Genomic DNA, 72,089 nt, shown 5'->3' on the forward strand with positions numbered 1-72,089 from the left:
TTTTCTTTGAACGGTGGCCCCGAGTATAGGGACGTTTGGGTTCTATACATACTGATCATGGTTGTTCCCCCAGCTAATGCTGCCCTGGTTCCCTGGTAGAAGTCGTCTGCTGAGACCATGCCCCGGTCGGGCATCTGGAAGCGTGTGTGAACATCGATTCCCCCAGGGATCACCATGCGCCCATGGGCCTCAATGATCTTCACTCCACCAGGGACAATCAGGTTGTCTCCAATCTGCCTGAAAGAGAGACAAGATAGATGAAAGATGTGAATATGAGAGGCGAGTGGCTTTATGAAAGAATGAGGAAGATGGATTCAGAGTTTAAGGCGAGACACCCCAGGTGAATAGGGAAAAAAAGTTAAATAATAGCTATCACAATGAAACTTCTCCAGTTGATTACTTATATTAAAACTAAGATTTTTTGTATTACAAGTTTTCTGAAATTATATGTTTAAATATGCAAATTAGGCATTATATGCGCTAATTTGCATACATTTCGGGACGATAAATCTGAAGATCGGATAAAGCCAGGTTCAAAATTATCATTTCATTTTGTTGACACATTAGAGACAAAGAAAATTACACATGGGATTTTTGATATCTCTAATTATCACTCCACAAATCAGAAAATAGTGTCAACAGGCATAAAAAACCCAATTTTCGGCATTTTTTTGGTATAAAATGTGATGTAAATCAGGCTGTGAATGATATATCAACAAATCCATGTGTAAATGTCTGCGGAATATAGTTATGAATAAGACTGGAAAGTTTGGTGTATGTGAGTTCAACTGAAGTGGAGATTCTTTGTCCCAAGTATGAGGAAAACTTATTTTGAGAAAACGGCCTTTAAAGATTTGTATTGTAAAATTCCAAAACGTTTTATTTGAAGCCACTATTTTGAGACAAAATATCTCATCCAAACCTTGGCAACAACATATAATGGCATATATCATTGGAAAGGTCTGGACCTCAAGCTGACTGTGGTCTGATCCAAATATGGTCACTTCCTTTGTACCAACAACCAATCATGAAAATAGAGATGGTGGCTTTTCACCCCGAAAAACGAGCTGTCATTGGCTTAAATAAACTATCCAACTAAACATCTAAATCTGTATTTTTAATGTGTATTTTGCTTTAGTTTGAAAGAAAACATGTTTAGGAAGCAAAATAGCAAAAAAAAAAAAAAAAGAAAAATCATGATTTCACCTGGGGTGTCTCACCTTAAGATGTCAAATTAATGCTAATACATGAGGTCTACTGTAGGAAGGAATACATCTTTGTCAAATCTAGATAACAAGTATTCCTCATAATGAAAATGTATATCAATATATAAAAACAAAAACATTATAGATCAAATGCTGCTTGTAATGCTGGTAGTACAAGCTATCACTAATTTAATTTCTTTCTTGTTTCTTAAGACCGAGTCATTTGCGCTTGGCTGGGTTATTTACCTTCAAGTTCACATTCTCAGCTAAATTATTTATGTTTTGTATTTATTTATTATGATTAATATTATTAATATATGTTTGTTTTGCTTTTCAGTTGATCAGTGGCATAACACCTCAACTACACAGGCAAGGTGTGAGCATTCTGAAGGCGATATCACGCGACAAACTGTCCTGATCGTGTCGGCCATTGCGTTGAGAGACGTACCCTGAACCAATCAAATAACCAATAAATAGTAGCATGTAGATCTCCACCAATAAAAGTGTTTGGGGCCACAAAGATTTGCTCAAATAGAGACTCTAGTGAGATTTCATTGTTGGCTCACTCGCATCGCTGACAGTGTAGAATAGGTGTTACCCAGCAAAGAGAGGAAGTCACACACTCCTGATAATTAGGCTATCAGGTCATATTGGACCACTAATAGCAGCAGTGGCAGTATTTATAGTAGCCTACAGGAAAATTGTATACATCATACTGTAGCACTGCTATTACCACCTAATTAAATCTGCAGGGTTCAAGAAAACGAAACCACGAAGGAATGTGATGAAAACTTACTTTATGACTCCATCCTCCATATAGATGTCTGCCAGGAATGACTGATCATCATTAACTATCTTCGCCCCTTTGATTAGGAGACGATCACTCTAAAGAAGGAGGTGACAGTGAAGTCTAGTACACTATTCAATACATACAGGGGTCTTCAATGTTTTTCAGGCCAAGGACCCCTTAGCTGAGAGGGATGAAGCAGGGACCCCCACTACCTATTTTATAAAATCAAACATTTTCATTGATTTCATAGATTCATAGACTTGTGTAGCGTAATACATGGAAAACTTGTACTTGTACTGTTCTTTCCCAATACACCAAACCACTTTGCCGAAAATAACCAATCTACAAGATCACAAGCTTGTAGATCTGCTATTTTCCCTTTAAAAAAAAGGGTTAAAGTGGTTAATGTAAAAAACAGTTCATAACAAACAAAGATTTGGCGGCTCCCCTGTAGTAACTCTGAGGAACCCCTAGGGATCCTGGACCCCCTGTTGAAGACCCCTGCATTATGAGTAACAAAAATGCAAGACCAAGACCATTATGGAGATTGTCTGAAGTTAGGAAGAATCCCACCAAGACATTGCTAATAAATATAATATATATAATATTGCTTATATTGATCATTATTGTTTACTACTGTAACTGGAGAACCAGCTATCCCATGTAGAAATTATGGAAAATGATCACTGGGCCAATGTGGTTCATTCAGAGACAAATTAGACAGTGCTTGAAGAGGCAAGGATTGATGGAGGACGCATAATGGATGAATGATGGAAGAACAGTGGCGTGGAAAGAATAACTCAAATAATAAAATTAGTGGGAAGGAGAGCACAGCAGGTCTCACACGACCCTCCTATGAGGCCTCAGGAGAAAGCACCCAGCGAAATGTTCAGTGCTCATTTAACTCTGAGAGGACCAAAGTGGACTCATATGGGTGGAGGTGGCGCAGCAAATGAAGATGGAGCTTTATCCGATTCCACAAGACGAAACATAACCTAAGATGAGTGCAATGTAGTCCAGTCACTAATGGTCAGGGTGGATGGACATAGAGATGGGGCTTATACATTAAATGTGTTCAAGCACTGGATGTATTGATGTGATCGAATAAGCCATTATTCCACTAAGTGGGTCATGAGATATAGCCTAGCTCCAAATTTAGATGGTTTTGGTGCCGTCTGTGTGAACAAAATAACACTGCTGTAGAACAAACTCTAAAATGTCAATTACAGGATGAATATTTAATATATAATAGTTCAATTTAAAGCACAATATGTAAACTGCCTTCTTGTTGAAATGTGCTATACAAATAAGCTTGCCTGCAGCCTTACCCTGCCTTACAATGTAACGTCTTTCTTTAAACTAATATCCTCATGGTCCTAAAGTGTTTAAGTATAAACTATCAACATAACAAGTCAATTATATCAATGTAGGCTTTTCACTGGTCAAAATGCCCTAGGGGTTCAATACACTATTATCATAAAATGAATTGCATAAAACTGCTTGCTTGTTTTGTATTATCATCATTAAATCCATTATTTATGCTTAATCAAGCAGAAGCATGTTTGAAATTGAAACACATAGGCCTAGTACCATGCCGTCTATGACACCATCTTTGAGGCCAGGTAAGCTGAATTAACTTGGTCATGACTTGTGATTGTTTAGGTAGGCTACCCAACGTAATTTTGGTTGCCCCGTTAAAATGTTTGGGCTACTTTCAAAATCCAAACTATGGTCTGAGTGCCAGGAGCTTGCCGGGCCAGTTTACTGTAGGCCTATCTACTGGCTGCATATAAAACATCCTTATCATTGGATGAAGTTCCAACAGCTATAGTATTTACAAGAATAAATCACTGCCTATGCTGTTAGTGTCACAACATATATATATATATATATATATATATATATATATATCCATATAGATATGCCTCCTATACTGAATTGCCTTCACCTTTAGCTGCATGCACTCAGGCTATAAATGCTTTATGATCACAGCATAAAGCAATGGGCTATGGTGGATGTTCCTCAGCGTGACCTACTTTACAGAAGAGGTTTTACTACTTTTAACAATCATGATGTCCTCCGGTTGCTAGGCCTAAATGCAGTGCCTTTGTGTTGGGTTCACTGAGCTGGCTTAAATTCTTCAAATAAAAGCAAGGAAACTGCATGAATTATAAATACGCTCAGGTAATGTGTTATAGGACCTGGGGAATGGCAACGCAAATCTATTTTAACTACAATAAACGTTAATTGATGCAGAATGCTTGATGACCATGAAGATCACTGGACAGTCCATGCAGGCAGCTGAACACACAAATGGATGTCACATATCACCGAATGATTAGATGGAACCTGTCTCCACACTGTTAATCCAATGCTAAATTGCAGACGCAAACTGCATACAGAGTGCAAGCTGAAGCAGGCCAGCAAAATTAGATGCGATAAAAAAAGAAAAAGCCAGCTCGAATGTATGTTGCATTACATGAACAATGATAACAGCTAGAAACCTGCGTTACTTGCTGTTAGTTATTATGTTACCAATTAATAGCATATGATAGCATGCAGCGATGTGAGCCGATGATGACAGCATGCAGCATCAATGAATGACTGAATGAATGGATGGATGGATACAGACTTGGCTAACGTTACTATAGTAGCAGCAACCATGATGTGATATTTTGCTGCATTTCGTTTAAAACATCGTCAGTGCAAAATAAAATATATATATTGCGACATATAAAAGCATACAATACTCACTGTAATGCGTGGAATGTTTTTCTTTCCCTGGTAACCCGACATTTTGACGACACAGCTGTGCCTTAAATTGCCTCCTGGCTAACGTTAGCTACAGTACCAGTGAAAGGAATGGATGCTCTGCTCAGTGCCAGGATGGATGGCCAGTCGACGCCCAGGGCAAATTCACACTGCAGTAGGCTTGCTACACACACACACACACCTTATATTACTTAACTATATTGTCTTAGCAAAAAAAGTCAGCGAACATAAGCTTTTGCTAACGCTGCAGCAGGGCTAGGCGTTATTATGATTGCTTCTATTAGTATTATTTATTACGAGGTCCCTCGAGACCAAACAACAGATCGAGGTACCGACAGCACGAGACGAGAGCCACAAAAAGCCATTGGGCATGCGCAGTGCCCCGCCCCAATGCTCTAAAATGCATGCTTTATTTTTATTTTTGTCTTTTGCATGTTGTCATCTGTTTCACAGAATAAATCCATGCTTTTTTATTGATTCACATGACATCTGTTTCTGACTATTTGACTGTCAATCAGGAACTAATTCGCCATAGCAGGTCATGTAGATGACAACCATTCTAAATCTAGATGCAAATCACTATTGGTGAATGATACATTTAGTTTACAAAAATGTTTAATCCCTGTAATAATAATACTGTTTTCTGCAATCTACACTATGCAATTTAGAAGATATATTGAATACTTTAACAGTTTGCAAAAAGTGGTATGATTACAATCAATGATGCACACTTGCACTGAGGGCTTGTTTTCCATTGTGGTCCTATGTATTCAATTCAAGAAAAAATGTGAAGTGACTTTAAACTGGGCTCAAAAGCCTTATGTGAGCCGAGCTTGCATTAATTTGTCCATTCAGTAATACACTATGCATTTCATGCTGATAGGTTCTAGTAGCCTATAGATTGTGGAAAAAATTATGCCCTATGCCACTAAAATATATATATTATTACTTGTCATAAGAAGACAGTACTGTAGAACATTATGGGGAATTTTACATTTTAATGTTAGTATTTGAACATGATTACAATGTAGTTGTACCTTTGATTTTAACACAACCCTCAATGCTTGCTACCCGTTATATCACTGCTTGAATGAACACTTGAATAATACTTGGAATTTCTCAGGGCCCTGCCCTGCCTACAAGCAATGGTCAGTATATTGTGCTGTATAAAAAGTAGCAATAACAATGCATATAAAAATTAAAATTATATAACTGATCTAGCTTATTACAACCCAATGAATCTAGAAACTAGGCAATAAATGTGCTAGTACCAAGATGAAGGCATGCAAACAATCTGGATTAGAGGCAAGCAAATCTTCAACACACCAATTATGTTCCTCTTCTCCTTTAAAGCAGTCAACAGGAGAGGTGGCACCTCATTGATAAAAGTTGGTAATGTGCAAATGTTGGCTCATGACCAAATCCAAGCCACAGTTGTGACCAATGCCAAAATCAGATTCAACAGATTTTCCATTATATATTAATAACTAATCTAATTCTAGACATGGCTGCTATAATAATTCTATAGTATAATAAATGTTTTCCACCATGTCCTTTGAAATTGTCATACAATGGCTTCTAGGATCAAGTAAAAAAACACTTTCATATACGAGGCCCCCAAAATGTTTTCATACCTACCACTGACAGTTGAGCAATTATCAAAATGGCGATTGTTAAACAACAAGAAAACAAAAAACAAACATTGGCAACAAATACATTGCCACAATAATTAAGATATGCTACACAAGTAATATGATAATGAATACACAAATTATACAATGTAAAACAGAGTAGTTTCTTAGGGGAAGGTCACAGCTTGAATTATTTTCACATATATTTAAAATATTTCAACATTTCAGAAGACAATATAGTATATCACCCATGTGCAGAGGTGAATGACATACACATTTGGCACGTTGCCACGTTTGTGGTATTGCGTGTTATTGAAAAAGATATGTAGGTAAAATAAAACAAAAGATATTATATACTTAGCTTTTTAAATTATCATCCAGCCAGTGATTTCCATTAAAATATTCAACCATCTATGCTCCCCACCAGAAACCTTTGGGCCTACACACTTGATCAGAGTGTCTAAGTTTCCCAACATTCAACAAAGAAACATAAAGCTTCTAGAGATCAACCCTTGACCACCACTATTATACAACTTCTGTTGTTAGGGGGAAAAGTGTGGAATTTAAAAACTAATCCCACTGACCAGCACAATTTGTGCTCCCTATAAACTCCCATGAATATTGAGCATAAAGGGTCAATGCAATAAGCTCCCTTCTACTCTCAAACCCAAATTAATTATTTTCTGTCCGCATATTTTTGGTTAAAATTCAACCATCTATGCTCCCCACCAGAAACCTTTGGGCCTACACACTTGATCAGAGTGTCTAAGTTTCCCAACATTCAACAAAGAAACATAAAGCTTCTAGATCAACCCTTGACCACCACTATTATACAACTTCTGTTGTTAGGGGGAAAAGTGTGGAATTTAAAAACTAATCCCACTGACCAGCACAATTTGTGCTCCCTATAAACTTCCATGAATATTGAGCATAAAAGGTCAATGCAATAAGCTCCCTTCTACTCTCAAACCCAAATTAATTATTTTCTGTCCGCATATTTTTGGTTCAGGAAATCTGCCCACTGGGACACAAGGCAGAGATGCAGCTGGCCTCCTTTTCACAATAAATTGCACTGGGATTAGGTTGCCAGATTTCCAATAAGTCTACCAAAAACATCAGCATGGAAGTTAGTAAATCCCAAACTCCCAGGCCATCTGACATCAAATTAGTTTTTTTCTTTTACAGGATCAGTAATATTCTCTCATGCAGGAAGGGTCTGTTAACTTCTGGGCTGATAGTAACTGAATGTTAGTGAATGCAAAATATTCCATACAGTGCCAGAATGGGAAGCAGTGCAACCACATTTTGCAATGTGTCCAAAACCAAATCTAGACTTTGACAGAACTAAATGCAAACATGAAGAGAAATATGGGAGAGGGAGAGAGACGACTTGACCACATGAGGTTGTTTGAACAACTTGTAGATAGGACAACTCTGACACCACACACAGGCACTCTGCTTAGTTTTTCTTTTCCCTATTTAGTATGAACTGGTGGGTGTGGCAAGTCTCTTTCCAATGTAAACCCTATGAAAAACACAAATATACAAAATGCATGAAATTTAACCAGCTAACAAGTCAAACCATGCAATAAGTATTAAAATGATTATATTACAATGCATACAGATTCTTCAAATTATCTGTGGTGCCGGTGTGTATAAAATCTGACTCACCCAAGGCCAAGAGCAATAATGTGAGAGATGAGCAAGGAAGGAATGAAGACTTTGAGAAATTCTGCAGAGAAGACACCACCTTTCTTCATAACCCCGCTCTTTCTCATACTAAGAGATGATGAATGTCGGGGATGCTTAAAATGGAACTCCCTGAAAAAGAATTAATGGGTTAGTTAAACAATCGATTAAAGGAATGTAGGAGCTATTTATTTGTTATTAGTTTTTAATGGTTGTCTTACTAACAATAGATAACTTTTATTGTGACCACCGCTCTTGTGATCACACCATCGTCTGTCATTCCATCGTGCAAAAATTAAAACGCAGTCTTGGTACGTGTGACCCACATTACCTTTATTTTTTACAATACATCATATAGTTTGATTATTCTAGATTTTAGCTGTATTTAGATTAGATGTGAAACTAGAATGTTATTTTGCTAGTAATTTGTTTAGCATATTTTAGTGTTAATTGGTTAACACATTGGGCACCTGAGCTTAGTCTATGGTTTTTTACCAAAGCAGGAAACACAATTAAATTAGTTTGCTTCCATGTTTTTTTTATAACTAAACCATTACACAAACAGAAACTTTGCATTGACAACGGAATTGTTCTTTTGCCTGGAAAAGTGACCATTTGATTTGGTTTTATTTGATTTCTACAATTGGCCACTACAATCAATATTTGTTCAGTGAATGGCGAGTGAGTGTAATAGAATAACTGAAACAATTAACCAAATAATTGATTGATCGATTAAAAATAATAATACAAATCATCAAATTCCGAATAATTGGTTTAGTGATGTATGATGTAAATACTGCCATTTACCACTTCAACCAAATGTGAGTAGTTATGTTTGTTCAATGTAGGCTACACAGTATAATACATTTGACTTACTTTGGAGGAATGTTTTCTGGTCTGCTGGACCAATCTGCCACCCAGTCTATCCCCTTCTCCATCAGGATATCTTCCTCAACCTCTTTATATGGTCCTTCATCCTCTGACTACAGATAAAGTGTAACAGAAATAATAATAATAATAATAATAATAATAATAATAATAATAATAATAATAATAATAATAATAATAATAATAATAATAATGGTTGACTTCTGTTGTGTTTTACCTGGCTTTCCTTTGCGCTTGACATCTCTACATCAAACATGATTTGACCCTCATCTTGATCTTGATCTGGACTGGGTGGTCTGGGGGGACTGAGAGAGCCATTATAGAAAAGAATCACTAAACTAAACAATATAGACAGAAATGAATGCTCTGGTATTGGGAAGACAAAGACATTTTCTCATTTGTACTTTACTTGAGTATTTCCAATTTCCACAGTACAAATATTGTACTTTTACTTCACTACATTTTTATGAAAACTTTAGTTACTAGTTACTGTGTAGATTATTATAACAATACATTAACCACATGGGTGGTATGCCTACACTATCCCAGTTCACTCCCATATGGGGCAATGACCAGTTTGTACCTGCCAAAAATGGTTTTAAGCTATGGAACAAGAAAGGTATCAAGAAAATAATGGACCTTTATACTGATGGAGTGATGCTCTCATTTGAACACTATGCCAAAGATACCAAATCCCAAATAAACATTTTTTTTTAAATATCTACAGTTAAAAAGCTACATTTCATCAAAATATGTTCGGATAATGTATATACCACCCCTATCAATACTTGAGAAAACACTGATCTCAGAAGAGAAGGGAGGCATATCGGTATACTATAACCTGTTAGTTGACTACAGTACTGATTCAACAATAGACAAATTAAATGCTTGGAAACTAGACATTCAAGAAGACATCGATGAGACAGAGTGGAAACAGGCATGTTTAAAAGCACAAAAACAGACCATAAACACAAGGTTTAAACTACTTAAATATAAATGGTTAATGAGAATGTATATAACTCCTGTTAAACTCCATCATATGTCCGCTAGTATTCCAGATGTTTGTACTAAATGTTTAACAGAGAAAGGTACCCTATTTCATTGTATGTGGGAGTGTCCTAAAATGAAAATATTTTGGAATGGAGTTATAACGTGTCTGTCGGAAATATCTAGAACTACAGTTCCGCTAAACGCAAAACTCTGTATACTTGGAATATATCCAAAGAACTTTTTACAGACAACTAACCAGACAAAAATCTTGAGAGCGGTTGCGCTATGCTGGAAAAACACAGACGCTCCAACACTGAGGATGTGGCAAAAGGAAATTATGAACTGTATTGGACTGGAAAGACTTACGTATATAGTTAGGGGCAGACAGAATGATTTTGCCCAGCTGTGGGAGACATATATGAATACTATACAGACTATTGTTTAAGAGAAAAAGAAACAGAACTGAAAACTAAAGAACTACACAAATGTTTTATTTTATTTTTTCTTATTTAGATACTTATTTTTTTGTTTTGTATATACAAGTGCAAGTGCAAGTGTGTGTGTGAGTGAGTGAATGTACTGTATGTAATGTATGTTATAAAAAAATGATTGAAAAAAAACAATACATTAACCACTTCAACCCTATACATTTCGTCCATGTGTCGTTCGGCCATGTTTCAGCGATGTGACGCATTGTGAGCTTGTAGATCGGTGTTGTGTATTGGCGCCCAGACATATAGGCATTATACAGTAGGCATATATATATATATAGATAAATAGAGTTGGGGACACACTCTGGGATAGATATGGGGAGAGACTCAGTAACCTGACTGCCTCCAACTAAAACAGTGGGAGGAACTCAAAGTGGGTATGCAGAAGAGACCATGACCACCCCCTGCCCTAGGCTTTTCCCCTTTGGAGAGAGAGAGAAAGCCTTTCATCTTTAGTATGTTATAATTGTTTGATCAAGTCATGAATACACATATAGGACACCTGTACTTACATCCACAACATAAGATCTGATTGATATGACATGTAGTTCACATCTAGTAGAAATTGTCGGTTAGGTGAAGGATATAGGTATGTCACCAAATAAGCCATGATGTGAGAAGCTGATACATAAGAGGGTCTATTATGGCCAGGGTCATACAGGTCAGAGAGCCGGAGGAGATGAGGACAAAGCTGAGTTTGGGCGAGGTGACTCAGGCAGTTTGGACCCATATATCATAGCCATATGTCCGGACTGGGTTCAGCACCAGGGCAGGAGAGTCGTTAAGAGCACACACACCTCTGACACACAAGAACACCAATGAAAGTCTACTCACATGCACGTACATGCACTAAGTGGAAACTGGACAATTGAATGTGTATATTAACTGTGCATCGTGGTGAGAACTCACTTGCAAGGATGCATTCCGCCTTGTATGTCATATGATTTCGGCTAATCTAAATAAACTATGATATTGGAAGCTAATGGATGTGCCTGGATTCTCGATTTGTTCTACTGAAACCTGCAAGGTATATTCTCCACCATTATGGCATTATCCATATTTAATTTACTACATCGGCTATTTTCAAAAGATTTTGATACATTTGAAAAGTTCAAACCGGACATTCTGCATAATGAGTACTTTCTACTTTTGGTACTTTAAGTACATTTTGATACCAATACTTTTGTAGTTTAACTCAAGTACATTTAGAATACCGGACTTTTAACTCTTGTAACACAGTAGTTCTACTTTTACATGAGTAAAACAATTGAGTACTTTTTCCACCACTGATCCATACCTATTACAGGCAGAGCTGCTTCGGCTAGACTCAGCCTGTGCATCCAGCAGGATCTTCTCCATGTCTCCGTTGTGGATGGACGACGACGATGGCACGTGCTCCAATCCACCGACCAGGCTCTCATCGATCTCTTCTTCTGACACAACATGGTCCAGTATGGTCTGTGGAGTTTCACTCTCCCCTGTGTTGCCATTCAGCGGGTCGACTGCGGCGGTGGCTCCAGCAACAGAAGGGTTGGGCTGAACACCCTGTCTCCCTGTGGTGTTGTTCCCGTTCATCTCCAGCTCCACCCAGGACCCTATAGTATGCACAAGGGGGGTGAATTCAGGGTTCACATTTTGTGCAAATCTTGGCAATACATATAACACCACAAAAGGGATCCCCCCCATCAATAAAATCACTCAAGAGATTAAAAAAAAAAAATACATACAAATTACAATAATACATACTGTATTATTGTTATTGTTACGTTTTCATTCATTTTGCATTTGTAGACTAGCACTAGGCTAGCAGTAGCAGTGCACTGTATTCAAGATTGCAGCATAGATCTCTTTGTGCCACTGCCCCAGAAATAGGTTGCACATTTCCTATTTCCAGACAGGGGTGGAGGGAGTGGAGTTATGCAATCCCCCTAGCAGCCAGCAGTCGCGGAGAGTCAGAGAGAGAATGTAAACCTTGTGCGATGATGTGAGACTACACTACTACACAAGTTACACATATACTATTGATACTTAGTGATTCGGCTATACAGTATGATGACGATCCACAATTACAAGTTAAATATAATATACGAGGTGGTCCATTCCCTTATGAGCTATATTGCATAACAGAAAATAAGCTGCGAGTCGCTGCACTGTTCCTCGAGTAGAAGTAGAACATGATGTAAACAAACCTCTCGCTTCGTTGCGTTTTGGAATTGTTTTGGACAATCGATGGACAAAGAAATCTGTCCGAAACATTTCGAGTTATAAAGACATAGATATTACTCGATGCCATCTTTCTAAACCTAATAATGACACATGTGAACGTGTCAGTTTTACTTCCTTTCTTTCAAAAGGGGATCTTTGATAAGGACATCAAAGTACAATGTCAGGAACTTAAATAAACGGTTTCGATCGTTAGACCTTCATCAGGACAGACAACTTACTTACTTTAAAAAACGAAATAAAAATAAATAAGAGTCTTGCACAATTAGTCTTGCAAGCGTGCATGCAAGTAGGCTTACGTACACGAAAGACAATGTCTTTCTATGTTTTGGCCATATGATATTCTACTATTATTTACAAATAATACGTTACTTTTATAACATTTACTGAAAATGCATAACATTTTTCACAATAAAAATGCTTACTCACTAATCAATGACAGTAATGTAATTCCACGACAGGAAAATTAATATTTCTTTCATCTTTTGTCTGAAACTTGTTTATTATTATTATAGCTACAGCCCTCCCAACGCAGATTCGTATAGCTATGGTTGGTTGAAATTCAATCAATCAAATCTTTAGCGCAACTCCATTGGAGCATTTACGATGACGCATATTAACATCACGCTTCCGCCCCGCCCAGAAGAAAAGGAAATTCTATACGCGATGTAACTTTTCCAATATAAACATCATAATTGCAACTGGACCCAGGCAATGCGCGCACAATCACGAAAACATATTCAAACTACACTTTTTGATACCAAACGTGCGGATAAAAGTGTGCGGTAGTACGTACCGTGAAGTCCAGTTTCCTCGTTATTGTTTCGTTCAGCAGCAGCGGTAGACATGTTGACTACCCAATTTTAACATTCATCAACATGACACGCAGACGAACTACACTGTGCGCAGGCGCAACATCGATCCAAAGGTCCAGACAGAAGAGCGCGCCTCAAACTGACCCTGGATCAGCGATGGGAGGATGGATTGATGGCAGACTGGCAGTCTGTCTCTCCATCTCCCTATGCGCCATCAATTTTTCTCCCCCCTAAATCCCCCCTCCCTCCCATAATAAACCTGTAAAATAAAAGGAGATAAGGAGTGATGATTCATTGGAGTCATTTTTTTTAATCGTTTTGATTTATTTTGGAGGAGGCTCAGGAGTCAGGAAGGTTACTTAAGGTATTTTTCATACGTATTTGCGTGTTCTTGTTCAGTGTTTTGCATTTTAATTCTCCTATTTTCGCCTATCTATAATATTCTACAAAACTATATCTGCTTTCCAACTACCTAATTCAACCTACAATAATTCAATGTCCTGCAAAATTATATATATATTTTTTATAAAACTCAATCAAATTTCTCAACACAAATAATGACTCAGGTTTTCTTTTTATTCAGAATCCATGTTTGAAATTCTGTATTACTTTTGATCTAAATTGTACTTTATTCCATTTGACAAAGACAAACAGAGCTATACAGTGAACCTTTTGTATTGATTTCTTTTTGCAACAGATCACCAAAAATCTCCTACAATCTTTATTCAAGAGCCCCTTGAAAGAAATAAAAACATACAAATTAATGAAATTCACAAAAATAAAAGTGCATTTTGTTTCGACTCTCGATACATTATACATGTATGCAGTGCTGCCGTCTTGGAAAAACCTCATAACTCCAATTTTGGTGTTCTTTTTTCTTTATTTGAATTGAAGGTTTACATGGTCCTTTATAGGTAGAGCGTTTCATGACCCCAGGGCATGAATCCCATTCACGACCCATTGAAAATGTTTTCAGAAACGCAAGTTTGACTATCTGAAAATAAGGCTGTTTTTCCTGAATTCCTAAAAAGTTGATGTGTTGAAGAGACAAGGTTTTAATTGGACAGCAGCGGTTAAATTCCCCTGAGCAGTCTCCTGACTGGCATGCCAGTAAATTCAAGAAACATACTTGATTATCTGTTTTGTTTTTTCCTCAAATGTTATGACAAAGGCAATAGGGTTCTATTGAACTACATTTTTTGTGGTCTTGCACCATAGCCTTGCACAATATCTATGAAGATGTTTGGGGGGAGTATGATATAGAGAACATCCCTATTTAGCTGTGATAACCATTTTATCGGTTAGTTAGGTGAAACGTGCAGATTGGGATGTACAGTATGTAGTTTGAAACATGTACAGTTTTTTGATATAGTATATCTGAATATTCCTGTAAAAGCAGTCCTCAACTGTAGAACCCTTTGAACAGTAAAATGACTTGATTTAAATTGGCATTTCAGATAAGAAAAAAGAAAGACATTTAATCAGTGAATAATAGATTGAACTAAGCTGATAACGGACCTCAATAAAATGAACACCTATCAATTGGTGGCTGATCATTAGACAAAACACTTCTGAATGGCAGGTTGAATCATTCTGATGCAACGTATGTGATGCGACAATGGAATGGGATAAGGGTATGACTTTAGGCAGATTTATGAGCAAATGACATGAGACTAATAACTTTACTGACCCTCATGTATTCACATCCTTGAGCGAAGAAAAAAGCAATAATTTTGCAGAACAAAAAAAAAAGGGTTTGCAAAGTGTCTCATGACACACGCACGTTACCCAGAGCCCTGAGGAAGTGACACTCACATTAGCGTAAAACCACATATAGCAGCCATATATAGCAGGTGGTTAATGGTGTCATTGTTGAGAGTGGGAATCAATTCTCTAGAGGAGTGAAACATGTTAACCCAATATAAATATGATCCAGTGGGGAAGAAAACAAACAAAACAACTTTCATGACCTGATTCAATGGCTATTTTGCTAAGTGTTCTACAAAAGGAAAATACTTGTGCTATAATCTACCCGCTCGGTCCAGAAAACAGGCATGTGAATGAATCACAGGGTGATTTAGAACAGCAGTATTGCTGCGTTTTATGACTAATTTATATACTTCATATAACCATGTCAATAGCCACAAATAACTGATTCTGAGTGACATGATCATACAGCTTTACTCTACCCTCTGTTGTGAGCTAGCCTAGCACCAATGATCGTTTCAACATAATTGTCCGCAAGTGATGTGCTTCACAAGTTCCTTTTGACCACCTCACATAAGAACGAGCCCAGCATGATTTGATTGTAACAATAATCAGTAACTTCTCTCTAGTCAAATAACTTGACTAGCTTTAGACTGAGCTAGATTTAACTGTTTGCCAAGATAAAAATGCCATTCCCATTTAGACCCAAAAGGGCCTATTTTTGATTAAGTCCTTTCACAACGAGAAAATGACTCACAAACAACCATGGCACACAAAAGGGAACTTCAAAGGATCCAAACTAAGATCCAACCACTCAGAAGCATCGAAATCAGTTCCAGACTAGCTACAGTAAGCCAAATTAAAATGGTATAGTGCTTATGAATAGAGGTACAGACACCTGAAAATACTTTTCTTTGGACAGCCAACGATCAAAACAACCAGACTCCGTTGATTTCACACAAATGTTCTCTAGCTTTCCTCCAACCACGCAGCGGAATGGACAAACTGCTTCCAAAGACGTGACACGAACGATTACCAACTCAGGCAACGTGCCCTCCTTCTACAGATCAGTCCAAGACGTACAGTTAAAGAAACTACAGTGATCAGACTGTAATCCTATTGCCTTAATTCATACAAAAATAAACCAGCTATAGTGATTCTTTTTTTCTTTTGACAGGTACAATACAAAACATCATAAAAAAGAAATCATAAAAAGAAAAGAAAAAAAATCCATATGGTATATGGCGATCAATAAGCATTCACCACTACAAGATTGGTGCAGAAGTGCCAGACGAATGGGGAATAGGCCACACCACGCTACAATGACTTTCTATAGGTAGTGACCCCACCTGTATTCAGGGGAGATTACAAAAAAACATGGAATAAATGTATTCGCCAATGTGTTTAAACTTTAAGTGTCTGTCTAGTAACAAATTTCACAAAAGGCTGAAATTTCAACACACCTAAGGGAACACATGACAGCGGTTTAAAGTTGGGGTACCTGCAAGGCTACAACCTCATGCAGGGAAAATGCTTAATTCTGCCTTAAGTAGGATGTGAGGGGTCAACATAGTGTTTTTTTCCATGATTCGGCATCCTTTGCAATCATGTTTTGCACCAAAACCAGTTCTTGGTGGATATAAATTTCTGGGTGCATGTTAAAGAGTAATTTCATTAGTTTATTTAAATTTCTCAAATACAGAAACACTGCTCCACATTGTTAAATGCCTCAGGAGGTAGGGGGGAGCCCAGGGACAGGGAGTTCCTGCCAAGACACCCGGTACACTTGTGTTCCGGTATCTCCTCACTGCCCTCCACCCACCCATAAGGGTCAATGTCTCTCCACTGTAGCCCATCTTCTCCAGATACCTGATGTCTTTATGCCAAAGAGTGGTTTTGGTGCAAAATAATTAAACCTTTGTGAAAATAGTTATTAGACTTTATAAACACATGGGCATGGAATTTATTACAGGTTTGGCCAATTTTGTGATAGTATTCCATGACTTTGTAGTATTGTAGCATGGGTGAATGTCTCGAGTGTCTCAGGATTAAAAAGGTCAAGGACAGCAGCCTGTCAATCTCAAAGGACTGAGCTCAAGTGCCTTCAATCACTTTGAATGAAGTTTCTTTTGCAGAAGGACACCATGCTTACAAGAAATAGCCTACCCTCACACTGTATTAAAATCTAGATATGACATTTGCCAGACGCTAGTCTGTCCATGTCAGGGGTATCATTGTACTGTACATTAGGGAATAGGGGGAGGCAAGTGAAATTGGCAACTTGACACACAATTTGGGGCAAATATGGAGTGCTAACAGCGTGCATTTGCAGTGTTCTAGGCCTACACAAATACAAATTTGTGACGGAAAGATGAGAAAAGCAAAACTATCCAAAACAAAAGACACTTGATAGCTACAGAGAAAAGAAAATACTTGGTAATTATGACATACAAAATCATGTCATGATGGCACAAAATAACATCGCAGTAATGGTGACAGAGCCAAATAAGTTTACTCAAGAAACATTTCCCTTTGGTTTGGGATGTAGTGAACAAGAGTTAAAATATGGTAGCAGGGGTATGGATGGAGTGCTCCTAGTAGAGGAATCCCATTAAGGCTGAATCCCCAGGTCCAGACAAATGACTATGGATTCTGTTTGCACCAATTTGGGTCACACTTTCAAATGCACCAGTGTTGGCCTGCTCTGGCATATTGCATGATAGCAAATGAGTTCATCATTGACATATACCCATACCCATCATATACAATTCAAAAAAAGAAAAGAAAAAGAAAAATCTGATTCTGCAGTCAAGATGTGGGGACTCAGCCTCAAACAGCCATCAAAACAGATAATGTCCTTGAGAGGGGTGGGGATGGGTGGTGGTTCAGAGCAGTGGGGCTTAAGCAGAAACTGGGATCTGACTGGTTCAGCAAATGCTAGTTCAGTTTGTCCTGGAATATATACAAGTTGTTGGTGGTGGCCACAGCAATGATGTTGTCCAGAGGGTGCCAGGCGGTGTGGAGGATCTTCTTGTTAAAGTCCAGGCTGTCCACACTGATTTCATCCTTCTTGCGCTTCCCTCCTGTGCACACTTTGCGAGGTTTCAGGACAGACCGCGGCTTGCTGTTCTCCCGCGATGCCTCCAGGGTCATGTCCTGCCGGTAGCCTCGGTCGAACATCCTGAAGAAGTTGTTGTAGGAGCCGGTCATCACCACGCTGCAAAGGAATGAAATCAGGGAGAATAAAGGCCTATTCATAGTCCAATTTTCGGTGAAGAGGTGACCACCGAAAACTATACATGACGTCACGCAAGGTTGGTCACTGCTCACACAATACATCTCTCAGCACATCTCTCTGCACCGAAAACTGGACTATGAATAGGCCTTAAAGGGTGAGGTAGTGGGGCTGGAATAGCATCAGTCTTAAGACTCTTAACAACCAATTCAATATATTCAATTACTTATAATTGAATATATAAAAGTGAATGATAATTGATAACTGGTATATGTATATCAATATTTGAATGTACAACTAGAACCATATTCTGCGGCCAATTAGCCACAGAGTAGGTTATCCTTATGTAAACTGGAATCATATTATTTGGTCAGTAAGCCACATAGTATGAAGCCTAGAAACATTTTGTTTTGTTGTACATTTGTTACTCTCCAATGTGTAGGCAAAGTCTAAGCTCTGTGGACATATAATGTACTTACTTACTACTTACCAAGTCCTGTCCCGTCATACGACAAATAATAATAGACGATCTACAAGCTCACAACAAGTCCTATTGTGAGCTTGTAGATCCATTGTTGCTAGTTTGGGGGGAAATGTGCATATAATGACATGCCCAAAATAAGGATTGTAAAAAACTTCATTATGAGCGCATATGCTCTTCTACTAGGACAGCCATATGCTCAGCATGGAGCCGCTACAGACAGTGCTTCCGAAGGCCTGTAGCTGCTGGTTTTAAAGAGTGTTTAAATAGGCAAACAACCAAGAAAATGTATGTCATGCATATTATGTGCCTTGAATATTGCCAGAGGAACTTCGGAAGATGAAGTATAGAGAACAAAATGAAGAAAAAAAGATAGTCACAAGTCACAACTGCACATTTGGTTACTATTTCAATAAGGTTCTCACCTGTCATTACCGTTCCAACAGCACTCAAACTTGTCAAAGATGCAGTCGTTTTCATAGAGTGAGCACAACTTACTCCTGAGATATTCATGCACCTGTTAGAAGAAAGCAATTGAGGGATACAGTCGAAAGTCATACTATGATGAAAATGTCAAAGTAAGGATGTACACAATTAATCGATGAACATTCATTGATTCACATTCATGTCAGGAAAGCTTAATGACAGAAAATGTATCTTGGCTCACCAAATGTCAGAAAAAAAGTGTATTAATTAAAATTGTCCACCAGATGGAGCAGTATAGTGAGAGGACATCCAGGGTACAATTCAAACCTAAACATAAATGCATAGGCTCACACTCCAGGCACTGCTGAAGAATATGCTGATTTTCATTTCAATTAAGCACCAACTGCAGTTTCTCTTAATTTATCCGTACTAGACCGGTGCCGTGGGCACCTGCCTATTCGGGAACGATGCAAGTTGGAAATGCATGCTCCACCCAGCTATGCAATGTTTTATTCATGGAAGTGATGACTCTGGACTTGATAAAACAGAATCAGAATCACAGTGGACCAACACTAGCAGATGACATGGTATCCTAAATCATCACTGACAGGGACAACTTCACACTGGAGTCAACACAGCCATCTAGGAGGAGATTTCATTTTAGAGCACTTTGAGCTTCTGTATGTTGACAAGCTTTATGGAGACGCTCATTTCCTTTTCCAGCAGGACACTGTGCCAAAACTATGAATAATTGGTGTACGGGCCATGGTATGGTATGGTGTACGGGCCATGGTACCAGCTAGGGATGTCAGTAACGGATAGTTTCCCAGCCGGTTAGCCGATAGGATTAACCGGGTCATTAACGGATAGTGGTTGATTTTTTTCCTTTTTTTTAATAGGCTACCCCAAATGTAATATGCATGTATAGGCTACATAATTAAAGTTGGTAGACGAATGGTATACATTTATTAATGCTCCTTTTTTTAAAGACAAACAAAAAAGCAACATTTAACAATATAAATAAATTGTTGTAGGCTTAATCATCAATAAACAACGCATCGCATCTGCAATGCATGATGCATGCATCTGCGCGTCTACAGTACAGAGGTCCGCCGGTTCTAGTCCAAAACATAAATAAATCCAGTCCAGATCTGAGCAACCTATACCTATAAAGCCACTGGACGCATGGGCTAAGCCTTGTTTTTATTATTAAGGAAGATCAGCAAGCATGTCACCGTGTTCTGTTTGTTGACTTTTCGCTGACGAGAAAACCCTCGAACATCGATAGCACATGGCTAACTTGATAGCCGTAAGCCGTGCCAGTGTGGAAGACGGATAGGAGGAGGCAGCGGCTGTAAACGTTCTCCCTCCAGGCCAAATGGCCAATAATGGAATTAATAATGCCAAGTAGGTCTCTGCATTTATACAGTCGACATGTGTTAATCTCGTCTCGCTGTCACTCGCTTACATTCGACTACCGCAATTTCCGCAAAGCTACCCTTGTAGCCAACTAGCCAGAAGTACAACAGAGAACTTTGGGACATTGAGGGGGCAGAAAAACGAGCCCAAGCGCTGTTCATGCAGCCTGGAGTGTGACAAGCTGGGCGGCGCAAATAAGAACAATTTTAGGCATGTGTGCAACATGACAACTGTTTAAAGTATTGTACAGTGACAAGTACAGTCTCTGTAATGTTTATGTTGTACTATTACTAAAAACGATCTAAAATAAAGGGATTTAAGATCAGAACACGTATTTATTATTATGCAAATTAACCGTTAAAGCTGATAAAAATATCCGGATGTTTCTTAACGGTCGGCTAACCGGTTAGCCGGTTAACCCCTGACATCCCTAGTACCAGCCAACTGGCCTGACAGGAAACCCGCAGAGAATCTGTTTATCAAGAGGATGCATTTACGGCTTCCATAACATCTCAACAGTGCCAAAGAATGATCATCTCCATGCCACATCCCATTAACACCCCGAATGCCCTGGGTTATTTAATCCATTAAATCACAGCGCCCAGCGATTTATAGTAGCAGAGCACATTTAACGTAGGGCTGGGCGATATGACAAAATCTCATATCACGATATAGAATTTATTTTATCACGATAACGATATACTCACGATATAGCATATTTTTTACGATACCTATTTTTGTTGCACTGCACTGCACTGCACTGCACTGCACTGTACTGTACTGTACTGTACTGTACTGTACTGTACAAGCTCTCCTCTGTCTGTGTGTTAGGCTGCACAACAGTGACACTTGGTGGTGACAATAATTATGCTATTTCCGTGCTCGGATACAGGGACACACATAGCTGTCTATAGTGGTTGCACCACTCAAAAAACAGGAAAATAACACTTATGCTAATATCAAACTTATGCCAATTACAATATGTAAATTCACAATATCCAGTCTAATTATATGAATATAATACTGATGCCCTGCCCTTGCACAGACAGGCCCAAAGCAAGTACAAAAATATTACAAAATAAAATATATATATAATAATAATTAACAATAATAATTATTATGACAATTAAAAAGCAGAAATAAAGAAATAAGACGTTCCCATTCAGACACAGAAGTACAGGCCTGTGTCTGCATTAAATTGTCTTAAGGAAAAAATAAATACCTCATGTCACAGTTTGTCACTATAGTTGTTTCAGTTCATTTTAAGCTCTGTATAGGGAATCAAAATGTTCTGTTGTAGTTATAGTTTAGTTTGTTAAAGACGTTGGGCAGCTTAACGATGTTTAATTGACTACAGGCGATAGAGTGAGAGAGAACACGACCGCGTCGTCAACTCTCCATGCCCAGCTGTGCGTATATGGGACGAGTGTTTTTTTTTTTTATCACAACAAAGTTAGCATCTTGGTGTTGTTGGAAGCTGTTGCTGAATTAAGGACTTTTCAAATGGAATAATTTATTTGGAACAATAAAACAAGACAGACACATACCTGTGCAGGAGGAGGACTGCACAGGTAAGAGGAAAGTTTTGGAAGAAGTTTGCACCCGGCGACGGACAAGCTCAATTGTTCAACTGTGTAAAACATGCGTGGCTCACGCAGTTTATCAATTTGACCCAACATGAAACCTGCATTTATAACAGTGAATGGCCGGTTACTAAGGGCGCGTTCGGAAATAGCGCAATGGGCGCACTGTGCAATGCAAACTGATAGATGAGTGCGCTCCGGTGTGGTATTTCCGAACGCTCTGAATCTCGTCAGCCATCATTAATTAACCACTTCCATATCCAAACAATGGAAGACGTTGCCCCTCTTTTAGGTGCGAAGCTCCTCGGCTTGTGTTGTGGTCGTGTTGGCCTTAAGAGTAGCTAGAGAAGACATCCGAAACGTGTTGGCTCACTGTTTTCAGTGCGGTGGGCTGCTGGGCATGCCGTATATAAGCGCTGTGACGTAAAATACTGCCGTAAACACTGCCGTAAAGCGAAACGGCGATATAAACGATATTGCTTATTTTTCGTGATAGACATTTTCTATCGAAAATACGATATATATCGTCATATCGCCCAGGCCTAATTTAACGACGGACCGGATGCTATCCCGGATGTAGCTGAAGTAGCTTGATGTAGCCAAAACACTCAACGACAACAACGGGAGGTATGATTAATTAACGCGATTAGTGACGGGACCGCGATGGGCCGTCTTAACACAATCTTTGCTTAGAATTGGACGGAATGATTTAGATCAAGAGTTATTCACGTTTTAAGATTTTCAATCTCATCCGCTAAAATGGGGAACATTTTATACAACATCCCACCGGAAAACATCGAATATTGCGCAACAGACGCTCCTAGCCTGTGGAACGATGCGATCAGCTTTTTATCAATCTCCGTCCTGAGCACTGGGCGTAACTAATTGAACGGAGAACTCAGTCCTTGCCGCTCAGGGTGTTAATGAACTTGTTTGTTCAAAAGTAGCCCAGACCAAGTATTACGTGCGTAAATTAACATACTTTTGTCGACATTACTGCATAATAAAACTTTTTGTGGTCTCATGCAATATTCAAATATTATGAGATATGGATTTTAGATTTTCATGTGCTGTATGCCATAATCATCTAAACAAAAGTTTTAAATATTTCACTTTATGTGCAATGAATCTAAAATATATGAAGGTTTCCCTTTTTGAATTATATTACGGAAGAAAATGAACTTTTCCATGATACAAATGTTTTTGAGAAGCCATTGCTTTCAAAATAAGCAAGGCGAAATGATCTAAGCCTCTAAACCACTAGATTTACTGTGCCTACATGAAATTAACCTGAAGGACTATCAATTAAACATTTGTTAACATTAATGATCATGGATAAAAGTAATTATTTCAAGAACAGTGAATTTCAGCTGGCAGTACCAAAAATCAGCATACACAGACCTGATACGTCTCTACTGGCCGAGACTCCATGTTGAGATCCCATATTTTGACAGACAAGTAGTCACGGGTCATCATGTAACGTCCACTGTGGCTGAACTTCACATCCGAGATGGAGGAGATAATTTCAGAGAAGAACGAGCGGTTGTTTGGATCCTCTGGCTCCTCGAACACTGATAAAAAATGGGGATGGTCGTCAGTTTAGCACACCATGGTCAGTCTGAAAATAATTGTCTGGAATTGTTCAGTAATCATTTAATCTGAGATGAACAATGTCTGAATGGGGGAAAAAGGCAGTACTCGAACAAAAGAAAGAGGTACTAATGGGTAGTAAGCCCATAAATGGATACATCCCCAAAGGTCAGTCCTTACTGGCAGTCCTTATTAGCTCGCCTTGCCACAGTTATCCAATTAACATTGTATTCAGAATCTAGAACAGTTAAAGGAGCCGTTAGAAGATTTAAAGAGACATTAGCTATTTCAATGTGCCCGCTGTGTGCCCATTAAAAAAACACTTTGTAACAGAAGGAAAGCGGCATCTGCGTTAATTTTGGCAGTGTCTATTCCTGTAATATTATCCCACCCGCCCGACTTCAACATTGGTTCTGTCACAGCTTTCAACATCTCACCTGTGGGCATGGTAGACATGGAAAATGTTGCTTACTTTTGGAGTGCTGATCACAGAGTGCTGATGCCCTCATGTCACACAATCGGATTGTTCCTTTACTGCTGCTGTAGACGAAAGTGTTGCACTGGTTGGGGTGGAATTCCGCTGCTGTGATCACTTCAGTCAACTCCTCCATGTTTGCTGGCTTTATGTCAACAATGTCTGAAAAAAGGTTTGCAGGTCAAGGGACTACACTAGTTCCCAGGGAACCATAGAAATTAACAAATGAAATACAAGTGGAACCTAGGTAGTTGCTTTCACACCATGCCCCCCACCCCATAATAAAACATCAAATTGGTGTTCAAAAATGGTAGATGTACAAGCTTGCAGCATGCACGAAGTGACGGACTGTGAGCTTGTGCATCTGCCATTTTTTGAATAGCCAACGCAAAAATCGAAAATGCTTTCCCGGTTTTCCCCATTGAATCATAAGACTTACTAAAGCTGCGATCAGTGATCTCCAAGTGCCAGAGGTTTATACGCAGGTCATCTGCAGACAGATAGGTCTCACAATCACTATTGACAGAGATTGAGTTGATATGGTAGGTGTGAGCATTCGCAAACACCCGCCTGGGACTGGCCTCCACCATCAAGTCCATGGGCCGAAACACTGGTACCTGAAGCCAAAAGGGAGATGTGCAACAATTAATCCTCAGGTTTTGGAAGGAGTCTTACAAGCTTCATCTTATGCTTTTAAAATAAAATACCTCACATACAGTGCAAGACAAAGACTAGACAGTACTACTACTAATTCACATTGTCAGAATCAACTTTGTTTAACGTTATGTTCAATGTATAACATTAAGAACCCTGTTTTTTCTTTCTTTTCAAATAGCAAAATCTTTTTTTTTTTTTTTTTTTTAATAAATAAATAATGCAGAACTTGGTTTTGTAGTGTTATACATTAGCAGAATCGGTTTTGTAGTGTTATATATTAGCAGAATCTGTTTTGTTTGCATTCATTTATGTGCTAAAGGAGTACTGTGGACCAAGTCAACACTCAACAGGGATGAGATTTTGGAATGTCACATTTCTAATCAATGGACAGACTATAAAGGTATCTCACCAATATTTGGAGTTACATCATGACAAGATAACTATACACAAACCAAACCTCTACCAAAGTGATTTGAACATTTTTAAAACTATGCACATCAAGGGCTTTGCTGAAAATTCCAAAAATGATCCATCTATTGCTGCCAGCCTACACACCCTTAGTGTTGTGACAGTATGGGGATCTCTGTAACGACCATCTTCTTCCTTCAAGTTGTAGCCCTCTGGTCTCTTGTCTCGCTCACTAATTTTCCACAGCTTTATGGTTTTGTCTGCAGACATAAATCACCAGGGTTCAGTGACAGGTGAAATTAATTTACTTAAATAAACGTTATAAAGCACCAAAGTTACTAAGTGCTTCACATAAAACTAAATTAAAACTAAATTAAAAACAGCAACTGAATAAAAACAAAAACATGACGACTCGCATAAAATATAAAGTGCAGTGAATAAAAACATCAAGTTAAATACAAGATTCATGGTAAGGACTTTCAATAAATGTAAGTTTTAAGAAGCAACAGATTTAGGGTATGGGCACATCTAAGATTCCATGCACGGCCAAAGGAAGCTGACTCCCGGGGTCTTCCGGCTTTTTAGACAGCTGGTGGATGGAAATGAAGGTCCACCCACGCGGCAGATTGCCGCGTCGGCCAGATTCCCGAAAAAGCTTGCCCCAGCGGCATGCTGCCGCGTGGGTGGAGCTTCATTTTCCACCAGCTGTCTAAAAAGCCGGAAATTACGTAAAAGACAGCTTCTTCTGTCCACGCATGGAAGTTCAAGTGTGCCCAGGCTGTTACCCAGTCTGAGGTGGTCTTTAGACGAGAATGGTGTTCATAGAAAACGGCTAAATAAAGTATAGTTCGCTGGTGTCCTTTTTAGACGAGAACGGTGTTCTCGTCCCAGAGTGGAAATCTTTGAGAACGCCGTTTTATCCCTTCTCCATGAACGGTGAATCCGCAAAACTTATGACATCATGGATCACGTTGGCTCACAGCGCATACGTTTATTACATTGGTGCAGAGCCATATATGACATAATGAAATTCCTGAACAAGCCTCCCTCCTCACCTACAAAGCGCTGCTCATCAGCAGATGGTGAATGTAAAACCATGATGTAAATATAAATAAAATGCCTTAATTGTGATAGGCGGCAGCCGCGTTTATGTAGCCTAAGGTATTATAAAATATATATAACCATCCCGTGGCACGCTCTACCTGCATGCTCTGGGCTGCCTGTCAGCCTGTCTGTCACCTCGATGCGTATTACGTTAGTAGAAAGCAGGCAGCGAGTGACGGCCACAACCACGTTGTGTTCTGGAAGCAAAACCCTGATAGGGTTGCGTGAAGGGGGTGCTACATGGTTCTTCTTCTTGTACGTGGGTGACTGGTCCATTTGGCAGCCCGTTACCGCCACCTAGCGACATTATAGCGTTTTCATAAAGTGTGCATTCTCGTGTAAGGGGTCAATAAAAAATGAGAAAGCAACAGGACTTTGCCGTTTTATCTGGAGATGGTCGGGTCGCCATCTAAAAGTGGCCCGAGTGGCCTCAGCCATCTAGATCGTAACATGGTCAATGTATTTATTGTCCATTGTGGTATGTAAATGATATGTTACCACCCTCTGTTTACACTTATAGCAGCCAGTGGTCCTCAGGGCTCCTCACAGTAGGATGCAGAAACTGACAAAATATTTTAAACTATAAATTCAAATTGATTTTATTTTTTAGACACAGACGGCCTTTTTCATCATTTAGATTTTATTTTAGCCAAATTACTGTTCGGCACACACATACCTGCCAATTTGAATTACCTGTAAGTATTAACAATGGCGATTTGTGGGCTGGTCACATAAGGTTTCCTTATAGATTGTCTTGGCTATTTTCTGTGTGTTTCCTTAATCTTAGAAGAGTCGTTTAAGTAGAATATGTAATTAAATCATTGCAGCGACATAGCAATAGTTTGTACTGTAGGTGATAATGCCGCTGTATTTACAAGTATTAGTACCCAGTTAGGCCAGAGTTATAAAAAAAGGTTGAGAACCCCAGGTCTATAATGTACACATATATTGTAGTAACTTCATATGTTATTATAAATTATAAATATATATATATTTATTTCCTATATTGTTCTTTCAGTGTAATACACCAACCTCAGAGTCAAATTTCTACTTTGTCCAAACATACTTAACAGGCAATAAAAACAATACCGATAAAGCCTTCACTCAGCAGCTGTACAGAATGCTGGCAGACAGGTTTTAGAGAAGCTAAGACTAAATGTGCACTGGTGAAGTATACGTTCAAATCAAAGAATAAAAAACACCTGCATGCTGTCCTCACTTGCTCAATTTCGGATTTTACAGTGTTATGACACTCTTACTAGTTACTAACCATTGGTGGACAAGAGGAACTGCGCTGCATTCTTCTGAGGCAACCACCGGATCTTGTTGATTTTCTCCTCAATCTCAAGGCTTTTCAGGTAGTCGAACTCAGGCTCGTGACTCTGGAAGGTGCTGTAAACATTGTACTCTCCACGGCACTGTGGCTGATTTTTACTCTAAATAATGACACACAACACCACAGTGAGTTCCCAAGTCATATCAGAGACTGCCCATAACGCTGATATCCCATTACTCGAACGATGTGTCTTTTCATGCGGTTGGTAGCAATGCGAGTTGTCGGACTAATGACATGGAACCGTCACATCACAGAACTACAACGAGACATCAATTCATCATTGACTTTAATTTAGATCAAATTAAGGTAAAAGTACAAAATCATGATAAATGCTCATTTATTTATCCCAAGCCAAGACATCTTGAAATTGCTTAATATGTACAGCAGCCAGAAACAACTTTCCATTTAATATGGAACAAAGATACGTGTTGGCATTTTAGTTGAAGTTATACATTTCAGACATTTTCTTTTAATGATGGGTTACAACACTGAACCGGTTATTTGATGACTAAGATGTATTCATTCAATGTGTCACACCTAAAATAAACTCACACACAATAACCCGTGTAATTTCATTTATTTTCATTAGATTAACATTTTCAATTGTTTAAAAAAATAGAAGATAAGATTTTGCACTTTCTACAATAATTGCAGTCAAAACATTGGTAATCGATGGTTTAGATTAGAACTCTCAAGCCCAAGACACACCGGCTGCGTCCCCCGCGCGGCGCCGCGCGGCGCACACAGCCGCCTCCATTATTTTCAATGAACCTAACGCACACCGGCTCCGTCCGCCGCGCGGAGCCGCGCCGCCCGGCGCGCCGATAGAACACAGTTCTATTTTCCAGGCGGCGCCGCGCCGCGCAGCAACGCGCCGCGCAGCAACGCGCCGCGCAGCAACGCGCCGCGCCGCAGACGGTCGCAGCCGGTGTGTGGTGGGCTTCAGAAATCGGGGTCGGACCCACAAATCTGGGATCGGTAGGGCACTACATATCAAAAACGTGCCATTGTCTACATGAAGACAAAGCTTCAGGAGGCCACAGATTCACATCAACCCTAATGAGTCACAGCAACTTACCTCTGGCTCCTGCTGAAAGATGACAACTCGGCCTCCTTTGTCCCCAGTGGCTAGTAGCTCTCCAGAGTGGTTGAATTCAACAGTAGATATGATGTCAGCTGTCAGAAAGACATTGAAATTGAATTACTGACGATTATTCAAACCACTCCCCACACCCCACTTTGCCATATGTGCCGACAAATTCTACAGCAAATGCTAATGCTCTCTAGTTCTAAATGGTACCAGTGGAATTACAGGCTAATCTATAGGCTTTTGTTTCCTGCCATTTCACATGTATTTTTAGACAAATCATTCAACCACCTATATAAGCCCAACAGAGACATTTCTTTCTGTGCCCACGGTCATATTTTCATATATATATATATATATATTTCTTTCCCCCAGTTTGCAGTCATTGATTTTGACAGTTGGGACAAAGAGCCCAGCTACCAGAGATGGCAATGGAACTTATGGAACCCATTGACTGTTTACTGGAATTCGTGGATGTCAATGCAGAGCATCTTATAAAGTGATATTTTCAGCAAATTCCAAATAGCAACAGTTTTACAATTTTGCCTAATTATCCGATATCTTCTAGCATAATAATATGATATATTATAATCATGTGCAACGTATTGTTTACATTAAAAAATGGCCCTTAGTATGAGAAATGACTCGCCATCTGCAGCTACTGAATCAAGACGAGTATCATCAATCCCACAATATAACAATCAATCCTTTATCACAGCCTGGCACAAATCTCAGCTGTATCCTTAAAATAGACAATCACACAAGTTGCTCTGCTTCCACACAAATGGCCCCAGGCCTGTACAACTTGACTCCATGCACTTGCATACAGACAATGGGAGTGGAGAATGAAGGAATGTTTTTTTAAGGCAACAAGGAAAACTTGCACAAGCCTAGTGTCAAGTCTTGCGATTAAGCCTCCATATTGCTTTGTGTATTGACACAATAAGGACAGGCTAACAGTTACCCTTGTTCTCAGGCACAATTTACTGTAAACAACCATGCAGTGTACGTCACAAATAAGAATCCATCACATACTAAAACAGATGCATTTCAGAATTGTGTGCATCACTATAATACTCACTGGAAAAATGCATAAAGGGAACTACCAACCCCTCATTAGCAGACATTCTGTACATTTTCCCCTTTGTATAGGGAAAATATTATTCATTAAACTTGATCATGCACCATCAAAAATGTTACCAAGGGTATACATTTATTTTTGCGTAAATATGCCTCAAATTAAAGACCACAGATCAAAGCGGTGCATCGAGAACTGCAAGGCAGGTTGATTCTCATCTCAGCCACTAGTTGAAACCTGGAATCACACTTACCCCAATTGTCACTGTCAATACAGGACACAGATACTATGTTACACACACACACACACACACACATGTTGCAAGCAACGTTATTTTAAATATCCAAAGGGTTAGCTTAACAACGGTCTTGTTTCGGGAAATGATAAGATGCCCTTTGTCTGCAACAAGTCCAAACCACCACATTGATTGCTTTGAAGACTGAACCCTTCTCCCTTCATAATGAGACAACATTACAATGTTGATGTGAGTCTAAAATACCGTCGCTTTACAAGTACAGAAGCGCAAAACGCCATGTAGTTTTTATTTATTTACTGAAAGCAATATTATTACCTTCAGGCAAGCTAAGCCAGAAGGCGATTCGAACAAGGCAGGTGCTCCTGTGAGCTATTATTAACCATCGATCACATGGACCTACCTTCAGCAACATCGTCATCGATAGCTCCTTTAACTTGAGAGAAGCACCATTGCACATCATTGCTCCCACCACCGGCTCCTGTACGAAAGCACAAAACAAGATCACAAATTACACACACACCAACATGATCTGACAACTTTGCACGCGTTAGCTTGCGGCTAACTCGCTTCAGTCATCATTGATGAGGGTGGAAGGAAGGCCACACATTTACCCATTTTACCTCATTTAAGTGTTCGTTGATATAGTGATTACCCGCATCTACAAATTAGTTTTGCATGTGTAACAACTTGAGTTCTGGGGGAGATGTAGACAGACATCCATCACACCGCAGCATCTTGCAACTAGAAGTATACTGGCTGGCTAACTAGCGTTAGCATCAGTAGCATAAAATAAATAATATCACCTGTATGCTCAGCAGGGAACCTGGTAGTTATCCAGAATAATACAACTTTATTTCAGGCATATTAAATAAGGTTTGCTTCAACAATATCCGTTTATTTATTTTTACCTGCCATGGTGAGCGAAGGAAGGGGGTGTTTGTTGCGGGTTGTTTGGGGCCCTGTTGTTCAGGATGGCTGGGGTGGTTCTGTAGTGTAGTGTTCTGACTGACCGGAGACCAGTGAAGGAAGCTAGGCGGCTAGCTATGAGGAGGCGTTAGCAGCAGCGAACCTGTAACCGGAACACCTTGCGAGGGCTCCTCTTGCACTACGATCCACGAGGATGATTTAAACAGCTCCAAAACAGTTTGCAAACAAAGAGAAAAGTCAACGGCGAATCCTTCCTTGTAGCTTTATTTGTTAGACTTTGAACTGCACTTTGAGGTTTCTTCTTCCCTTCGCCCGTTTCTCCCTGTCTGCCTCTCCCCTGCCTGCATACACTTTCAAAATGGCGCAACGCGGGAGGCGTTCGAGGCGTTCAGCGACCGGCGATAATCGTAGCCTCATCTCAGCCAATAGAGAGAGAGGGCCTCTCCGGGGTACGACGATGTCGCGTGCCAAAAAAACAGATCTACAAGAAATCAACGTCCCGTGCCGCGACAAGTCGACGAGTTGTAGATCGGATGATTTTTGCCACGCGACAATCTCGCGCGATTAATTAATTAATGGTGTTCACTTTTAAATGGTTGTAATGAACATGTATTTGTGGGATGAGCATTGAGCACTGATACACAAGGGCCACAGAGCCTCTGGGTTTGCACATCATGAAAAATGTGCAAAACCATATCTCACTCTGTCTCTGCCCCAAACAAAATGATCTTGTTTGGTGTGGACTCGACTGGACGATTGATGTCTCGTCTGTCAGTATTAGAAAGAACACAGTGGGGTTTATGATCAGAGAAAATAAGCTGAGAAATGGCCTGCCAACAGTCTTGACAATTTATTATCAATCACAACTTACTGTAGGTATTTAGCAGACAGTATTATCAAGACTGACTTACAATAAGTAATGTAAATAATCACATACATATAGATAGAATGCATGAGAGCAGCAGTAACTAGGGTTGATCGACTGAATACTGTAACAGTTTGCAGAAAAAACACATGAAAGTACAGTTCAATACAAGGTGAAATCCACCTTTCAGTAGGCCAAAGGGAGAGGAAATAATAACATTTCTATACACTATGTCCACTCTGGACATAGTGTTTATATTTTGTGATGACATTGACATTTGTTGTAATTTCTCATGTCATGTTTATGAATTCAATGAATGAATGAATGTCTTTATTGCAGACTCAAGATCCATATAAAACACAATACAACATTATAGTATACAGTAAAAATAGTCAAAAATGTACATGTTGGACAGGCATTTGTGACAGTTATAAATACAGGGTTTTAAGCCAATGTCTCCTAAGGCTATTCATAGATTCATCCAAGCAACACATGAATCTTTAAGTTCCGAAGAACAGCTTGAAAAGTATTAAATCTTGCAGCCACAAGCATTTCACTCGCACTGTCGCACAGCACTGCACCATCTAGGCCTTTTGAGTAAAATTCAAAAGGCATAGAAAATGTAATACATATAGAATGGCAAACGAATGGTCTATCCTAGACCGTGTTTGACTGTATCTACTATTATGCAAGAAAGCATGGCTTGTTTCCATTGGGGTCTTCCTTCATATTCAATTCATCTGAATTGACAATGACATACAAATATACGGTACTATGCAAAAACATCATAAAAACATCACATCAACGGATTAGGAGTTAGGAGTTTCAAATTGCAGCCACCCATATACTGTAAGTGCTCTTTTTGAGAGCGGTTTAGAAGGAGAGTAGGATTCACATTCCTTTACGACTGTTGGTAGGGCATTCCACATTTCTGTGGCATAGAAGTGAAATGAATGCAACCCTGTTTGAGCCAAATCTGGGTTGAATGTGATTTGTATAGCTTCTTTTGGTGTGTGGTGTCACTGGTGTTAGTGTTTAGGAAGTAATTTGACAGGTACATGGGTGTCTTGACTTGTAGACTAGGAACATTGCAATTTGCAAGTTGCTGTACTCTGTTGTCTACCATAAGCCATCCCAACCGATGGCTTAAAAATTAACAGGCGTAAGGTGAGTTGTATAGGAGTAAGGCCAAGCAGTAGCCTGACCTCTTTGTTTTGGGATGTCTGGAGACTGTTTTTTAGGGCGTCTGTGGTGGTATGGTAACATGAGGTGCATGCATATAGTCAAAGAAACCTTGGTAAACAATTCATCTTGGCATCTGTCGAAATAACAGGCATCTGAATTACATTTAACATTTATAGTCAAGAAAAACAAACCTAAGAAACAAAATGAGGAGTGACTAATACTGTCTACATAGTCGTAGCCTTCCATATCATGTCAGTTACTAGACTAGTATCGAGAGAGAAGGTGGCAAGAAGGGGTACAGGGATCGAGGGATGACATGCTAGGCCTAGGGGGTGAGGTGGAGTCTGAAGAGATGAGTTTTCAGATTACGGTGTGTGTATAGTTCTGATTCTGACTGCAATGGGGGGTTTATTCCACAGTTTGGGAGCAGAACTGAGAAGAGTCTACATAGGTTCAGACATCCATCCTGTGTTAGCTGATCTGAGTGAGCGGGTTGGTTGGATCAGGCTTTGAAGGTATGGGGTGTGCGTGCCTTTCGTTGCCTGTAGGCCAACAACATCAGTGTTTTGTACTTGGTGTGGGCAGCAACCCGGGAGCCGATAGAGGTAGCGCAAAAGGAGGGAGAAAAGTGAACTTTTGTGGGATCAGCTTGCCTGCTGTTCGTGCTAAAAGTGACTAATACAACCACGTTTACCGACTTGCGACAAATCCTGGTTGAGCTCCATCCTACTCCCTCACTCCCACAGTGTGTGACCGTTGGTGACCAGCTTGAGGAGAATTAAAGAACAGGCTGTTGAGGGTGTTATGGGGCCTATACTATATACCACCCATTTTATATACAGGTTTAATATTTGTTTTTAGTTTGATTTAAAAACGCCATTGACAATGAAGGGAAAATTTACGTCATTAAAAGTTAGACTTTAATATATTAGTGCCACTTCACACAGGTGTGATTTTTTTTCTTCAAACGATCAGATTCAGGACACATGTCCTGAGACCCGGACCATCCTTTTATTGCAAATGCCATAAGAATATGACAGAATATTTAGTATTTTATGAATGTTGTAGAATAGGTGAATATCCACAAGATGGCAGTATTGAATTATCCTACTACTGTAGCAGCCTGGTCTAATCGGGGTTCAAAATTCCACCGCACTGGCATGGTAGGCAGTGTTGGAAAAAGTACTCACATGTCTTAATTAAAAGTATCAATACTGCAATGTAGAAATACTCTGTTACAGGTAAAAGTCCAGAATTACTTGAGTAAAAAGTACAAAAGTAGAAAGTATAGCCTATAGGCTACTCATTATGCAGAACGAAAGTTTTCAAACCTCAAATATTTAAACATAGCAGATCTACAAGTAGATTTTCAAATGGCCGAAATGTATAGGGCTGAAGTGGGCTATGTGACCAGATTTGACTGAGGGGCTGCCATTGGATTGATGCTTTTAATTTTCGTTTTTCAAATTGACAGGCCTATTGGTTGTTCAGTTTGAAACACCAGTTTTGGAGATATGGCTTATAGAGTAATGTCTTGCAGAAAACAGCGAGTTGAGAAAACAGGCTTGAAAGGTTCACTTCTGTGTGTGGACTCTAACATTACACCTAGCTAGCTACATGTTTAAAGGGACACTTCACCCTTTTTGCAAAAAAATATATGTTAATGACGTTTAGAAGCTTTAGATCACTTTCCTGGGGGTATTTATGTGTGTAATATGTGGTTTTAGATATTTTAGATTTTAGCAGTGAGCCTGTTGTCTCTGATGTCATGGACACTGGTCTCACTACCTTCCTGGACTACAATTCCCATAATTCTTTGGTGCACTGCTCCTCCTTGTGGATAGGGGGAGAGCTGTCTTACTGAGACAACATGTAGTCCAGGAAGGAAGTGAGCCCAGTGTCCATGACATCAGAGACAACAGGCTCACTGCTACAATCTAAAATATCTAAAACCACATATTACACACATAAAGACCCCCAGGAAAGTGTTCTAAAGCTCCTAAACGTCATTAACATATATTCTTTTGCAAAAAGGGTGAAGTGTCCCTTTAAGCATTTATTTCATATTTAGGCTACATGTCGATTTCAGCTCTGAAATACCCCCCCCCCCCACCACCTTTACTCTACATATTATTTATTTTTGACCGTTAATATGTATTTGCATAGTACTGTATATTTGTATGTCATTAAATGTTTCAATGAATTGAGTATGAAGGACCTCAATGGAAACAAGCCATGGGCTTTCTTAAATCCTCTTAGCAGACCTTGTATTGAACTATACTTTGCTGTGCATTTTTCTGCAAACTGTAAATAAAGTATTCAGTCAATCAATCAATTCTATGGAATTAAACATAATAACCTATTGACATCCAATTAGTGAGCTAAGCAATAAAATAGCATTCTCTGTTGAAAATCAGTTATTTTGACAACTGACACTAGTGTTGCACTAGCCCACCATCTAAAAGTATACAGCTATTACAATCTATGGCATTTCAACAGATTTCATTTTATTGAGTGAGCGATAATGAAAGTCACCTCAACTCCTCTGCCCCCAGCCAATCTCATGCTACCTTGGAATATGTCCTTATTAATTAACATACTGAGCTGCTGTTTTCAAAGGGTCATTTTGTCTCCCCTTCACTTTCTTAGGCTTTTGCATAACTGATATTTTCAAATCAAGTCAGTGATGTCCTTGTAGTCATTCAGTTTGCTTGGAAAATGTAAATTTCAAGGTAAACTGTATTTCTATACCTGGGTAAGCTTTCACTCCATGCCTGCTGCTATTCATCATGATACCAAAATAGGATGATTGCACTCTTGCTAGCGTTTTATTGGATAATTGATTACCACAGACAAACTTATTGTGCCTGTGTGAGATGACAGATTGACCCTGACTCAGCTCCCTGCCGCTTAGTCATGGCTGTAAATGGAACAAGTTGTCAGTTAGATGGCCCATTTGAGGTTTTTAATATCCAGCCCAAGGTATATCAAGCAACCTCCTGCCAAACAGTATCAGAGGGATTTATTTACTTCAATTCGACTTCGACTTTCATTACGACTTTCCCTCTCCTAGATATGAGGGATGTGCCCGCCATGATTCTGTGAGGGTGTTTCTGTTGTACATTTATAATACACAGAGTAGTCTCAGATACACATTCTGGGGCACCCATAACAAACTGTACTAATAGGCTATGCCATGACATGTACCCAACATATCTGAAGTACAGGAACAAGTTGCAGTCACAAGCTGATGTCATGTCGTTCACATAATAGTAAAGGCCCTAGTATGCTTCCTTGTGGAATGCCACAGCTCACTGGGAGGGGGGGGGGGGGGCAGCCTTCCGTTCACCTCCACCGTGATGAAACAATTATTTAATGTAGATTTAACATGCTAATATTTGTTACTGTGCCAACCAAAAGCACACACTCAATAGCTGAGCTATTGAGAAAAAAAATAGTGTAGACTCTTTAGGGTTAAACCAGACCAGAATCCTAACGTCCCTATTCTTGGACAAATATTTGGCAAAAATAGCCAATAGCCAAGCCTTATTTGTGTAGAGTGAAAAAAGGTGGAGGCCTAGCCTATATAGACCCATGGGGACTCCAGTCAATGAAGAAAAGTAAAGTATAAATGGTTAAAGACCCACAACATTGGCCAGCATATAATAACTGCCACTCGATACTGTAAGACTATTTGAGACTACTTTCGAGTCTATTTGCATGGATTTAATCATGCTTGAATGAAGTTTGAGCGCTTCATTGCCTTACTCTGTCCATGGTGCTGAGCTGAGGTGTGTTGTAGGCACTAGATTGAAAGAAAAACAAAGAATTCCCAGCTTATTCATTATTTCTGTGTTGTGTTTCCCCGTTTGTCACAGACTTTTGGATTTGCTTGTCTCTCTCTCTCTCTCTTTGTGTGTGTGCGTGTGTGTGTGTGTGTGTGTGTGTGCGTGTGTGTGTGTGTGTGTGTGTGTGTGTGTGTGTGTGTGTGTGTGTATGTGAGAGTGTGTGCATGTGTGTGTGCGTGCGTGCGTGCGTGCGTGCGTGCATGCATGCATGCGTGCGTGTGTGTGCACGCAGCCACACATGTCCCATACAGTATGTGCATGCGCATCCCCTCCTACCAAGATATCTGTGCAACTGCTGGAGATAGAGCATGAATTGAACAAATAATAAACAAATATTCATAAGAATTCTCTGAGGATAATCAGGATACAGAATACTCAGTAGGGTAGCTGTGAGACAAAAATGAATACATGATCTTACACAAGGCTGTAACTCCCACTGCGGTCCCATAAATATAGAACTTGTGTAACATGACATTTTCTCCTAAGCCACCGACAGTGTTCCAAAAATGTGTGAGTTGGAACGAAATGTCTTACAACGATGTATTATCTACCTTTCTGAATTTCCATTTTCCAATTTTTTATCAGAATTTTTCCACAATATGCTATTGTATTAAAAAAGTTATATACGGTAGTCCAACATAAGTTGTGGGCAAACACAATGCTGCTTATTATTGTAAAACGTGTGATAATGTGATAATTAATAACTTTCATTTTATAATTGTCTTATTTTTTATATACTTCCGAATGTATGTACTATATGGCATCATTTTCAGACTTGCAGCCGCATGGCAAGGCTTTGTGTCTCAATATGAGTTGGAGTATTTGTGCAATAAAGAACAGCACAGGCAAAGCTTTGTGAATGGCAAAGCTTGCTCAGTGCCATAAAAGAGGACTATTTTTAATGGTCTACTTTGTGTTTCTCCATTGTGCATCTTTCCTGAATTAAAAACCTCAAGGACACCTTTTTGCAGCTCCCACCCACAGATCTGCACTGTTGTGCCTCTCCTTGTCTCACTATACTCAAAGTAATGGATTTTATACTGTGCAAACCATTTATCATTTTTAAAGCACTGACAAGAACAAAGCAGTAGCAAAAGACTGCATGATTCTTTATGGTAATGAAACTGCTTTGAGACTGATTAGCATCTCCTGTCTTGGAGCTAAAAAGTATCGGGAGTGGGGAAAAAACACAACACCAGGGATTCCCACCATTGCCGTCATGGCAGCTCACATGCTGACAATAAGCTCTTTCAACAATGTGTGTGGCTGTTTTCAGAATTGCTGAAGCCTTGTCAGGCTTCATGCAGCTGGGGGTTACCTCAATCTGTGTTGAATTGAACTGAAAGCCTTGCATTATCTTTGATATTTTGCAGAAGATTGCACTACTTTTCACAAGAAAAACTATTGGATATTTATTTTTTAGAAAGAAGAAATTCACTTGAACGGAAAATATAACAGCAACTCTGAAAAAGTCCTTGTTTATGTTAAAACTATAACACCAAACAAAAAGGAATCAAAAATGATTGCTGGCATAAAAGTTAATGTCACAGTTGAATGTAATTTAAAGTATTAGTAAATAGTAATCTTGTTCGCCTTACTCAGAAGGCACAAGGGAAGAATTTTCCTTTGCACATGAATTACAGTGAAATTAAATTATACAGGGCAACTGAAAATGTAAAATCTGTGTGTGTGTGTGTGTGTGTGTGTGTGTGTGTGTGTGTGTGTGTGTGTGTGTGTGTGTGTGTGTATGTATGTATGTATGGGTCTCCGACGCTACTGAAAATATCAAGGCATTACAGTAACACAGCGTTTCTCACATCAGGATGACACCATTTTACTCATCCAATATCCTACTTCACACATTGAATATCATTACGTGACAATAGTGAAAATGTCAAAGAATGATTGATGCCATGGAATGGCAGTATAACAATGGCTGTTTTACATCATCCCATTTCTTCCAACTTGCCTTTCTTTCTGATTGTATCATTACTTACAGGACATTGAAGTAGGTCTATATGCTAAGCAGTAAGCAACTGCAAAATCTGGAGTTAGTATACAGGTAACAGGTCAAGTTTTAAAGTCTAATACACAATTTTACTGTATGAATGTGTCACTCATTTTTTTCACTTGCAAATCAGTATAACCAGTAAGACGCCCTGAGAGCAAGAAGCGACCTCGCCCTCGCATCCGCCTGGGTGTCAGCAGAAAGCAGACTGCTGGGCGAGCATTAGCGCTTTGGCATGGGGGGTCAGATCAACATATGGAATGAATTCTGTACTGGCCATATATGGACTGTCTTGAGTGTACAGGGTTTGATGAGGTCAGATCAACATATGGAATGTCAGAACAGGAAGGACGGATGGGGAAGGATCAACATATGGAATGTCAGCTCCATATGGAGATCTAAGGGTTTGAGGTGAGATGTAGAGTTGCTGGCTGGCTCCATATAATTAGCAGATGTGATGATCCAGTCTTCTCCAAGTATGGTTGGTTATCCTTGGTTAGTGTCGTGATCTTCATATATGGAGATGGCCATATATGGTGGTGTGACGTGTCATGAGGCGTGACCATATATGGAGGCGTGATGTCACGAGGCGTGTCCATATATGGAGGCGTGATGTCACGAGGTGTGACCATATATGGAAGTGCTGTCACAAGGCGTGACCATATATGGAGGTGTGGGGTGACTAACTAACTGATGGACTTGAGATGCAGGTAAATGCGACGTACAGTCGCAATCACTGCAGCAAAGTGGTCACATGCATGCCCTGCTGTGTGGTAACATTTGACTCTAGTTAATTGTTACGTAAGTACTGTTTTCAGCTGCGTATGTCGGTGACTACCTCGGCCAATCAGGGATTGTGTATTTTCGGTGAATCATCGCTTTTACATAAACATACATAGTTACGTAATCAGTCACCGACATACGCAGTGCCAATACAATCCCTGATTGGCCGAGTGACGCCACCAAAAATACACAATCCCTGATTGGCTACACAATCCCTGATTACACAACACCGACATACGTGGATGACATAACCAATTTCAGTTTCAAATTTATAGGACACATAAAACATTTAGACATTGTAGTGGATATCTCGAATGGGATTTATATAGGCTATACCGTAGACATATAACTCAGTCTGCTTATGGCAAAATAAATTGGTTTGACATAACTTAAAAAGTCCATGGACGCTGATACTGTCTGTTTCTATTTCCCCATTTGACAAAGAAGCTTGCAATTTACAATGGGAAAGAGAATATACATAGACAAGACATCCATGGCCCCGTAGCACTTATGTAGACTTAGATAGACTTTTTATGTACTCATTGCACTTTATAGTGTATATATGTATAGTTTATATGTATAGCTTCATTATATATATATTCCACTGTTACGTTCTTAATTAGCTTACGCATGTTTCATGCTAGGTGAAAGTGATTTTTTGACGTGCCAAAATCTGCCATTGAGCCCCATGTTAAAATTCTCAAATTTGAAAGCACTATATTTTTAAAACTATGACACCTTTCAAAGATTCCTTTTCAGGCAGCAGGTGACAACAGAAACAGGACGGAAGACAATGAGGGCGGACACAAGTGTGGCCTACATGGGTCACATATAATTCGCCCAGCTGGTACCCACTTAAGGCCCAATCAGATCCCAGTTCAAACCCATATAGGCAAATACAGGTGGCGCACACATGGTTCTGAAATAAAATGGCCCATTTGGATATCACCTAAGATCCAGTTAGAAACCCATGTAAGCCCATATGGGCTAACATGGGTGGGCCCTTTGTGAAAACTGGGTGCACGGCCCACTTGGAACCCATGCCCATAGCAGCCCATGTCAAAACCCAATTGGGCCCAGATGGACATGTTAGCTGGGCGTGCTATAGTATGCCGTACGATTATGGGCTATAGCCCATGGTCAAAAATGATGAAAAACGAGGATGAAAAGAAAAGTGAAAAAATGGGGGAAAAAAACTATGCTATAGTTATAACCCATCGTTTTTTTTTAATTTTTTCCAAATCCTCAAAAATGATGAAAAACAGCGTGCTATAGAATGTCTTATGATATAGGCTATAGCCCATGGTCAAAAATGATGAAAAACGAGGATAAAAAATTATGAAATAAACGATGGGCCCATCGTTTTTTCATTTTTTCATTTTGTTCAAATCCTCAAAAATGATGAAAAACGGCATGCTATAGTATGCCGTACAATATGGGCTATAGCCCATGGTCAAAAATGATGAAAAAAATGCTACTTTTAAATGTTTTGTAGTTTCTGAGTTATTTAACTTAAACGCCCAATGCATTCTCTATGGCAATAGCACAACCTTTGGCATGCTACTAGTCCTACATACTTAAACCTACCAACCCCATTCTATAGCCTACTTTAGTTCATCTTACGGTGGACATGTTTGCCAGGTACTGGGTTGTCATTAAGACTTGTGAGCAATTGTTTATGCTTCTAAATATTGTGTTTGAGTGATCCAGTTGCATAGTCCCTTGCTGTGCCAGCATCCCTGGGACTGTCATTAGCGAGCTGTGCCGTTGAAAATTCTCTCTCCATTCTGCTGATGAACTAATTGTAGTCGCCTGCTGTAATAATGCCATTAAAATGTAATACCCTATGGAACACTGTTTTTGTTTCTCCTTGTCCAGGGCAAAGTAAGGAAGAAAGTGCTTCGGTTACAACACCATGGGATGATTAAAGGACTTTTGATTTCACTTTCCAAATCAGCGAAGATCTCTATCAGTGGAATTAGGCGGTTTCCTGTCCTTACTCAGTGCTCAAAATTGCTCCCCATGGATAGACACAAACTAAGCGGATTAAGGACAGGAGGAGAGGACACCTGAAAATTGTGTTGTAGAATTGAAGATAGCATTAATCCAAGGTTCAAGCATAAAAAGCAGCATTAAGCTGCCAAGAGTGAATGATGCACTGCTGTCATATCAGGGTTTGAGGAAACATCTTTCATTTTCTTGGCCTTTTCTAATGGAAATTCTCCCAATGTCAACAAAGCCCTCGTTTCAATTCTTTTTAATTCATCATATCATTTCTTCAGGGGCTAGAATAATGTTTGACAAAATAGTCATCCTATTTTCAGGGATTTCAAATGGAAATTAAACCCATTCATCTTAACTTGTTCAGGAGGAAATGAAGGAGACTGTTTAAAGGGGAATTCCACTCATTTTCAACATTTTACTACCGTATGTCATTGAAAAAAATCATTAACATGATGAAGTACATGTTAATGATTTTCAGATCTCCAGTTCTAGGAAACACAGAATGGGGGGGGGGGACTTTTTTTTATTATTTCCACACAAAAGCTATAAGGTATACTAATGACAGTAAAACGTGGTATTCCCCTTTAAGAGAACAAAAGTCTACGAAGTAATACTATGCACACCTGCATACACCCTGAAATAAAACAATATTCAAACATCAAACCTACGAATGTATGTACATAACCACCTTATCCAAACAATACAAGCAATTTTTGTTCATCAAATATTTTTTGCTGCTGGATAATTACAATTGGTCAAGGTTAAGCAACTTCATATAGTGCAAATTAATCTGAAATTGGGTTCAGTTACATAAAACATTTTATCACCTAAAGCTGGACAAATTTTGATATCGCATCAAGAGATCGTCAGTGTCTTCAAAGGTAGTCTACAATTCTTACCCAGTTCACAAGGATAGTGCAGTGAATTGACAAGGCTCTGGAGTTTTCAAAGGTTGGATGACTTCATTAGATGGTGCGGGACGTGCGGGCCGTCGTGCCAGCCCAAATAATCTAACTCTATGGAAAGACTTTTGGTTCTTGCTTTACACAATTAGGAGCAACGACGTCGAGTCTGTGGGGGCTATGGGGCTGTAGCCCCCATGAAGAATTAAATAGCCCCTTTTAGCCCCCATGAAGATTTTCGTGGACATTTTATATTAACATTACAGATTTTCTGGGAATTATTGACCCTCTGTGACTGTCGCAAAATTCCGAAAATGTGAACCTCTCCGCCGGCTGTTCAGAGGTGTTAAAAGTACTCAAATGCTAATCAGGTTTCTTTTGTTTTCACCTAGCCAGGTATTATATGCCTACAGTACAGTGCCCATAGGCGGCGGGTGTGTAAGGCTATAAAAATTATGCTGGGTATTTTTTTAAATATATATAATATATGTGCGCAGCATTATATAGAAGGCTATTGTGTGTGTAGTGTGTGTGTGTGTGTGTTGTTGCTGCTCCCTGGTGATCGGGTAGGTAGGCTATACAGCAACTGGCCTAATCAGCATATGATTGGCTAATATTGGTATGTCTGTAAACCTCGTGCGCTTCCAGTCGCTTTGTAGCAAACAGTAGCGCGCGCTGGTTTGTTTTGGGAAACAGCAAAACGCAAAATGTATTTTCCAAGGCAAAGATAAAGTAATTCAGAAGAAGAAGCTGTGACTCGGCTGTCAGAACTCAGCACCACCACCAGTGCCCGCACGGTTCACAGTTCACACCACTGCAGCAACACTGACACGTTCAGCGGAGTGACTGCTGTCTCTGTGCCGTCTGTGAAGAGCCATGAGCCGCGACTCCCGGGAGGGGCAGCAACACCGCCGGGTAATCTACACAGACTATAGTGAGACTAAACACACCGACTCTAGAAAAGACACATATCGTCCAAAATAGGCTAATCAGTCGTTGTCTGTGTATAGGCTAATTAATTGGTAAAAGTACGCTAAATAACTCATTTTTAGACCATTTGGGAAATAAATAAATCCGCAGCGGCGCGATCTAAGGGTAATGGACATATAACGGACACCCGGGTATAAATGCAATAATTTATTAACAAGAAAATAATGAATATTTACAGATATATGACATGTTAAAGAAATCTGTCGGTGAGCACTTATAACATAGTTGAAACAACAATAATGAGACAGACACAATTCAGAGTTTCAGAGTATTGGAATAGAATGTATTCGAATACGGAGACAGCAGTGACGCGTTACAATGGAACACCGTACTGACTCAACACATCTCAGTCAGGCTTTAGCTTAAATACATTATTACCCCCCCCCCCCCAGGGGTGGGTGGGTCTTGTATACATGACATCAGAAGACCCCTTCAGAACCACACATGTCACAGGTCACAGACAACAGCTTCTCATGGCTTGGTTTATGACGTCCTTAAATGTACAAGCATTCCACATTTCCTTGACATTTCCCCCATTTATTCATTTAAGAACTCAAAACCAATATCACAACTCTCCGGACGTAGAAGTAGGCGAAACGACCCTGAAATCACATCAGGTAAAAAAATTCCTACAAGGCTCTCTTTAAGTCTATCAGAGCAACCGCCCTCAGGCCTACGTTACACAGCGTCACCACAGTTTTATAACAAAAAACAAGGCGAAGCCGTCCGCTCAGAACTGTCCACCTGCACACTTGACAGTGTGCTGCAGGCGTCACGTGGTTAAAACTGCACAGAGCAATCCAAACCGGCAGTCTTGTAGCTCCTGCACAGGGCTCAAACACAAAGCACTAGGCTATTGCACATCTCATCCACAAGCTCAGCTTGCAGATTGGCCATCTTGACAGAACAGCTGCAAACGTCACAGCTTTCCAAAGACCGGAAATTGTCACCGCACAGGTGACGCAGCATCATTCTTCTGAAGCACATGATCGCAGAATTCAGAGTCCAGAGTGCCAACAGCATTTAGGAAACCAGCGTGGAGACGTTCGCGGATAGCAGACTAGCCACGCAACAGCTGTAGTGAGTCTACAGTCCACCTGCCTGCTGGCAATATAGCCTGGTTGTGATATGTAGATGTGATTGATATTTTTTGTTTGTTTTTTTAAGTCATTCTATAACAACACAAAGTAATTGAATTTATTTTATGTATTAATTGTATTTTATATATTACTATGTTATTACTAATTTTATGTATAACTATATTACTAATTGTATTTATTTGATGTATTACTATGTTATTACTAATTTTACTTCATGCATTACAAATAGTATTTGTTTTATGTATTACCGTTATTACTCATTTTATTTTTTATGCATTTATTTATTTTATGTATTACTGTTATTACTAATTTTATGCATTACTGTATTGATCATTTAATTTATTTTATGTATTATTGTCTATATTACTAATTATATTTATTTTATCCATTACTATGCTATTACTAATTTAAATTTACTTTTATTTTACTATTTTAATTTACTTTTATTTTACTATAATCTATTTTTTTATCGTTCGTTTTATCCATTTATTTATATTATTATCTAGTTATTTATATTGGTTTATTATTTTATTGTTTAGAGCCCTGATTGATCACATCTACATATCACCACTACCAGTCAGGATCTGAGTGACTCAGAACCCTGGTGACCTCCAGATGGAGCCACACAGGAGACCAGCAACGTCCTAAAGAAAAGAAAGAAATGCTCATTACTACTTTGTTCATAAAACAATATTGATTGAAATATTTATTAACAGTTTGCAGAATTACAGTACATGTCAAGCACAAACTCAATAAAAAGACTGTTAACTGCAAGTGGACGACCCAATTAAGCATTACACTTGTTTACAAGAGGGTCCACCATGTTCAATTCTTCAAAACATTTAGAGACGTACAAAGACACTTCTATATAGTCAAAGAACAGAACAGGAATTCATCATAAAGGAGGTAAAAAGGGAAAATAAACTTATACAGTGAGGGGAAAAAGGGAGTCAAGGGATTCATATGTCTTAATGACTGTTGGTAGGGCGTTCCACATTTTGGTGGCATAGGAGTGAAAATAATTTAGTCCCTTGTTTGTGCCGAATCTGGGTTGTACATGGTTCGTTGCACTCCCTCTGGTGTTGTGGGTGTGGACTTCGTTAACATAAAGGAAGTATCTAGACAGGTACATGGGTATCTTGGTGGTGTATCGAATCTTGTGGACCAGACCCATTGCAAGATGCTGTACTCTGTCGTCGACCCTAAGCCATTCCAGCCTGTCAAAGTGGGCAGGAGTGAGGTAGGTTCGGGGGGTGAGGCCAAGTAGGAGCCTGACCAGTTTGTTTTGGGAGGTCTGGAGCCTAGTTTTAAGGGCCTTTGAGGTGCTGTGGTACCAGGAGGTGCATGCATAGTCAAAGAAACCTTGTACGAGGGCTCCTGTTAAGGTCTTCAAGGTGTTTTTGTTGACCAGTGAGGAGATCCTGTAAAGGAATCTTGTTCTTTGGTTGACTTTTTTTGATTACGTTGGTGGCCATTTTATCACCGGAAAGATTAGCCTCCAGGATGGAACCTAGGTAGGTAATTTCATCTTTACGTGTGATAACATTGTCACCAACTCTAACCAAGAAGCCATTTGCCTTGCTGAGATTACTATTAGATCCAAAGAGAATGGATTCAGTTTTTCCCAGGTGTAAAGATAGTTTGTTATCAGCGAGCCAGGTGCAGATTCTACCGAGTTCAGAGCTGAGGGCCTTTTCAACCTGCAGTTTGTTCCTGTCCGAGACTAGCAGTGCCGAGTCATCTGCGAACAGGAACAAGTTGCAGTCACAAGCTGATGTCATGTCATGATCATAGTGTGTGTGCGTGTGTTGTATAGTTACCTTGCTGTGATGTAACTCCAAAGGTGATCAGAAATAGTTGCTCCATCGGCTAGAAACGTGCTCTTCACCGGCATGATGATCTTGTTCCTAAAAAAAGTCTATAGTCAACCCTAACTGATTACAGAACATGATATAAAAAAACACAACTAGAAGGATTTAGGCCTGTCACAATTACCTAATCGCCAAGTATTTGAGATACTTTTTTTAGAGATTAGTCATAATCGTCTCCATGTTGAAAATGTTCATATATTGTCAAACATTTTAAAGAAATAATGGAAGCAACCGATCTACAAGCTCTAAACGTGTCACTTTGTAATTTTCTTCTCTTTTAGTGTATAAAGTTGTTGAATTATGCCATGTGCAGCTTTTGGTTTACAAAGCCTACAAAAGCCAAAGTTTTATTTAGAATGTTATGTTATGACGCAATTAAATTGTTACTAGTAATTTATTTGAGAAACAATTAAATCGGCCATTATAAAACCTCAAATTCCGACAGGCCTAAACGGGTTCCAGTGATGTCTACCGAACCTTCCAGCTCCATCCGAGCCTCCCAGCGACCCAGAAGTCCTCAGCGGAAACACCCAGGGAAAGCTTCGGATCTCGGGCATCGGCTGAGATCTCCATTCTAACAAAGAACGAAAGACAGACAGACAGACACACACGCACCCCAAATTAGCTTTGCTGTGTGTGTGGGTGTGTGTCCTGTCACAACATACACATGCACTTACAGTAACGTTTAAGAATAGGGATTGACCGATTATCGGCAACGGACGATTATTGGCTTTTTACTATAAAGCCTATAAAAAAAGCCCCAACCCTAAAGCGGTTCGTACTGTCGAGTTCCTCACCGAAGCGGTTCGTATATGTTGAGTTCCTCTCCGAAGTCCTCCAGCGTCTACCCAGATCTCCGCCCTCTGTCCTCCCATCCATCCAGGCCCAGGTCCGAAGTCCTCCAGCGTCTACACAGATCTCCGTCCTCTGTCCTCCCATCCATCCAGGCCCAGGTCGGAAGTCCTCCAGCGTCTACCCAGATCTCCGTCCTCTGTCCTCCCATCCATCCAGGCCCAGGTCCGAAGTCCTCCAGCGTCTACCCAGATCTCCGTCCTCCCATCCATCCATGGACAGACCTGCAGATCTCTAGAGGCTCCAGCTGCGTCTACTGCCATTTCCATCCTGAGAGAGAAAGAAGAAAGCATTAGCTCTACAAGCTCACAACACGTTGCAACGCGGTGTGAGCTTGTAGATCTGCTATTTTTGCTGAACGCTCCCTCAGAATAGGGATGCTGGGGTTGAAGTGGTAGTGTCATTAAGACTTTGATTAGCTTGGAAGGCTGACAGACATTCAACCACAGTGCCACTAGGAGGCATCAACACATGTACAGTCCTCAACATCTTTTGTCATTTTTTATTCAAGTGCTTCTAAAAGCAGATGAGATATTGACTCTCAAACTATTGTGCAGAGTCATTTAGATTTATCATAAAATATTTAAAACATTTGGATTACTGTAGTAAATGATGCCATTCTTCGTGCCATAACAGTACAAAAGCAGTTATCCATCCTCAGAAACAAGAAAGAACTATTCCTACTCACAGCTCATCAGAGTCCTCTGAGGAAGCCCCCGGGGGGGGGGGGGGGGGGAGCTTTGGAACGGATCTCTGTCCGGGAACATCAGCTCGTCTATCGATATCTCCATTCTAACAAATAAAGAAAAGAAAAAAAACACACCAAATTAGCTTTGCTCTGTGTGTGCGTGTGTGTGTGTGTGCGTGTACCCTGTCCAGCAGTGGCGTTCCAGCGACGTCTACCCAGATCTCCGTCCTCCCATCCATCCATGGACAGACCTGCAGATCTCTAGAGGCTTCAGCTGAGTCTGCCATTTCCATCCTGAGAGAGAAAGAAGAAAGCATTAGCTCTACAAGCTCACAACACGTTGCAACGCGGTGTGAGCTTGTAGATCTGCTATTTTTTGCTGAACGCTCCCCCCAGAATAGGGATGCTGGGGTTTTAAGACTTTGATTAGCTTGGAAGGCTGACAGACATTCAACCACAGTGCCACTAGGAGGCATCAACACATGTACAGTCCTCAACATCTTTTGTCATTTTTTATTCAAGTGCTTCTAAAAGCAGATGAGATATTGACTCTCAAACTATTGTGCAGAGTCATTTAGATTTATCATAAAATATTTAAAACATTTGGATGACTGTAGTAAATGATGCCATTCTTCGTGCCATAACAGTACAAAAGCAGTTATCCATCCTCAGAAACAAGAAAGAACTATTCCTACTCACAGCTCATCAGAGTCCTCTGAGGAAGCCCCCGGGGGTGGGGGGGGGGAGCTTTGGAACGGATCTCTGTCCGGGAACATCAGCTCGTCTATCGATATCTCCATTCTAACAAAGAAAGAAAAGAAAAAAAACTCACCAAATTAGCTTTGCTCTGTGTGTGCATGTGTGTGTGCGTGCGTGTACCCTGTCCAGCAGTGGCCGTCGGGAGTCGAACCCGCAGCACGCCGTCCGGCTGGCTTGGCAGCATAGGTGCCCAGACAGTTGAGCTAACCGTCCGGGCCACACTTAAATATTTAATTGCAATTTATTAGAGAGACAATAATCGTCCAGTAAAAAGAAACCTCATAATCGTGAAAGGCCGGTTCTTACTGTGCGGTTCCTCACCGGGCAGGCCCAGGTCCGAAGTCCTCCGGCATCTACACAGATCTCCGTCCTAAGAAAGAAAGAAATAAAGACTACATTAGTTTTTGTTGAGCTGCATATTCAGAACCACTTAAACCCTCTATAGATTTGATAAAACAGACCTTTAAAGAGAGCATTTGGTATATGCTCCGATTTCACTCTACACAAATTGATTTGCCAAACATAGCAGATCTACAAGCTCACAACACGTCGCAATGCGGTGTGAGCTTGTAGATCTGCTAATTTGGCTGAACGCTCCCCCCAGAATAGAGATGCTGGGGTTGAAGTGGTTAAAAAAAAAGTGTCATTAGCTTGGAGAGCTGACAGACATTCAACCAGTGCCACTAGGAGGAATCATACTGCCATGCTATACTTCGTACCATAACAGTACAACAGATATCCATCCCAACAAGAAATATTCCTACTCACAGCTCATCAGAAGTCCTCAGAGGAAACGCACGGGAGGGAAGCTTTGGAACGGATCTCTGTCCTTCCACGACGTCTACCACGACCCATCCACCCTAAGAAAGAAAGAACGAAAGATTAATTTAAGTGACCAAGAGCCAGATATATGTACATTGTGTCCTTTCACATCATACACAAAATGTATAGAGAACATTTAAAACAGAAGCAGACCATACCACTCGCAGTAATAGAAAAGTCTAAGTGGTTTCTTACTTTGAGCCGCCTTCAGAGCCCCCCATGCAGATTCATCCATGGACAGCGAGAACTGCAGATGTCCACCTGTAGGGGCTCCGGTTGAGCCTCGCAGCATCTGGAATGAAGACATGGTGGTTATAGTCTATGAATGGCTTTGCACATCACTCACTTGTTGCTGCTGCCAATAGGAATTTGTGATGTCTGTGTGGCGACAATTGCTGTGTGTCTGTTTTTTTATAATACATACAATTTATATAGCACTTTTCAAGGTACCCAAAGTTGCTTCACAAAACAGTAAAAACAAATTTATTTGAAAATAAACTAGATTAAAAAGGTTCAAAACTAGAATTTTTTGGCATGTTTGTGAAGCTTTTCGGTTCCACACCAGTAACTGCTGTTCAACACTAACAGCTACATCCATGACCTCCCTGCAACAACATCAATGAAGTATGGCTATGCAGACGACCCGAGTACTGTGTCCCAGTCTGGAGCCGTAGCTCTCATGTCAAGAAGCTGGATGCTGCCCTCAACACCGGATGGGCCACCCCAAACAAACTGCCTGCCTGTTCTCGCTGGAATCACTCCAACAGAGGTCAGACGAGAAGCAGCCACGCTGGCCCTCACCGGGAAGGCACAGCTGAGTGAATCCCAGCCATCTCCTCCACAAGGTCGTCAGAGACACCACAGCACACGTGCCTCAAGTCACGGTGCCCTTTGCCACAACACACACACACACACACACACCAAGTCACGGCGACCTTTGCCACAGCACACGTGCCTCAAGTCACTGTGCCCCTTTGCCACACAGGCCCAGGAACTGCTCCACACAACACCAGCTGACACCTCCAAGGCATCCTGGGTGAAGGCAAGACAGAGGGACCAGTGGAATACATTGAGGACCCCAAATATGTTCTTTGCCAGCACCTCCCCTGCAAGGAGTGGACAAACCTCAAAGCAGAAGTGGGACATCTCGGACAGTGCCCACTGTGAATGCGAGGATCCACTACAGACTGTGGAACACGTAATGACCATTTGCCCCAAATACCGGCCACCGAATGGTGATCGTGGCTTAGGTGACCTAGACAATGACACATTGTACTGGCTTGCTGCAACAGAGCTGAAGTTCTATGGACATACGGCAGAAGATGTTTAAGAAACTTATTTTTTGTAATTTCTTCATTTTTTCGGCAAACCTTTGTGGCATTTAATTTATGGAACATGTGGATGTTTCTTTATTTATTGGTGAAGTTTTAGTGCCACTTGTGGCATTCTTTGAAATGTATTGACACGTTTGATATATGTTTTTGTTAGGGATGTCTGATATTATCGGCCGATAAAGGCATTACAAATTAATAACCCTAACCCTTAATTTTACTTTATTTATTCTTTTACATTAAAAACATCTATACAAGCTCACAATACAATAAGACACATGTGAGCTTGTGAGAGATTAGATCATTTTAGATGAGACATTTTGCATAATGAGTAATTACTTTTGGTATTTTAAGTACATTTTATACCAAAACCTTTGTACCTTTACTCGAGTACATGTTGAATTGTAACGGAGTATTTCTATATTGCAGTATTGCCTACTTTTATTCAAGTAAAAAGTTTGAGTTATGTTTCCACCACTGGAAAAAGCCTGCATATCGGTATCTGTTGATATCGGCAATTAGGAGTTGGACAATATCCAACACTGACTGTCGGACATCCCTTGATTTGTGTGCAGCTTTTAGTGAGTTTGTGGCATTTTGTGCAGGGTGCAGCTTTTGTTTGTTTGTTTTGTGAACGACCAAAGAGCACACCCAGTATGTATCACAAGGCTATTCCACCAGTCAGGTGTACTTATATCTACATCTCATAAGCGGCCATGAACTAAACACCACAGATATCACAATTTGACTTTGGCAGCAGCAAGAAACGACTGATATGCAAAGCTCTTCAGCCATGCTTCTCTCTATACAAACACTCATAATGTCCACATGGACATCTTAGCTGTCAGGATGGGGTGGTTCACACAGGAGACCAGGTTCAGTGTTCTAGCAGCATCTACGGTCATCTCCATCTACATCTAGAAAGAAAGACATCAGAAGCTGACCATATCACTCACAGTAATAGAAACATTTTAAAAGGATCTCTGGCTAATAAGACAAATATTCCTTAACATTATACTTGCCATCTATAACTAAAATTGTAAAATATAAACCAGTTAAATATTTTATTTCTTTCATATAATCTTTTACTACATAGGAACTGTTCCCGTCGCAGGTTTATGATGTCCATGTATGGTCCAGCGCTATGGAATGCACTTGCTAATAAAAAGTACTTAAAATATTGCTTTGATGCTTATATCAATTAAGCTGTTTTTGTATTAGCAAACACACGGACAGGCCTATTTCATACTGGAGTAATTCATCCGCTTCATTTACAGACATCAGTAAAACGTGACGTGACGTCCGTATTTAGAATACAACAGCAGCGCTTATTTTCCAGATCCAAACTTAGTGTAACCAAGTGTACCAAAGGATTTACTTTTGTATGACTACGCCACCTTGAGATAGTTCAAGGAATTAAACAGACCAGTAAACTGGGTTCCCCACAAATGCAAGTTTGTTATAAGGACTTGAGACGTGTTCCACAAAACGGAAATGTATTAAACGTTTAAGAGTATGAATACAAAACATTTATTATCATGTCAGAATATATAAGGCAAACAGTCTTTTAAAAGCAGGTATACTATAAAACCAATAAACAGTTCCAACACTACTGATAAAAAGGGGAGACGAGGTCACATTTGGAGCCAATAGGCAAAATAGTTAACCAGCTAATAAGGGGGAGCTAAACCGCTAGAAAACACACCAACGATGAAAGACTAAGAAACTAATAATTACTAACCACATGCACAGCAAAGCACAGCATGCATGAAAAAACAGGAGCGACACCGTGAAAAGAGGTGCAGTCACAGCCAAACCTTAGTCGTGGGCTAACGTGAGATCCTAGTGGTAGCAACCCATACGGCCAGTCAGCTAATTCATCAAATGGTTCTCTTCGGCATCCAGATGCAAAACTCGCCACCATGTGGGGAGGGAAACAACAAATGAACAAAAGGAAACAGCTCAATAACAGAAAAGACTCAAAATACTAAAAGCAATAAAATCAACGCATGAACTCAAACTAAACAAAATAAACTAAAACAAAACAAAGCAGCAGTGGCAATCTACAGGATGAAATAAAAACAAACACTTTAATTAAGTTACACCAACAAACACAACGTAGGCTTAAACAACAATGTCTGTTTGCGTACCTTCAGTTGTCTGTACTTGACACTCCCTCTCGCCACAGCAATGTTTGGTACATGATCAACCTGAATTATAACAGAGTTATTTACAATTATCAGATAGTATAAACCTCATTAAACCAATAGGCATGAAACACCTTACTCACCCTGGCAACAGCATTAAACCAGCATAAGTGTATGACTCAGGTCTCAGGACCCACAGCCATGTAACCACCAAGCAGACTATTGTTTGGTAGACTACAAGGCCTTTAAATAGTAACACTGATTGAAAACCAGGAAGTGGCAGGGCAGCCAGTCTATGGTGGCCCCAAAGGCTCAATTCCAGCCGGCTACATTAGCGTTGCACAAAGCTTGCTTAATAGCGACATCAATTCATTCCAATCCACATTAAATGTCGCGCTCTGCGTGTTCATTCATCCGTATGGTATCGCTCATTTCATTAGCTTCAATAGCGTGACACATCCATTATGGTTATGTAACCAAGTGTACCAAAGGATTTACTTTTGTATGACTACGCCACCTTGATAGTTCAAGGAATTATCTAGACCAGTAAACTGGGTTCCCCACAAAATGCAAGTTTGCTATAAGGACTTGAGACAGTGTTCCACAAACCGGAAATGTATTAAACGTTGAAGAACATAGTACAAAACATTTATTATCATATGAAACATCTTTAAAACCAGGTAGACTAAAACCAATACACAGGTCCAATACTAATGATGAAGGGGAAACGATGCCACATTTGGAGCCAGTGAGGCCAATAGGAAACACAGCTAACTAGCTAATAAGGGGGAGCTAAAAGCTAGAACACACAATAACCGAAGAAACTAAGAATATTTAACAAAACCACACGCACAGCAAAGCACAGCACACAGCATGCAAGAAAAACAGGAGCGACACCGTGGAAAGAGGTGCAGTCACAGCCAAACCTTAGTTGTGGGTTAACGTGAGATCCCAGCGATAGCAACCCATACGGCCCGTCAGCTAGTTCACCGAATTGTTCTCTTCGGCCTCCAAATGTAACGCTCGCCAACATGTGGGGGGGGGGGGGGGAAACAACAAATTAACAAAAGAAAACAGCTCAAATAAACGAAAACAGAAATGGCTCAAAATAAACTTAAACTAAACCATAACATAACAAAACAAACTAAAACAAAACAGCAGTGGCTATATCTAGGGAAATGGAGACAAACACCCATTTAGTATAATATCACAAGACACAGCATCCAGTCAGAGCACCAAATTGTTGTACCTTCAAGTGTCTGTGTTCTGTCATGTTATCCTTCTTGTAACGTATATGGACTCATCAACCGTGACCGAAAACCTGGGTAGTAACAAAAATAATTAAAATGCTATATATATATACACACTGACACACATCTATATACATATATACGCACACAATGCATCATGTCACTCACCCGGTCAGGGAAGAGAAAAGAACCACCAACTACCTGGGTCGCAAAACCCATGCACAGCCGACACCACCACAACAAGCTGACGTTTGGTTGCCGGCTGGGCATTTAAATACGTGATGCAATTGACGCAGTGTGTGAGGCTGCTGCGACGGTGGCCCCAAAGGCTCAATTCCAGCCGGCTACAGTTAGATCCTTCCAATCGATCCAATTTCAATACTTGTGTCCGTATCAGAGTAAAGATTTCAACTTGAATGTAGGGCCAATATGCCTTTCTTTCTTTTATCACCAGAGATATACGGTTTAACAACGTGCTCACACTTTGGGACTTGGGCGTCTTGTTGTTTACTCACTTGTAGTTGTTTGTCGATGGTTGTCAAGTCAAACTCTCTTTCCACTCCAAATGACATTAAAGGAATCAACTCCAAGATTTTCCAACTCAATCAACTTTTATTTTCCAAACTTTTGCATGATGTGCAGTTGGCTTCACTTGTTGATTTGGTTGGTTTGTATGGGTTAGGTTGAAAACCTTCGAACACAAGAGAAACAAAGAATTAACAACAATGTCAAACAACAAATGATAACTATTTTTAAACACTTTTCCAATCAATAAGTTATTTTTAACCAGTCTTGTTTTTAAGCAATAAAGTAATTTAAACAAGCAAATGTATTTTAAGCAATTCAATGCCTCATTTAAAGGACTTTTAAACTAATTTAGCAAAGTCAATTTAAGAAAACCATCTTAATTAAATATATCAAATTAACCATTTCAAATTAACCATTTAAACACTTGGAATAAAGAAATTAGATAAATAGCTGATCCTAGAGCTTGTAGATCAGCTCTATTCTAAACAGGCATTTTAACCCTTCATCATATGAACCATGAACTGTTCACATTTTTGTTGGCATTTTAAATTCTTAAAGTAAATAATTTCCAACTTTGTCTTATTTTGTAGAGTTATACTTTTGAAACACAAATGAAGGCTTCTAATCATAACATGAAATACTGCATACTGCAATGTGGTCCTTCGCCAATCCAAATTATAGCAGTTACTAAATACATTTAGCCCATTAAAGCCAGTTTTTAAAACACATTAAGCAGTATTTACAAATAAGTAAACAAATAAGACAAAATATTATCACCGACCATTGGCGTCTTTGGACTTGGAACATCCCGAGTAGATCTTGCTTCTTGTTTCTGGTGTATAGTTTGTTTGAATGCTCACTCCACCTTTTCAGGTGTTCCAGCTCAGCCAAACGAGCAGCCATCTTGCTGCTGCACTCTGGGAGATGTAGTTGTCTGAGGTGCCTTGTTGAAGATTCATGCTCCATTTATGAGTTTATGCTCCACTTTTAACTCAACAATGGTGATTGATGATGAGTGACTGCAACAGGCTGATATTATGGTAGGAGTTTGTGTTGTGTGAGTGTAATGGTTTCAAAATAAACGGGGCAAACAAAACAAGAACAGGCTCCAGACATAAACTAAATAAAGGTCTCAAAAAACAGACGAGCGCAGGGTTTAATAAACAAATAATAAAGTACTTTTCTTTCTTTCTTTCCTTTCTTGTTTGTGCGTTGCGTGCGAGCTGTTGAAATCTGTGTCTCTGCCGCGACAGTCCCCCCCCCCCCCCCAACGCAATTCTGTCTACCAAAAGTAGGCTACCAACATCAACTTCTTTTTTTCCACCGCTGCGGGGGGGGAGCCCCCATGAGGATCATCAGAACTCTTCGGCTCTGATTAGGAGGGAGGAAATAACACTGTGAACTTGGAGCAGAACGCCTAGTTAAGTCAAGTGATCAAACAGATCCATGCGTGCGTGTGTGCATGATTGCGCGACTGCTATGTGACTGACCATACTGTAATTACTAATTCATAATTACAGTAAAGCTTCATAAAGCTTCTTCATTCGGGTTCAAACAACGAAAAAAGTCAGCCACCAAATGCTATGCTCAAAAACAAGGCTAACTAGAAGAGGTGGGGCACAGGTCTCCACTAGGATTGCTATTTGGATCAAATCTGAAGGACTATAGTGTGCACATAAATGGGCCTCTTGGTGGCGCTTGAAAAGGCAGAATTGAACTAGAAAAAGTGCCCTTCAGGGCACAGGTCTCCACCAGGGCAGGTCAGGTTGTGGCTTCCTGGTGGCGCTATAATAGGCCAATGTGAAAAGGGTGCCATTTATTCCAATGCCTTTGGTGGCAATTGGATGATTTGAGGCATTTTGTTCCAAAAATGTGTTTTGCAAAAATCCACCTGTTGGTGGCGCTATAACAGGCCAATGTGAAAAGGGTGGGATATATTCCTCAGCCTAGTAGGAAAGTGCATGAAATATTTCACGCAAATTGCACTCTGCGTTCATGATATGACACATTTCACACCTCCTCCTCCCTGACACTGGCATACCACATTACGCCAGTCCTCTCCTCTACTCCCTCTTCACCCACGACTGCGTTCCTGTGCATGGCTCCAACAGTATTGTCAAGTTCGCGGACAACACCACGGTGGATTAAAAACAATGATGAGTCGACCTACAGGGAGGAGGTCCAGCAACCATAGCGGCGTGGTGCGCTGGCAACAATCTGGCTCTCAACACCACAAAGACGAAGGAGCTATAACTGGGAGATATGGAAAATGCTGGGAAAATGTTTTGCCATGGCCAGATCGATGCCGTTATGGTAAAAACAGGAATCGGCCTGTTATAGGCTGATTTGGAAAAAATTAAGTGTCCTAGTGGAAATATACGTATATAATTTAACGGAAATTGCACACACATTGTGTTTGTGATTTGTAGCATTTTTTTCGAAACGGACCAATCATGCAAGCTTTGGAAGCCAATCTTAGCCAATAAGGATGGAATATGGGAAATGGTTCAGATCCATGTTGTGATCACATGACTATGGAAATAGTGTATACTGAATTGCGTGTTGTATAGATAAATTGTGTACGAGTAATCTACAGGAATGTGTTTTGCCAAAATAGACCTCATGGTGGCACTATAACAGGCCGTTGTGGAATATTTGGGGCAGAGGTTCGTCATTGGCATCCAGGGAGTGTGTGTGCACAGTTTGGCATAGATGGGGCCAACGCATAGAGTTATTATACAATAGAGAAGACACCCAGAGGAAATCCTGAAGCGCAATGGACATAGTGGCCGAAGAAGGTATTGCAGTTTGGTAAGGTTTTGCCCTCAAACACATGAACGCGCACTAGGCTCCGTCCACTCTGCCGGTCGCTCGCGCGTTCATGTGTTTGAGGGCAAAAATCCAGAATGCACAGGGCTCCTAAACCGGAAGGAGGAGTGGATTCGCCTCATGCGCTTCTGAGCAACTCAATGCAAGTGGACGGGAGGAGAACTTGGGTGTCTTCTCTATTGTATATATACTCTAAGGGCCAACGGTGCCGGAGATTAGCTGGTGACGGACGGAGTGCAAAACACTCTCCCCATGCCTTCGTCCTGGTGGAAACAATGATTAAGAAAGGTTCACAGCCAATATGCTTCCCCTGAATATGTATGCCATTCCTAGAAGACAGAAAAAATACCATTGCATGTCCTAAACATAAGTTACAAAGGGCTAAAAATGCAATTCATTTACAGGCCTTTATCGGTTGAATCTTGCCCTTTTCCTGTTCAGGAAATACAGGTGCAATCACTGAAGGGTGTGGAAGAGAATCTGTTTCTTAATTTATATAGGTAAACTTGGCCTCCCCCTCCAGTTGTAGCAGATAATTTCATTTGTTTGAGCGTAGTGCCTGATTTAATAAGATTACAACCTGGCTGTTGGAAAATCTGTGCATTTTTTGAGTGCGTTTGTTAGAACCCATCATCCACATGGTCTCTTGCTCTATGTCTATTTTTGGGTTGTAAAGCTCCATTTGGCTGCAAACACTTCATTTCTTATCTGACTGATAGTTAACTTATTGGCATGAATTCAATGTTTACTTCCACGGTCTAGGATGATAGCGGTCAGATAAAGTAACTGACCTCTTGTTCTTGAGTGAGATTAAATCAACACAAAGGATATTGTGGAAAGGATAATTAAAAGTTGACCGTGAACTGATAGACATGGAGAATGTAAAGTTGCGATGACAAATATACCCCCAAAACTTTCTCTCACTTTAATTTATCTTTCACGTAATATATCGTCAAGGTTGCAAGTTTTGGGAGATTTTGGGCGATATCTATATCCAATAATATGCAAGGTCAAATCAGCCGATACTGATAGCTACCGTTATCGATATAGTCAATGGTTATTTATCTCTGTTGTCGGGAAGAAACCACGTAACCCCAAAATGTACAATTTTCAGGAAATGAAAAATATAAACATTTCAGGAAATTAAGAAAACCTTATATTTTGAAAACAAAGCAAAGCCTCATCAAAGTTGGTGTTGTGACTTTATATATTGTCATTTTGTCAATTACTTGCATGAGAGGGGGAGAGGTGATGGAGTTAGTTGCATTATCAGACAGTTTGAGGATCCAATGGAGTTAAGAGGTTTTGTTCAAGGCGTTTTTTACTACTTTTCTATTGGTTCAATATTTTCGAAACAACACACAGATGTAAAGGGTGTTCAATAGCACTGATTCATGCAAAAATAAAGTTAGGTTTCTTCCCGACAGCAACAATATTAATATTACCATATTTATATTGATCTCATTAATTTCCCAAGCCATTAACGTCACATTATTATTGCTCGCGGTGAAATATCGGTAGGAGAATGTCGGAGAGAGAGAGAGAGAGAGAGAGAGGTTTGTATTGATAGGTGCCAGAAGTATGACGGCCAGATGGAAATAATACTTTGAATAATAGTAAAATATAATTATTGGCTTTATAGGCCTGGCCTACTATAATATAATATATATAATTATATAACATGACATATATTATAATAGAATACACCAATATTAATTAAACCAAAAGTTCAAACATAACTCAAATGCTTTCAAAATATAAATCAAATGCTTTCAAAATAAACAAACAGTTAACCAGTTGATCCAAGTTACAGTTAATGACACCAAGCCTATATGACTCACCGATGAGTATTCCAAGATTGTCACAGTGAATCTGCTACCTCTGCCATGCTGCTGCCAAACAATTCAGCCATCTTGTATAGGTGGAAGTGGGAGTGGGTAGTGTAGGACCTGATGTCACTTTTATACTGCCTTGATTGACAGTTGACATGGGTTGCCATTCGTGGGTTGCCATGTTGGCTGGGTTACAATAAACTAATATTATGTTTTCAATATATGCATGTACTGTGTATGTACTGTACATGCTATGTATTCAAGCCTATCAAAATGGTATTTTTAAAATATGTATACAGCCTACCTCTGTTCTGTTCTATTTCTTCTACGTCTGTTTCGTCAACTTAGGAGAGGTTCTATATAAGCCCCAAGAGACTTCTTATTCTACCTTCTCCTGCTCAATAGGCCTGTATTTTAACTTTATGTACTAATAAAAATTAAAAAAACATACTCAAATATAAATAATATTAGGGCATAGGGTAGGCTACACTCCAATGAACATAAACATCTGAATCTAATAGGTCTTTGACCTATAAAGCCAACTCACCAGTGCAACCATGAAGAGAGGCTAGTGGAAAGGGTTTCAATGTCCTCAGCATGCACAAAGCCAACTTGAAAATGAATTTCTCTAGAAGAGGGATTTAGTGTGGGCTGCATTAGTCCCTGTCTCCAAAGCATTCTACTGTGGCATTCCCTGCAGAAGCTTGGCAGCTTCAGGAATGTCCTCCAGGTGGGATTGAGGAAAATCTGTCTCACACCAGAGCTACATCCGCCGGACTACGCAAGCACACACACACACACACACACACACACACACACACACACACACACACACACACACACACACACACACACACACACACACACACACACACACACACACACACGACTGTGGCTGTTTCTCTGTCAATGACAGAAAAACAGAGCTCTGCAACAGAGCTGAATGTAAGAAAGAAAGTGCGGGGCACCTGCACCATAGGATGTTATTTTGATCCCTGATATGATATGGATATATCACCACATGTAATTCATTTAAAAAGGTGACTTGATTTAGAATGTTCCCAACTCATTCATCATAACTATTGTAGATTGCTGCCTCTCATGTAACGAATAACACAGATTGATGTGTAATTATATTCACATCACTCTAAATACCTGTCTCAGCTTATACATCTAAACCAATTAAGCTTTCCCTGTTTGTGCTCCTCATAATCTATCCTCTCTCCTCAACTCTGACAAGTGACTCTTATTAGCACAACAATGTAACATCTGCCTGATTGAATTATCTGAATGTCAGCCAATATCTGCTACTGCCACCTACCAATCAGCCAACTACCAATCAGGTCAGATGATTTGGCTCCAAGAACACCTGCATCCACAGTGGCACATTGATCCATAAATAATAGACCACATCATTAAGTTCACTGTACAACAGTGTCATGCAAGAATAACGGAAATAGCCAATCTAGATCTAGACTCCCAAATATCAAAATTACTTTTAATGTTCGCCTGTATGACATGCCAAAACTAGGGACACCAAGTCGGCCCAATGAGGATTCACCCCACCTTCCTTGATTCTCTGTTGAAATCTGTGTCCTCTAGCCCGGCCATCGCCCCTCCTCCCCCTGCATCATCGATGACCATCTGGCATACACCATTGAGGCTGTAGGCACCAGTTTCATCCTGCATTCTTCCCTGGTCCAAGAGCATCCCAGCAAGCCGGGTGGGTTGCCTGAGGCACCCATTGAGGGAGTCGTGTCACAGCAGCCATGACCATGCACCTGTATCTTTCTTACCTTGTGTTTCTGTGTGTTTTCTCCTTCTGTGTCTCCTGTTGGTATGTGTGTTTGTGCATGCGTGAGTGTGTGTGCAGCGGTGGACGCGTGCTTGTGACTAATAAAGTATACAATACAATACAATACAATACAATACAATACAATTGTGTGCATGAGTTACTGTCCTGGCACTGGCACACCTGAATCCTGCACACCTGCCTGCTGTCAGATTCTCACATCCCTCAGCCAACACACCTGCCATCCATCAGCTCATCATCTCTCCAGCATATAACGCTGGTTTACCCACTTAAACCAGGTTGATGGAAACGCAATTAGCTTCAGCATTATAGTGACATGCTTCAGAAGTTCAGTTTTGAGTTTATTTGTTTTACATGTTTATTACAAAGACTGTATACTAACAGTCTTTCCTTGTGCTCACATGGGATAATTACTCATCTGCAGACTGCTTTCCTGCCTGCTTATACCTGCTTGATTGCCTTGTCAGTCATCCTGCTATTCCAGCCTGTCCACACCATTCACCATCACCCCTTAATTCAGCCAATCTCTACAAATAAACTTTGAACCTCATCTTATCTCCTGTGTCTGCATTCTGTGTTGGCTCTGTACTCCATAACACCGGAGGCATCTCTCAGATACCTTTATGTTCAAATTAAGCACCGCTGTCATCTTCCAAGCGCCACACTGCGCACTAGCAGCACTTGAGTGAGTGTAGAATGTACCAAAGGAGACAGAAATCAGTGTTTTGTTCCCTGGGCTAACCGTGCTGCAACACGAGCTGAGATACTCGAACAGGACGAGACCTGGGGAGCAACGAGGGTGAAAATATGGAAGGGGCAACATGATAGATGTGCTATGAACAAGAATGGTGCGTAAACTAAACAACATGACAAACTCCCCTCTAAATAGACTGAAGAGCCAGCAGACTAGTTTCTGAATGAGGTAAATTAATCCACTGTGATTAGCTGAGGACAGACTGTACTTTGATTTTAGGCCTGACCATCTAAGCTCAGTATGGCCCTTCACTCTGCTTCTGCTGCAGAGCCCTCTGAGAGTTCCCCAAGCACAATTCCATCTAGTAGATGTCAAACATAATGCTGACAGTTAATGTGGTCATTTAGTGCATGGCTGGCAGTGATGGCTTTTCAATTAATACAGCCCAAATGGCAAATATGCTCAATTAGCTTTAATGTATTCTATACTCTGATGAATGCTGTGTCAGTGAAATAGGAAAAACATGTTTTTTTACTCCATTGCCCTACCAATTCTTTTTTTATAAAGTTGCAATGCAACATTACAACTGGACCATTGTTTAATTCGTATCTGATATGTTTGATATGAAATAAAATGATGCCTTTTTCATTTTGTGCCAAGATAGATTCCCGTCTGCAAAGGCTTTAACTATTACCCCTAGGGAGAGGGATATGGAAGGCATGAGAGAATGATGTGCCAGCAAAGCTGAGAAGATGAAAACTGGATCAGCAGAGCCACATGAATATGAACTTCCAATAACCACAAAGACAAGAGGAACAGCTGTGGTAAATATCAAACACTGACAGCCTGCAGCAGCCTTGTGAGACTCAACCGTTCTCACTCACTTTTATCCCTCCTCATATTTCCTTAAAGGACCACTTCACCACATTTCAACCTATCTTCATATAATAGGTCCTCAGTAATAATCATGATAAAATGGCAAAAATGTTCCTACTCAGTCTGTGTCTCATATAGGAGGGCTGTGGGTTTAGAAGTTAAGAAACCCTTCCACCAGTGACATCAAGCTAATAGAAACTGCAGGCTTTCTAGTCCTGAAAAGTTGCAATGCGAAAATGGAAGCCATTGATAATACAAATCTAAACATTTTTGTAAAACAAATCTTGTTTAAAAAAAAAATTTGCCTAACGATGATGTCACTGTCACGGTGGCGGAAGGACTGAACCCAAATGCAGAGGCAGAGCATGAAAGTTCAAATTAAATTATATTTATTGCAGAAAGCAGCTTAGCTTACAATACACGCAAACTCAGGGAAGCCAAAGGCCAAACCTTTCTAAAGTACAAAGTAAATATCCAACAAGGCAAAACAAGGCAAAAACAATAGTCCAAAGAATGCAAAACACATCAAGGAACATCTAGGTTGAGCACCAGACAAAGGTTTATGTTCCCACAGTTTGTATGTGCAATGAGTCCAGTCTTTATAGGAGGTGGGTTGATTGGGGAAATGTTCTCAGGTGTGAAAGGGGCATGGCACTGTTGGGCTGATGAGGGAGTGTGAGCAGGTGTGTGGCAAGGACTGAGGGTAGGAATGGAGAGTGGGAGTGGCTGACAGGGAGACATGGTCTGCAGACTGTGACAGTCACTGGTGGACGGGTTTTTGAACTGGCCACAGCCCTCCTATGAGACACAGACTGAGTAGAAAAGAATTGTGCCATTTTACCATGATTATTAGTGGGGACCTATTATATGAAGATAGGTTGAAAAGTGGTGAAGTGGTCCTTTAATCAATCCACTGTGATGTTACTGGAATTTTATTTTTGGGTCTCAAAGACCCTGCCTTTCTTTCCCATACAGACTGACATTTGTTTTTGTCCTGGATGTTTAGGAAAGCAAATGTACTGTATGGAACACCATTGTGTATAATCCTCATGCTGCCTCTGGTACCAATCTTCAAGTCTGCCACTCAGAGTCAGATTAGGAGGTGCTAACAGGATTGCCTTGGAAACACAATATTAATTTTAGGGCCTCAAAAACAGGACAGCTCCACTTGGAAACACAATTCCCTTTGTGCTGTAGCTCTGAGGCGATGTACCACAGTCGACTTCTCCCTCGCAAAAGAGTCTTCTAAATAGAGTTCAGCTGGGAAGGAATAACGAAATAAAATCATACTCATCTTGAGCATCCAGATGTTTGGATTCAGATGTTTAGATGGAAGCTGGCAGTGTCTGTGTGTAAGCTACAGTGTGCGTGGCGTGCGCGCGTGTGTGTATATGCGTGCATGCAAGACTTGTCTGTCTGTCTGTCTGTCTGTCTGCAGACATCAGGTGTGAGATTATCGCTTTCTTATTTTTAGGTGGTGGTCAGATCTGCTGCCATGGAAACCACATCAGACACAAATGCTGTTTGTTTGTAATATTAAATATAATTTGATTAATGATGGAAGTTGGAGATCCATACCCCACCCGGCTATATGCAATACCCGTTGTACCCGTGTCAGAGTGCCCGTTCGGTTCCACCCATCTGTCTGTTTTTAGTGTTTTATGCCCATATATGGAGATTTCTCTATCTGTCTCTCTGTGTCCCTTTATTGTCTCCACCATGCCTCAAATCATGAACACAGCGTGCAATTTACGTGAAATCTTTCACAGTCTTTCCTACTAGGCTGAGGAATATATCCCACCCTTTTCACATTGGCCTGTTATAGCGCCACCAACAGGTGGATTTTAGCAAAACACAAATCATTCAATTGCCATCCAAGGCATAAGAAGAAATGGCACCCTTTTCACATCGGCCTATTATAGCACCACCAGGAGGCCACAACCTGACCTGCCATGGTGGAGACCTGTGCCCCGAGGGGCACTTTATCTAGTTCCTATATATATGGAGTTCTGTGTCAGGCATGCCCAAATATGGAGTGTTGTGATGTGTCAGAACATGCCAGCTTCATATATGGAGCCTGGGCAGGGGCTGTCAGTGTATCACTCAAAATCCCCATACATGGGAAAGCCCCCATATATGGTGCCCAGGTCTCGTGACATCACTGCCTCATCAAACCCTGTACACGCCAAGATACTGCCCCCGCTGCCACCCTTCAATCTCCATATATGTAGCTGACCTCATTCCATATGTTGATCTGACCCCCCATATCAAAGCGCCAGCGCTCGCCCATAGTCTGCTGTCACCCAGGCGGATGCATGCACGCTTCTCGCCCTCAGGCACCTTACTGATAGATAGATGTGGAATGCACAAAACCTTGAAAAAAACTATTCTATATTGCAATTATTTCTTCTTTAATTTTTGTAAATTCATGCACATTGTTAAACATAAATTGTTAAACATAAAGCTCCATCGCCAAACCAAAATTTATCCACTGTTTTACAAACCCATATGTGACAATAAAGTTGATTCTGAATGACCTATAAGTCTCCCTGATAGAGATTCTGTAGTAATGTTGCAGAGGTGCATTGGGCTAGCTGAACTGAGTGGGAAGAAGTGGGAATGTACATAGGTCAAAGTTCACCATTAGGCAAAACAAGGTGAAGTAGATAATATATTCAACCTTGACTTCACCTGCCAGTGTTATGAATAGCAATAACATAAACGATTTCATATGATGTGGGAGCTTTCAGAGACGAACATCATAATGCACCAGTGCTAATGATTTTTAACAAATCCTCCTAGAACCTGGAAGAAAAGCTAATTGGTGATTCACCTTAAAGTGTCTGACGCTTGGAGCCGAGCAGTTGGCATCGGCCTGTGGGCTCAATGTTCTGGTCATTAGTTCAAGACCATTGCCTTGATAATCTCACCTGGGAAGAACAGGTAATGGTTCCTATCGGTGCAATTATGCAACTCACACAAACAGCTATTCATTCTTGTCATTATATGGTGACTAAATTTGTGACCTCAGTTGTTAGTTGTACATTAGAACTCACGGACCACGTATTTAAGCAAGACAGTGTCAGAGACAGCGAGACATACTGTAGATCATAAAATGCATTTTGAGTTCAATAGCCCTATACACATTTGCGTCAAATCATCTCATCAAATAAGAAATAATTAAAATTAAAACTACGTACAGCAGAACCTTTGTTTGTACGGCATACTATAGCGCGCCGTTTTTCCTCATTTTTGATGATTTGACAAAAATGAAAAAATGAAAAAAAACGATGGGTTATAGCCCATGTTTTTTTTTTTTTACAATCCTGCTGCAAGCGATAATGTATCCGAATATTTTCAAAAATCACTGAAATGTTAAAACTAGCTTCTAGGAAGGGGAAGTACGGATCCAAGCTCGGGGTCCCAGTGTCAAGCCCTGCATAAAACAAAACGATATTGAGTAGACTTATGACAGCAGTGAATGGCAAACGTTTAGCATTGGATTCAGAGTGATTTCGAGTAACTGCTACAGTCAACCAAATTATTTTTCACTGCAGGGAGTCAAGTATGCGTTTACTGAACGTAATCATTAATCAGCATGCTCACATAATAGTTATAGCGATATCTGCTGTCTTTGCATAAACACCTTGCTTCCTGCTTTAAGGAACTGACAAGCCCTTCCAGCACATAATGTTTGATAATTTCTTCAGTTTTTTAAGTCCCATTTTGTAAAACCCAAGTTTAAAGCATGCATCACTACTTACTAACCAATACATAACTAAGCCCTGGAACAAAATTCAACACAACGATGTAATAACATTATTTTAAACATTTATTTTCAGGTTTAACACAAGTAAATGTGCATTGTTGTACAAACATGCAAAGTGTGCAAAAATACTGTGCAATATAAAATATATGAGCCTCAGCCATGTTAGGTTATTATTAATACAAGTAAACTTTATATGGACAGGGTTTGAGCCACTGCAATTTCCTGACATTTGGACATTTAAACACCACCCTTCCAAAACAATATCTGATATATGAAAATGAAAACATTATGGAAGAAGTGAACAAATAAATAAAACATAAAACTGGCTCCAACATCCGTACTTCATGTCAATACAGAAAATATTGGTGTGAAAGGGGCATGGCACTGTTGGGCTGATGAGGGAGTGTGAGCAGGTGTGTGGCAAGGACTGAGGGTAGGAATGGAGAGTGGGAGTGGCTGACAGGGAGACATGGTCTGCAGACTGTGACAGTCACTGGTGGACGGGTTTTTGAACTGGCCACAGCCCTCCTATGAGACACAGACTGAGTAGAAAAGAATTGTGCCATTTTACCATGATTATTAGTGGGGACCTATTATATGAAGATAGGTTGAAAAGTGGTGAAGTGGTCCTTTAATCAATCCACTGTGATGTTACTGGAATTTTATTTTTGGGTCTCAAAGACCCTGCCTTTCTTTCCCATACAGACTGACATTTGTTTTTGTCCTGGATGTTTAGGAAAGCAAATGTACTGTATGGAACACCATTGTGTATAATCCTCATGCTGCCTCTGGTACCAATCTTCAAGTCTGCCACTCAGAGTCAGATTAGGAGGTGCTAACAGGATTGCCTTGGAAACACAATATTAATTTTAGGGCCTCAAAAACAGGACAGCTCCACTTGGAAACACAATTCCCTTTGTGCTGTAGCTCTGAGGCGATGTACCACAGTCGACTTCTCCCTCGCAAAAGAGTCTTCTAAATAGAGTTCAGCTGGGAAGGAATAACGAAATAAAATCATACTCATCTTGAGCATCCAGATGTTTGGATTCAGATGTTTAGATGGAAGCTGGCAGTGTCTGTGTGTAAGCTACAGTGTGCGTGGCGTGCGCGCGTGTGTGTATATGCGTGCATGCAAGACTTGTCTGTCTGTCTGTCTGTCTGCAGACATCAGGTGTGAGATTATCGCTTTCTTATTTTTAGGTGGTGGTCAGATCTGCTGCCATGGAAACCACATCAGACACAAATGCTGTTTGTTTGTAATATTAAATATAATTTGATTAATGATGGAAGTTGGAGATCCATACCCCACCCGGCTATATGCAATACCCGTTGTACCCGTGTCAGAGTGCCCGTTCGGTTCCACCCATCTGTCTGTTTTTAGTGTTTTATGCCCATATATGGAGATTTCTCTATCTGTCTCTCTGTGTCCCTTTATTGTCTCCACCATGCCTCAAATCATGAACACAGCGTGCAATTTACGTGAAATCTTTCACAGTCTTTCCTACTAGGCTGAGGAATATATCCCACCCTTTTCACATTGGCCTGTTATAGCGCCACCAACAGGTGGATTTTAGCAAAACACAAATCATTCAATTGCCATCCAAGGCATAAGAAGAAATGGCACCCTTTTCACATCGGCCTATTATAGCACCACCAGGAGGCCACAACCTGACCTGCCATGGTGGAGACCTGTGCCCCGAGGGGCACTTTATCTAGTTCCTATATATATGGAGTTCTGTGTCAGGCATGCCCAAATATGGAGTGTTGTGATGTGTCAGAACATGCCAGCTTCATATATGGAGCCTGGGCAGGGGCTGTCAGTGTATCACTCAAAATCCCCATACATGGGAAAGCCCCCATATATGGTGCCCAGGTCTCGTGACATCACTGCCTCATCAAACCCTGTACACGCCAAGATACTGCCCCCGCTGCCACCCTTCAATCTCCATATATGTAGCTGACCTCATTCCATATGTTGATCTGACCCCCCATATCAAAGCGCCAGCGCTCGCCCATAGTCTGCTGTCACCCAGGCGGATGCATGCACGCTTCTCGCCCTCAGGCACCTTACTGATAGATAGATGTGGAATGCACAAAACCTTGAAAAAAACTGGAACTGGAAAATGAAAACATTATGGAAGAAGTGAACAAATAAATAAAACATAAAACTGGCTCCAACATCCGTACTTCATGTCAATACAGAAAATATTAAAATAGGGAGGGGTAACCTGTGTTGCAATTAAATAATGAACCCTAATACTATACAATCCTAACTCTAAGAGTATACAAATGGAACCAAATTGATCTGCCCTATCTTCTACAGAGCATAGGAGCAATAAATAAATCAGGTACAGTAAACATATCTGCAATGCATATTGTCTAAAATCATCAATCACTCATTTGATTTCTAACTGTTGTAGCATTTGGCCTATATACAGCATCAAACTCATTTTACCCATTATAAAATGTTGCCTAGTTTGCCATTATCTAGATGGTGAAGTTTATTTCACTCCCCTTGGACGTAGAGGTCTAAGAATAACTAGGAATTTTCATTACAGTTAAATGATAGAAAATGCTCTTACTCATTAAATAAAACAGCAATCAGATTACAGGTTAACTGTAATGGATATACTGTGAAACTTCATTTCAATAGCATTTAGCATGCGACCTTACTGTGCCATCTGGTGTGGCTTACTCTGTTCCAACATGACTGAAACCCAGTGCTTGGAAATGGACTGTTGCTCAGTTTTCTGTAATTACTACATGTGACACTTCTAAAATACCGTAGAACGTTTGGGATTTGATTCATTTCCAACTAATAACTAGATCTGTCTTTGTACCTGAACACCAACTACCTCCATCAACCTGTCAGAAACACAACTAGAGAGCTATTGATTATTTTTTCCACTGAAATCATTTAAAACTGGATATAAGCTTCGCTTTTATTGTATCAAAATTATTTTAGTTCTAAAAAATATATATATATATCCCATTTTCTCCAGTGCCCAAATCCCATATAATTCCAGGGAACATTACTGAGGGGGAAATTGAACATGGAATGACTGCGCCCCAACTCATGAAAACCATAGCTAGGGCCAACCGTTGTGCAGAGATATTGTGCAACCCACTGTGATCTATGAGACTTTGATGAATACACTGCATTATCTACTGTATAGGTATTCAATGAATCATCATAAGAGAATCATAAATAAAGGATGTCTTGGTTCACATGGTAAGATTGTCCTTTTGATAAATGTTATTTCATACAGAATAAAAAATCAGATGGGATTTGTAATAGGATTCTTTGTAATGGGAATGATGTACACTATGAACCTGCAGACAGGCCTGCAGTCATTATTATCATTCAAAAGGAAATGGAAGAGGTTTTGTTAGAAGTAGATTTAGAAGTGTGGTGTATTTGAAGAGTGCCACTTACCGTCAAAGAACTGTATGCTTCTCTCCTGAAATAAATAATAGCTGGCACCAACAGTTTATGTCCTTTATTTACAAATGGTCTCAATGAAGGCATTTTTTGGACATTTCACAGATCGATAATGTCCTATTATTGTGTTGCTGCATTTGTGGTGTATGGGATTTGAGGGAAACTGCTCCCACATGACAGAATCATGCGCAGCTAAACTCTTTGCCGAAAAGTCACCTTTCTTGTCACTGCTTCAAGGAAACCTGCCCAATGATGAGCTGCCAGGTAGGCTATTAAGCATTTTTAATCTCACTTAATCTCCCGCAAATTTCATCCAACCTCCTCCAGTTAAAACTTTAAGATTTGTGATTCACATTTATGATCCCAACCCCCCCCCCCCCCCCATGACATTTATGACTTTCCTTATTACTCTCATCGTAATTTACGAAACAGAAAATGTCTCATGTAGTGTTATGCTGTTAACGTTGAAGATATAAATGTAAACAATAGCTGCAAATATAGTTGCTATAATCGTGATTTGTGATATTATGAAACAAACCTGTAGTGTAGTTGAATGTCCAGGACCTACAGTACATATAAGTGATTTATATTTTAGCGATCTGGGTTGAACTCATCTAACCTTAACCTTAATATAACGCATGACACAGTGATGAATTGTTGTATAATGTGTGTGTGTGTGTGTGTGTGTGTGTGTGTGTGTGTGTGTGTGTGTGTGTGTGTGTGTATAGTCCTATATTACCATAAACTATACATATAGCTATTACTGTGCTTTATGCTTTACTCTGTGTGCTGTTAGTATATTACAAACACACACGCACATGCACGCACACACACACACACACACAAACACACACACACACACACACACACACACACACACACACACACACACACACACACACACACACACACACACGCATCCACCCACCCACCCACACATGCACGCAACCTGCACCCAACCCCCTGGCAGGGAAATTGAAAAGGGGAAAAAGATATAAATAACAGAAGAGAATGGTAGAGTAGAGTGTAGAGTGTACGTATCTCTGATGCAGGTATAGGCCTACTGACCATATGGCACTCGATGTGTTGCTTGAAGCTGCTGTTTAGATGGGTGAGAAATGTCATGGAATATGGTTCCAGTGGTTATTATATACACCCCCCAGTCTTCATTCAGTTGGACCTATATTATATAAAGGTCCATTTCTGCACTCTCGTAGTTAAACTAATGTAACATACTGCTACTAACTAACTGTCAGTGACTAACTGTCACTGTGTTAATTTAACTCCATTTTAACTCTCGAAACTACTCTCTAGTCTCTACTAAAAAAACACGTCAAAACACGCATGAGTAAATTAAGTTTGTGATGGATGCGCATCGGTCTGCGTTGCAGCAATGGCAGTGGAGGACTTGGTTGTGTGTTTGTTCATCGGTGAGCATGTGTGTGCATGAATGCACATGTGTGTGCACATGTGCATATTCCTGTATTCAGGTACAGCTTGCGTTCCCTGTGTGCGCGCGTGCTTGTGTGTGCATGTGTTTGAGTGTGCGTGCGTGTATGTTGGGTGAGGTGGTTGCCTGCAGAGATGCTCAACTGATGAGCTATTACTCACAATCGGAATTGTCACCATGGTCCCTAG

General features: G+C 40.2%; 4 protein-coding genes across 5 annotated transcripts in view; all 4 read right to left on the reverse strand.

The window, feature by feature from the left end:
* Window positions 1-4,791, reverse strand: part of LOC308316504 (dihydropyrimidinase-related protein 2-like) — a gene marked incomplete at its 5' end in the record, with an annotated part of 12,521 nt that extends 7,730 nt beyond the window's left edge. For both annotated transcript variants that reach the window (XM_080765156.1, XM_080765157.1), the window contains 3 exons: window positions 53-237; window positions 2,002-2,090; window positions 4,750-4,791. In XM_080765156.1, coding sequence (XP_080621282.1) covers window positions 53-237; window positions 2,002-2,090; window positions 4,750-4,791 — 316 coding nt within the window. The remainder of the gene's footprint in view (window positions 1-52; window positions 238-2,001; window positions 2,091-4,749) is intronic.
* Window positions 4,792-5,751: 960 nt separating this feature from the next.
* Window positions 5,752-13,626, reverse strand: bnip3la (BCL2 interacting protein 3 like a). The gene is made up of 6 exons (XM_080766544.1): window positions 13,476-13,626; window positions 11,754-12,051; window positions 9,193-9,280; window positions 8,964-9,070; window positions 8,070-8,219; window positions 5,752-7,923 (listed from the first exon to the last, which is right to left on the reverse strand). Exons 1-6 carry the CDS (start codon window positions 13,525-13,527, stop codon window positions 7,878-7,880), a joined length of 741 nt encoding a protein of 246 aa, XP_080622670.1. The 5' UTR covers window positions 13,528-13,626; the 3' UTR covers window positions 5,752-7,877.
* A 423-nt stretch (window positions 13,627-14,049) lies between these two features.
* On the reverse strand, window positions 14,050-31,606 carry ppp2r2aa (protein phosphatase 2, regulatory subunit B, alpha a). Its single transcript, XM_080766810.1, has 10 exons — window positions 31,245-31,606; window positions 30,737-30,814; window positions 28,994-29,091; window positions 27,850-28,015; window positions 25,623-25,735; window positions 24,850-25,027; window positions 24,408-24,572; window positions 23,747-23,916; window positions 19,343-19,434; window positions 14,050-18,418 (listed from the first exon to the last, which is right to left on the reverse strand). The coding sequence occupies exons 1-10, from the start codon at window positions 31,249-31,251 to the stop codon at window positions 18,139-18,141; spliced, it is 1,347 nt and encodes a 448-aa protein (XP_080622936.1). The 5' UTR covers window positions 31,252-31,606; the 3' UTR covers window positions 14,050-18,138.
* Window positions 31,607-45,377: 13,771 nt separating this feature from the next.
* On the reverse strand, window positions 45,378-48,405 carry LOC308316644 (uncharacterized protein). The gene is made up of 5 exons (XM_080765337.1): window positions 48,360-48,405; window positions 47,617-47,941; window positions 47,297-47,393; window positions 46,769-46,855; window positions 45,378-45,592 (listed from the first exon to the last, which is right to left on the reverse strand). Exons 2-5 carry the CDS (start codon window positions 47,756-47,758, stop codon window positions 45,526-45,528), a joined length of 393 nt encoding a protein of 130 aa, XP_080621463.1. The 5' UTR covers window positions 47,759-47,941; window positions 48,360-48,405; the 3' UTR covers window positions 45,378-45,525.
* Between the last annotated feature and the right edge of the window lie 23,684 nt (window positions 48,406-72,089).

The sequence above is a fragment of the Protomyctophum bolini genome, assembly GCF_963924005.1.
Source record: "Protomyctophum bolini genome assembly, chromosome: 6".
Lineage (NCBI taxonomy): Eukaryota > Metazoa > Chordata > Actinopteri > Myctophiformes > Myctophidae > Protomyctophum > Protomyctophum bolini.

What these genes read in the sequence shown, in the direction of transcription:
- bnip3la (XM_080766544.1), bottom strand. Translation starts at nt 13,527, where the DNA reads ATGTCTACCGCTGCTGCTGAACGAAACAATAACGAGGAAACTGGACTT. An exon ending in AGCAGCTCTGCCTGTAATAG is followed by an intron (nt 9,281 to 11,753) that starts GTATGGATCAGT and finishes TGGCTCTCTCAG; the next exon opens with TCCCCCCAGACCACCCAGTC. An exon ending in ATTATTGCTCTTGGCCTTGG is followed by an intron (nt 7,924 to 8,069) that starts GTGAGTCAGATT and finishes TGTTTTTCATAG; the next exon opens with GGTTTACATTGGAAAGAGAC.
- ppp2r2aa (XM_080766810.1), bottom strand. An exon ending in CTGTGATCAGCACTCCAAAA is followed by an intron (nt 23,917 to 24,407) that starts GTAAGCAACATT and finishes ATTTTTTATCAG; the next exon opens with TGTTCGAGGAGCCAGAGGAT. An exon ending in TGTTGGAACGGTAATGACAG is followed by an intron (nt 18,419 to 19,342) that starts GTGAGAACCTTA and finishes ATTCCTTTGCAG; the next exon opens with CGTGGTGATGACCGGCTCCT.
- LOC308316644 (XM_080765337.1), bottom strand. Translation starts at nt 47,758, where the DNA reads ATGGGAGGACAGAGGACGGAGATCTGTGTAGACGCTGGAGGACTTCGG. An exon ending in GGCTCGGATGGAGCTGGAAG is followed by an intron (nt 46,856 to 47,296) that starts GTTCGGTAGACA and finishes GACTTTTTTTAG; the next exon opens with GAACAAGATCATCATGCCGG. An exon ending in TGGAGTTACATCACAGCAAG is followed by an intron (nt 45,593 to 46,768) that starts GTAACTATACAA and finishes TCTTTTCTTTAG; the next exon opens with GACGTTGCTGGTCTCCTGTG.